Source organism: Pinus tabuliformis, chromosome 2_2, assembly GCF_031772625.1.
Source record: "Pinus tabuliformis cultivar Carrire ecotype Pingquan chromosome 2_2, CPIR1, whole genome shotgun sequence".
NCBI lineage: Eukaryota > Viridiplantae > Streptophyta > Pinopsida > Pinales > Pinaceae > Pinus > Pinus tabuliformis.
The window spans coordinates 738,154,011-738,226,099 of record NC_142300.1 but is presented as its reverse complement, the minus strand read 5'-3'; positions in this window follow the sequence as shown (position 1 = coordinate 738,226,099).

Sequence of the window (72,089 nt, the reverse complement as noted above, 5' to 3'; positions counted from 1 at the left end):
AATTACGGGAAGCATTCCAATGATCCATGGAAGCAATCATTCGCTTCAAAATATTGGAGTAGGTCTCCTAAAAGACCCTGCCTTAATGGGTACTTTTGCCCTACCGCCTGCAAGTAATCTGGCGGAAGTGGCCACAGTGGAAACCTACAATATGAAATCTTCTATATCTAATGGATTCGGAAGATTCCTAAACATTTTGTCAGCGTGGATCATCGCCTTGATAGAAATACTGTAAATACAGTGGGCTCTGAGGATGGTTCTTATCTCGTGTCAACCTCGTTAAAAAATGAAACAAGGAGTCATGAGGATAGTTCTTTTATTGTGTCAACCTCATTAAAAAATGAAAACAATCCCCTTTCCAAATCTCAAAGGTAAACCTTCATTCCAACCACCAAGTTGAATGCAATGAAGCTTGGGGGGCATGCACCTCGATTTGCGTTATTATGCTGGGGGCATGCAAACTTATATCGAGCAGTTTTAGCACATAGTTCATGCTCGTTAAAAAATAAACATAAGTTCGAGCAGTTTTAGCACACAGTTCATGCTCGTTAAAAAATAAATGCAAGATCCGAGCAGTTTTATCGTATAGTTCATGCTCGTTAAAAAATAAACATAAAATCGAGCAAATGTTTCCACCCGCATTTAAGCTCGTTAAAAAATGAACTATCCTGGTAAATAACCACAGCGAATGTAATATCATCAGCCATTAAAGCCTTGGTCGTGTTTGCACCGTCACCTCCACTTTTCCATTGGCCGATCGTTCACCTCCATATGTTTGTTTACCCATTTTGAGGAACAGCTGCGAAGAGTGATTTCACTAGCCATCCTTGTGACACTGCCGTGATTGGAAAATTCCAACCTGTACCTGGAATCAGCTGCTAACCCTGTTTATCACTCGTTCCTCAAAAGACGAGTCTTCTTTAAGCTCTTTTCAACTGACTCGTAAAATATGAAAAGATTGCCGAGTCCTTGGCCTTCCAGCTCGTTAAAGGGACAGGAAGTGCTATCCCTCCTCTAAATTTTAATCTTTTTGGACCTGAGGGATTATTGCACAAAAAGATCGAGCGCTTGTTTTATTCGGCTCGTTAAAACTATCGAAAACTCATCCCTTCTGTATTGTTTTATACTTTTTCGGACTAAAGGGATTAGATGACGAAAAAGGAATTTTGGAGTTAACTTTATGTACCTTTTCAGACTCTCTAAAAATGAAAAGGACCGAGTTATCTTTGTCGTTAGACTCGTTAAAATCATTAAATAGCGACAAACTTGTCTTTAGACGAGAACGAGTTTCACTATCGCTAGGCTTGTTAAAACATAGCGATGGGCTTGCCCGAAGGGTAGGTTATAGAACAAGCATATGTTATCCTCCTCAAGCTTGACAAAAATAAAGAGGTACTGGTCAGCAATGACTGGGGAAAATTGGGAGAAACTAAAGAAAACTTTGATGGTAGCAGGTCGCTCTTGAACATGACACTTTTCCTCCGTACCACAAATCGGGTTGGGTTGTTTCATTCACCGGTCACATCCATGGTCTCGCCATACCATCCATATTTGGGGTAATGCTACCGATCCATCGCATCAGTGTCGCCATATGTTCAAGAAAAGTCGTTCAGAAAAGTCAACCGTGTCCCATCCACTGCCGTACATTATCCTTCATCCTTTCATGACCGCCACCCTGAATCATATGTCACAGATCGTTTTCACCTCCATAAAAATCATTAGCTTCGTTCCGTGTCATTGATGTGGGATTCATTAAGGCCCTCCTTTGACGGATCGCTTCTTGTCGACATCAGCTCATTATCCAAGAAGTTGATCTAGGAACAACCCCTTCAGTACTTTGAAGCTTGCATGCCTCAATGGCAAGTTTCTCACTTCTGGCAACAGGTATACATCAATGACCTTCGACCGAAAGATTTTGCGTGGTGTTCGACGCCAAGTCCTTTATTCACACCACGTGAATTGTACTGCAGTACCTTGAGGGTCATTATCGTTATTGGTGATTCCTCTCGCGCTTGTTAACGGTTTACCTCATTGACCGGTAATCAAGCGATGTCTTTCCATGTTCGACTTCAGAACATTTCTCACATGGATCGACTTGTACTTAGAGTGAAGATCGAACGAGTTTGAAGACCCCGAATCTAGTTTCATCCATCCGGGCTGCGATATATATTCAGGAAAGATAAAGACATTGACATGTACATCATTGCAGCAGATAATCATCCTACTCAAAGGATGATAATTTCATCAAAATTATCAGTCTACCATCAGACGATTGTCTGTTCTATGTACAGAAAAATGAATTTATAAAGCTGAGCATGGGAATGCCCGCCTCAGCTAGATCATGAAAGCAGTATGAAAAATAATGTATTGTATTGTATCTTATTACAGGTCTCCTCCCAGCATTGGATGAACTTCGGATCCCCCTGATAAAGCATTTCACCCGATAAACGGCCTCATACTTTAGGGGGCAACTGTTATAGACATTTTTGTGCCTTACATCATTGAGCATGAAATGTCCATAATCTAAGGGATCCAAAGTCCCTAAACATGTTGTTCCTACCCTTAGAGGAACAAGGCTAACAAACCACAGCAATTCACAGAAGTTCTCCACCAGAAACTGCTCAAAAACAAGTCAATTTAGGATCATGTCAGTGGCTCCACTGGCTGTCTGCGCTGAATGTCAAAGCCAACAATGGCTGCTTGTGCTGAATGTCAAAGCCAACACTGGCTACCTGCGCTGAGCGAGAGTGGACATGTGGCAAGTTCATTCCACAAGGTGTCAAAACCCAGGAAGCTTCCAAAATGACACTTACCTCAGGGAATTCGACTATGATGAGTAAGAGGTTCCAAATCTCCAAGTGGAAGCAAGAACCTCCAAGTGGAATCAAGAACTGACAGAGGGAGAGGACACTAGTTAGATCTCAAGCTGACTCATCCTCTCTCCAAAACATCTATATATGGATCTCTCCTCCATGAGATCTAGAGGCTAGAATTTTGTTATTGCAAAGAATTGCTGTTGGTTTGAGATTGGAACCATTGGGTGCTTAATGCTTTGAAGGGGGTGAAGATAGGAATTCCATTTGCTGGGAAGGAGATGCTGGATTGGAGCCCTCTGGGTTGTATCTCTTCCTGAACCTTGTTATTCATCAATAAAGCTATCTTGGTTTCTCCTATATACTGATGTATCTTTGATGTATGATTGCATTAGTATGTTTAGTTTATTTCTAATCCTTAACTAGTTATGAATATGAATCCATGTCTTGTGTAGTGTTCTCTTCTTGTGATCTTGCAAAAACCTCATGAAGCTGGGCGAGCGAGAAGGCAAGTAGCTGGGAACTCTCCGAGAGAAGAGAAGCCGGATCGAGGGACAAACGGAAGACACCGGTTAGTCCATCCATCTCTCTCTTCATTCTTAATTCATAAAGGAAGAATACTAGAATAGTTGTCTCTGTTTGTTGCTAAGGCACTGTCACACCTTAGGTGGATAGGATCGTCCTGCATAGGCATTTTTCCCCACAACAGCGGAGAATGTTCCATGTGAGCAACGTTGTTACCGCATCGTTAAGGGTAGCCACCAGGTATTTGAAAATGGTTAGACCCTAACTGTTCACATGCTAACAGTTAACTACTTTACACTTTATCCTGACTGCCAGCAGTTCGGTGTTAATCCAAAGCCCGATTTTGGTTTTTAGTTACAGTTTGTTCTAAAAATTAATTGAAGGACCATGTATGTTATCCCTAGGTGTCAAACAATGACAAGACCGAGGACATGGGAACATAATTGCAGTTCCTACTTTCAATATTCATGCCAATATTGGCTAGGAAGACCTCAAATGTATTTGCAACCCTTTAAAAGCACCTTTTTTGTTCATGAAGGGGGGGGGAGTGATTTTTGAGTTTTATATGCAGATTCTAGAGGATATAGGCTGTTTTGTTTTCAGTGTAACAAGAGCATCGGGAGTTAGAATTGGGAACCGTGATAGGCATTGGAAAGATGGTTTAGAGAGATTTCTTATGATAGTGACCAAAAGTGCCTGTATGCACATTCAGTTTGGTCAATTTGATGTGTAATCAACCTCTTTGGAATCAATCCTAATAAAGTGGTCACCCATCTTGAAAGCAGACCCGGAGACGTAGTCCATCAGGGACGAACTCCATAATCAATCTTGCTGTATGGTATCACTGTGTATTTTCTGTTTTCACTTTTGTTTTGCATCTTACTTATGTTTTATCAACTGTCGAAAAATATTTCTTCTCAAGCAGTTCTCACAGTTTCAACACTTTAAGTTAACATTCATTTCACTGTTGGCATAATCAATTCTACTTTAGTTTTAACATATGATCATTTTAGATCATATAATTTGGTATCAGAGTAGGTTGCATTTGTATAATTTTTCAGTGAATGTTAAACAAGTCAAATTCGCAACGTGGAGAAGGAATCCTCGAGGAGATTAATCCAAAGATTGGAAAGTGAAGAGTTGTTCATAAGTTGGCCATGATAGGATCTGATGTAGGTGAAAATCTAGAAACCAAGATGAGTGATGAATAATTTCAACAAGCATTCTTGAATATGCAGCAGACATTGGGAGAACTCTATGAAGACAAGAAGGTGAGAGATGCAACTTCTTCTTCAAAGAGATCGAAGAAGGACAAAGGTAAAGGAAAGGCTGATAAACCTCCTTCACCTCCATCATATCCATCATCATCATCATCATCATCATCTTCTTCTTCTAGTGAATCTGAAACAGAAAAGAAACCTAAGAAAACATCTCTTTTGAACTTGATGTAAAATTTGAATTACCTATTTATGATGGCGAAATGAATCCTAAAAAGTTAGATAATTGGATTAAGCAGTTATAAGTGTATTTTCATATTCAAAATATCTCTGACGATAAAATGAAAATGTATTTAGCTACACTTAGAATGGGGGGAGCAACTTTAATCTAGTGGGAAAGTAAAACTAAAATAGATGTAAAGAAAAAAGGAAAATTCATCTCTTCATGTTCTAAGTTTTTAAAAGCTCTTAGGAAACAATTCTATCCTTGGGATACATGCAGCAAGCTGTTATTGATTGGCAACATTTGAGGCAAGGTAAAGGGCAAAGTGTTCAGGAGTTTATTGAGGAATTCAGAAATAAAGAATTGGCACTTGGTATTTCATTGGATACATGTGAAACTTTATTAAAATACATCGACAGTTTACATTCATATTTACAGCGTAAATTATTGATTTTTAATCCTGATGATTTTGATGAAGTGTGTGTTCAAGCCATACATGTTGAATCAAGTGGCAGACCATTCAAGTTTTCACAGAAACCATCTAGGCAATTGGAAATCAAGGATTCCAAAGACAGTAAGAAGAAGGCAAATAGGAAGGGAAACAGATCAGCGACAACTGAGAAGGAAGGTGAAAGACCTACTTGTACTCATTGCCAGAGGATCGGACATGATGAGTCCAAATGTTGGAAACTTCACCCAGAACTTAAACCAAAGAAGTTCCAGAAGAATAAAGGTGAAAATAAGGCAAATACAACAATCCAACAAGATTTGGGCTCCGACTCAGGTGATAAAGGTAAAATAACCGCAATTGTTTCAACACATAAAACTTCTGATACTGGTTCAAGTTCTAACACTTCTATACCTTCTTCAAACCGAAATCATCTAAATGATGATAAAAGGGTTGAACTATTTCACATAAGGATAACTTCTAAGCACACAAAGATAGATACATTATTTGACAATGGATCGCAGGAAAATTTAATATCCAAAGATTTAGTTAAGAAATTAGGTTTGGAGACACATAATCATCCAAGACCATACCCTCTAGGTTGGTTGAATAAAGAGACTCAAATTAATGTCACAAAGCAGTGTCGATTAAAATTTTCCATAACAAATAACTACATTGATGAAGTGGATTTAGATGTGATTCCAGCAGATATGTGTGGAGTAGTGCTAGGAAGTCCTTATCTCTATGATCATGATGTAGTGTTTTATAGGAAAGAGCATAAATATCATCTTAAGAAAGATGGGATTGAATTTATTGTAAGGGCACATAAACTTAAAACACACTTGGATTTAGTTTCAGTTAATCAGATGAAGAGATTAATAAGTTCAAGTAAGAAATATGTACTTATGGTTGTGAAAGAACAACATAAGGATCGACAGGATGTTTTTTCAGGTTGTGAATCTCAGTTCAAAGATAGATTGGTTAAAGTGGTAGATTCTTTTCAAAATCTATTCAAGGAACCCAAAAATCTTCCTCCTAAAAGAGAAATACACCATGAAATACAATTAATGTCAGATTCCCCTCTTCCTAATATCGGAAAGTATCACCTATCAGATATAGAGAACAAAGAAATAAAGAAACAAATACAAGAATTGGTTGAAAAAGGTTTTATTTGACCTAGTTCATATCCATGTGGCTCACCCATAATTTTGGTTCCTAAGAAAGACGGGACATGGAGAATGTTTGTCGACTTCAGGGCCTTAAACAAGAGAACAATAAAAAACAGGTATCCTCTTCCTAGGATAGATGATTTACTTGATCAACTGAAAAATGTTGTCTATTTCACTAAGTTAGATTCAAGAAGTGGGTATAATCAAATCCGCATAGCAGAAAATGACATCTAGAAGACTGCATTCAAAAACTAGATAGGGACTATTTGAATGGTTGGTAATACCTTTTGGTTTGTGTAATGCACCAACAACTTTCATGCGCGTTACGAATGATGTTTTCCACCCATACATTGATAAATTTGTCATAATCTACTTAGATGACATTCTGATTTTTAGTTCCAGTATAGAAGAGCATGTTAAGCATGTTAAGCAGGTTTTTGAAGTATTGCACTGATCCAGGTTCAGGTGTGACAAAGGACCCTTCCAAGACCTTTTGCTTTTGTGATGTGTTAAATTGCATTTTTAAAAGAACATAAATGAATACATCTGCATGTTGTAAAGAAGAGGAACATGACAATCATCAACACATGAAAACATAAGCCGTTGATGACAGAGTTCGTCTAGGAGGGACTATGTCTCCAGGTACCAATGTCAAGATGGTGTAGGCCACTGCATTAAGCACTGTCAATAGTGATGATGTACATAAGAGGTGATGTCGTTATCATACAAGGAAAATTCCCTCACGCAGGAGTGGCTCCAAGAGCTATTCCACTACAAGAACTCTCAGTAAAAAAGGACTCCTATTAGTATGACACAAACTCATGCATGATGATCATCCCGCCAACATGGCATACAAGGGATCTCAATGCAAACATACATGGTGACAACATGAGTATCCCATCAACATGACGACAAAGGGATCTCAAATAAAACATGATGAATCATGACAACAAGTACATCCCACAAATGATTCCACATCCCATCAAGCAGGAACCATGAAAACAAGTAATAAACAAGATCCCACATCAAACATCAAACAAAGATCTGTGCAGCACAATGCATGGCAAAATAAGTACATGAAAATACTGCATATACCTCACATCCAGGGCCATCTGAAGAAGAGGATATCAAACTGCTGAAGTTGTTCGTGCCATCAATCTCACACCATCGAATCTCATGGAAATGGCTACTCGCACACGAATGCTGACGCCTCCACTCCAATTAGAAAAGTGGTTGAAAAATAGAATCAGAAAATGGAAAATATGAATGCACCATCAGATTTGTGGCATCGAATAGTGCAAAATCGATTATCAAATTTTTGAATTCTGAGAAAGTGGAAATCTGGGGTTTAAGGAATCTTTTAGATTCCCCCTAGATTCTACAAAGATTCCCTCCTCTGGGTCCTCTACAAATCCGTTGCTCAGATCAGGAAACTGACTGCGCCATCAAGTTCGTGTCGCCGAGAGGTGTAGGCTCGACATAAAATTTGTCCAATTTGGACATTGCAAAAATTTCACCCTCCTAGAAATTTTGCTCAGTCATGGTTCCACCTGCATAAAAATTAATTAAAAATTAACTATGCCTCGTTTACTATGCCCACTCCTAGTTCCTGCATTTGCCTGGGCGCACTGTGTAAATGAGGTTTATATTAATTCTCCGGAGAATTAACCAAGAAGTTGGTTTGGCACATTGGTTAGATTAGTAGTTTGTTGAGGAGGGGTCGAGTGGTCAAACCCCACCCCTCCCATTTTAATATATTATGGTTTTTAAAAAACTGTAAACATAATTTTTTGGGGGTCAGATCCGCATTGGGTGACCCGCCCCCATAACCTCTATAATGTTGCGTATTAATGTTTCATTTGATGCATTGTTTTGGCGCATTAAATAGTTGGTTTGGTTTGTTTGTGGGTTGGTACATGTATATGGGTTGTTTGTTGTACATGGGGCCGCCACACGGTGGCGGGCCAACCCACGTGGCTGGCGCGGGCTTGATACCCACCAACCTCCTTATTTAACATGGCTAATGTACTCCATATTATTATGGAGAGGCATGTGATGGTGGGGGTGGTGGCCCACCACCCCCTTTTTATATATATTTTTAATTTTTTAATAATAATAGTGCATTTTCGAAAATTTCAAAATTTGGCAAAAGGAGTCAAATTAAAAAGGCAACAATTTCACCCTACAATCTGGCCATATTTGGTCGGTCAGAAAAATTCCAAATTGTGCCTTCATTAACCTGCCCAGTTAGCAAAAGTCAACCAAAACTTTGACTACCTCTATCTTCCTCATCCGGACTTGGATTGATGAACCATTCACACCACCACGATCACAACAACGAGAAATTTAATATGAACCTGGTTCGAGCATAATCCAACCACTTTGATTTTTGACCCTTCTTGAGTCCTCTGGGACTTCTGATTGTGTCTGGAGCCACCTGGATCAATCCTCCCCACTGAGGAGCTTTTGGTCCTCTAAAAGCATGAAAAATAATTTGCAACTTCTTTGTACATTGTCTGCATCACAAGCATCCTAAAAGGTCTCGCTTCCATCTCCTTCACCTTTGTTCTTCGGAGCCTTAAGTGATGAGCCGACACCTGCAACCTCTGCAACCTGTAGTACTTTGTTTTGAAAATTACATGCTTGAATTTCATGACCAACTAATGACCCAAGCATCCCACACTTGCCACGAGTTTATAACACATACTCGATGGTCAAGTTTACATAAAAATGGAAACAATCCCCCAACTATGAAAACAAGGCCAACATATCATTGTTGCTCCAACAAGTGATGGAAAACACATCATCACTGCAACACATGATTTACAAAGATAAGGAAAAACACTATTTTTTCTTTGACAAGTGATGGAAACACGACATCACTTTCATAGTTTATCATGCAACACAGAACAAGACTAGACATCATTGTTGCTTAACAAGTGATGGAAAACACATCATCACTTTTACATTTTAAAATGCAACAAATGATTTACAAAAGCATGACCATGATAAGCTAACATCTCTAGAAACCATTTTTCGCTTATCGGTGTGAATGGGTCACCTCCTTGTGGTGCATTCAATGGTTGAACAACTGTTGCACCTGGTTCATGCACTGACACTTTGCCTTTAAGGTGCTGCTCTGGATGGAGCCTCCAACATGTGGCTCTTTGATGGCCACTTCTGTCAAAATGACTGCAATACATCTTCTTCCTCTATATCTTCTTAACATGTTTCTTTACATGCTGTTGAGAGGGTCTTTCACACCTCATCCTTTTGTGTGTTGCCATTCTTTTCCAACACTTAGAAAATGTATGGTTATGTAATCCACAAAAGGTACATGTTTTTCAATGCCATGTTTTATGTTCATCATTAACAACATGATCATAATCGAAATGAACATTTGAATTTCGAGAGTGGTTATACCTTTCCTTGCTGTCTCTGGTGTAAGTATGGCGATGAGAGCTTGCCTTAGCTCTTTCCTTGCAATGGAAACTACCATGGGATGATGGGGATGTTTTCCCATCATTCGCTTTCCTCGATGATTTCGACGATGTCTCGGAAGAATCTGACACCTTCAAGCATTCTCCCTTGGTGTATCTCAAGCCTACAAATTGAGGTCTCTGCACAACCTCCAATGGTTGAGTTATGCCTTGGTTATTAACACCAATTTCTTCTTCCTTCGCGTGCTTCGTCTTGGTAAGGAGCCTCATGTTTGTTCTTGTAATTGGGATCTCCAAATCTCCAACGAAAAGCATACTATGTGAAGAAAAAACCAAAAGTAAATCAACATCTTTTACCTCCTCTGTTAATTTGGAAAGAACTGATGAGGGCCTCTCATCATCTATTGTTGGTGGTTCATTAGCTGTCTTGATGCATTCCCCAACTTCCTTTCTAACATACCCAAGTCTTTCTTGATGGGGTAATTCTTCTACCTTGATGGGGTTGACAATGCCTTGGCCATTAAGGCCCAAGACTTTTCCTTAATACCCCATTTTATTCAACAATTTGGAGCCAATTCCTGTGGTATGATTTTCAAAAACAACAAAATCATCACTAGGAAACATACATGAAGATGGAGAACTACTTTTTACCTCACATGGGTCACGTTGTAGCTTTTCCAGCGCCTCTTCCTTTGCTTGCAGCTATCGTAGCAAACTATGTTTCTCCTCTTTTTCTGCATGTAGACGCATCTTCAATTTAGCGTTATCTATTTGAAGACTTTGGCTGTTGTGCTTTAGTTCTTTTAGGGCCTCTTCCATGGCTCGCCACTGAAGCTGTAATCGCTCCTTATCCTCTGTCTCTTTTTGTAGAGTTTCATACATTATTTCCACCCTTTTGGAAATTTTGAGCATGGTCTCGTACATCGATTTTTCATCCTCTATCGCTGCATGTTCCATTGTTCACACTTGCAATTCACATCCATGCAAAGAATGCTCTAATACCACTTGATCCAGGTCTGGGTGTGATTAAGGACCCTTCGAAGACCTTTTACTTTCGTGATGTGTTAAATTGCATTTTTAAAATAACATGAATGAATACATCTGCATGCTGTAAAGAAGAGGAACATGACAATAATGAACACATGAAAACATAAGTCATTGATAATGGAGTTCATCCAGGAGGGACTACGTCTTTGGGCCCCGATGTCAAGATGGTGTAGGTCACTGCATTAAGTGTTGTCAATAGTGATGATGTACATAAGAGGTGATGTCGCTATCATACAAGGAAAATTCCCTCATGCAGGAGTGGCTCCAAGAGTGTTCCGCTACAGGAACTCTCAGTCAAAAATGACTCTTATCAGTATGACACAAGCTCATGCATGATGATCATCTCGCCAACATGGCATACAAGGGATCTCAATGAAAACATACATGGCAACAACATGAGTATCCCATCAACATGACGACAAAGGATCTCAAATAAAACATGACGAATCATGACAACAAGTACATCCCACAAATGATTCCACATCCCATCAAGCAGGAATCATGAAAATAAGTAATAAACAAGATCCCACATCAAACATCAAACAGGGATCTGTGCAACACAATGCATGACAAAATAAGTACATGAACATATTGCATATACCTCACATCCAGGGCCATCTAAAGAAGAAGATTTCAAACTGCTGAAGCTATTCGTGCCATCAATCTCATGTCATCGAATCTGATGGAAATCGCTGCTCACACATGAATGCTGACACCTGCACTCCACTTAGAAAAATGGCTGAAAAATAGAATGAGAAAATGGAAAATCTGAATGCACCATCAGATTTGTGGTGTCGAATAGTGTAAAATCATCTGTCAAATTTCTGAATTCTGAGAAAGTGGAAATCTAGGGTTTAAGGAATCTTTTAGATTCCCCTTAGATTCCTCAAAGATTTCCTCCTTTGGGTCCTCTGCAAATTTGCTGCTCAGATCAGGAAACTAACTACGCCATCAGGTTTGTGTCGCCGAGAGGTGTAGGATTGACATAAAATTTGTCCAATTTGGACATTGCAACAATTTCACCCTCCTGGAAATTTTGCTTAGTCATGGTTCCACCTGCATAAAAATTAGTTAAAAATTAACTTTGCCTCATTTTTTGTGCCCACTTCTGGTTCCTCCATCTGCCTGGGTGCACTGTGCAAATGAGGTTTATATTAATTCTTGAGTGGATTAACCAAGAAGTTGGTTTGGCACATTGGTTAGATTAGTAGTTTGTTGAGGAGAGGTTGGGTGGTCAAAGCCCGCCCCTCCCATTTTAATATATTATGGTTTTTAAACAACTGCAAACATAATTGTTAGGGGTTCGAGTTCGCATTGGGCGGACCACCCCCATAACCTCCGTAATGTTGTGTATTGATGTTTCTTTTGGCGCTTTTTTTTGGCGCATTAAATAGTTGGTTGGGTTTGTTTGTGGGTTGGTACATGTATATGGGTTGTTTGTTGTACATGGGGCCGCTGCACAGTGGCAGGCCAGCCCACGTGGCTGGCACGGGCTCGATACCCGCCGACCTCCTTATTTAACATGGCTAATGTACTCCATATTATTATGGAGAGGCGTCGGGTGGTAGGGGTGGTGGCCCACCACCTCCCTTTTATATTTTTTTTAATTTTTTAATAATAATCATGCATTTTCGAAAATTTCAAAATTTGGGCAAAGGAGTCAAATTAAACAAGTGACAATTTCACCTAGAATCTGGCCAGAGTTGGCCGGATTTCGTCCACCAAAAAAAGTCCAAATTGTGTCTCCATTAACCTGTCGAGTCAACAAAAGTCAACCAAAAATTTGACTACCTCTATCTTCCTCATCTGGACTCGGATTGACAAATCGTTCACACCACCGTGACCACGGCGACGAGATATTTAATATGAACCTGGTTCGAGCATAATCCAACAACTTTTATTTTTGACCCTTCCTGAGTCCTCTGGGACTTCTGCCTGTGTCTAGAGCCACCTGGATCATGCACAGAGAAAAGTTGTACCTTAAACTTTCCAAATGTGAGTTTGGGAAAATTTCACTAAATTATCTTGGTTACATAGTTGGAGGTGGAAGTTTAAAAATAGATCTAGCTAAAATCGATGATTGTTAAGTGGCCAAGACCACAAAATGTGACTAAAGTTAGAAGTTTTTTAGGTGCAATTCAGTATTGGAGAAAATTTATTGCTCAGTTTTCTTTGATTGCTTCACCGTTACATGATTTAACAAGATGTAAAGTTCCCTTTCAGTGGGGAGGTAAACAACAAAAAGATTTTGATACACCTAAGCATAAAATAGTCATAGCACCAATCTTAGCTTTACCAGATATTCAACAATCATTTGAAATTGAAACAGATGCTAGTGGTTATGCAATGGGTACAATCTTACTTCAAAAAGGGAAACCAATTTGTTTTCATTCAGAAACTTTTTCTAAGGCAGTAATGAATTATCTGACATATGATAAAGAACTATTTGCTTTGGTTGAAAGTGTTAAGAAGTGGAAACATTATTTAATGGGTAAGGAAACAGTGATTCACACAGATCGTTAGCCAATTCAGTACCTTCAGTCTCAAACTAAGTTGCAACAATCCCGTCATTACAGATGGATGGTATTTCTTCAGCAATTTCACTTAGTAATTAAGTACAATAAAGGTGTCACAAACAAAGAAGTTGATATGTTATCTAGCCCATCTTTGAATGCTTCAGTAGTACTGCATAGTAGTTTTATAAAGCATGAAATTTATATAGAACAATATAGTACGGATGATGCTTTCAAAGATATTTACGAATCACTAACTCATGGTGCTCAGGTGGAAGAAATCAATTATCATGTTCATGGCAGGTTGTTATATCATCTGGGTAAGTTATGCATACCACAACCAAAAAGAGCACATGTTGTCCGGGAAGCACATTATTCTCGCATTTCAGGACATTTTGGAGTAAGCAAAACAATGGCACAAGTTCAAAGGTATTGTTATTGGCCTTGTATGTATGAAACTATTGCTAAATACATTAAAGGATGTGTGATGTGTTCGACCAGAAAACCAGGCAATCAAAGATTGGTTTATACATGCCACTTCCAGTTCCTTTGTGACTATGGGACAATATTTCCATGGATTTTGTTGGAGGACTTCCTATGTCTAGGAGAGGGCTTACCTATATGTTGTGGTTGACAGATTCAGCAAGATGTGTATCCTTGTTCCATGCAAAAAGAAAGTGACAACCGGAAAAATTGCAAAGATGTTGTTAGATTAGGTATGGGTTCATTTTGGGTTACCTACTTCCATTATTTCTGATCGAGACACTCGTTTTGTAGGAGAATTTTGGTCCACTTTATGGGAACTCATGGACACAAAGCTAAAGAAGAGCACAACTTTTCATCCACAAACTGACGGAAAAATTGAAGTGGTGAACAGGACAGTCATACATATTCTCTGAGGTTATTGTAGTAAACATCCTAAGTTGTGGGATGAATCTTTATCTTATGTGCAACATGCTTACAACCAAGCCTTACATTCATCAACTAATCTATCACCATTTGAAACATGTTTTGGGTATCTACCGAAGTCACCAATGGATTTCATGTTTAGTGAAGAGGATAAAGTGGGTGAACATGATGATGCAAACAAAGAAGTTATGTTCATTCAAAAGATACAACAGATACATGCAACAATGCAGGATCAATTAGAGAAGAGTGAGGCCAAGTATAAAATGTGCCATGAAAAGCATCGAATCGATCATCATCTTCAAGTCGGTGATTAGGTATGGATGTATATCAGTAAAGACAGCTTGAAAGGAGAAGGTAAGAAACCAAAACCTATTAGGTATGGACCTTTCAAGATTATGGAAAAGATTGGAAATAATGCATTTTGATTAAATTTACCTCCTTACATGTGAATTTACTCTGTTGTAAATGTGGAAAATCTGAAATTGTATGAACCTCTGATGATCATGGATCCCGAGGAAGATACACAGATTCCGACTATTGATGATTTGGCACCTGAGTATATGAATGAGTTGCAAGAAGATATCATCTTGGACAGGAAGATTCGATCTTCAAGGTGTGGATATGTTTAATATCTTCAAATAGGACTCAAGGGCATGAATCCGAGCAAGGCAAGGTGGATGGAAATTGGAAAAGTGAGGGAACTGTACCCTCACCTGATATCTGCTTAAAATCAAACTTTTGTGGTCCAAAAGCTTTCAAGTGGAGAGGATTGATCCAGGAGGATCTCGTCAGATCAGTTTCATAGGTTTAGTTCATTGTCAACATCGTTCTATCATCATCAGTGATGTGGTCATTGGGTTTGATGTCACATAGTGACAATTTGTGTAAAAAGGGTTTTGGTAACTTGATGTCCCATGTCATGGAAAACTTGTATTTGAAACATTGTGTTTAAAGACCTATTGACAGCTAAAACTACAAACCTAAACCCATTATTCAAAATGTATTAAAATACATAAACTATATGTTACACCCCCTTGGCCTATATAATACATTGCAAAAAAAACAATGTAATTACAACCCACAGTCCTAACCGCAGCGAAACCATGCAGGAGAAGACTGGAGGGACTGTAATCATGTGAGTAGGAAAAATGTTATGGTTAACTAGGCAGAGTTCAGACCACAATAGCTACCGTGTTAGGTTGTGACATATGAACAGGAGGGCAGTAACCACAGAGTTTAATGTAACCGCAGCAACTAAACCGTGCATTAATGAAACTATCAGGTGGAGAATGTGCCATGTGAGCAGTGTTGTTGCCGCGACATTAGGGGTAGCCAACAGGTGTCTGAAAATGGTTAGAACCTAACTGTTCACATGCTAACAGTTAACTACTCCATGCTTTATCCTGACCACCAGCAATTCGGTGTTAATCCAAAGTCCGATTTTGGTTTTTAGTTACAGTTTGTTATAAAAATTAATTGTAGGACCATGTATGTTATCCCTAGGTGCAAAACAATGACAAGACCGAGGACATGAGAACATAATTGCAGCACCTACTTTCAGTATTCATGCCAATCTTGGCTGGGAAGACCTTGGATATATCTGCAACCCTTTAAAAGCACTTTTGTTGTTCATGAAGAGGGGAGGAGTGATTTTTGAGTTTTGTATGCAGATTCTGGAGGATATAGGCTGTTTTGTTTTCAGTGTAACAGGAGCATCGGGAGTCGGGATTGGGAACCGTGACATGCATTGGAAAGCTGGTTCAGAGAGATTTCTTATGACAGTGACCAGAAGTGTTTGTGTGCAAATTCATTTTGGTCAATTTTCTGTGTAATCAACCTCTTTGGAACAAATCCTAATAAAGCGGTCACCCATCTTGAAAGCGGACCCAGAGACGTAGTCCATCAGGGACAAACTCCATAATCAATCTTGTTGTCTGGTTTCACTATGTATTCATTGTTTGCACTTCTATTTTGCATCTTAATTATGTTCTATCAATTGTCGAAAAGTCTTTCTTCTCAAGCAGTTCTCACGGTTTCAACACTTTAAGTTAACATTCATTTCACTGTTGGCATAATCAAGTCTACTTCAGTTTTAACATATGATCATTTCAGATCAGAAGGGGAGTTTCTCTAGGATGGGAGGGATCAAGGCTGAATAGGAACTCATTCGAAGCTTGTTTGTTGGGATAGATGCTACCAAAAATGCTTCTAGACTTTTTACTTCTACAGGTATTATGTCATGTTCACAGGTCACAGTGTAAGACAATGCGTACATATGCACATCGTTTAATGGTCTTCTCTTCGTATGCACATAAATAAACTAGAGAACAATGCTGGTATCCAAAAATAGTGTTTTGTACCATGGGATCTAGGAATTCCATTTTCTTTGAGATGATTTAGATTATAACTTTGCAGGGGAATGTTTTTGGGACACATTTGTGGATCTTTCAATATGCCACTAAGGCATATTGAACTCAAGGTAGTGAAAGTTTCTAGATCAACTTCCTAGATAATGAGATGAAGTCGATAGGAAGCAATTTTTCGTGAGATGGCCTATGACATGAAACTCATGTCAAATTTTGAAGAACAATAATTTAGAGTAATCCAGGACTGAATCAGGGATGGTTGATGCAACTGAAGGCTATGACTAAAAAAATAATTTGACTGAGGTTGAAATTTTCTTGAACATATCAGAGACATGACATGATGACTTGGTAACATTTGACTAAAAAAAACCAAAACCAACTAAAGAATTTCAATGAGGTATGGTCAACTGAGAGGCAAATGGATTTCCCAACCTAGACACAAAAGTGCCAGAGTGTCATGCTCAAGAGTGACATACTATCTTTTATAAATACAAAAAAAAGATTCTTTCTCACTTTTCCCCCACCATTACTAGCAAGTACCTCTTTATTTTTTACAAGCTTGAGGAGGATAACATATGCTTTTCTTGTAAGATCATCCTTCGGATGAGTCCTCCAATGTATTTTTAACAAACCCTAAGAAGGAGTGGTTCAGTCTTGTCATGCTTAACGAGTCTTGTACTGTTTAGATTTTATGAGTCCAGAAAAGGGATAAATCGATGTCATTTTCATGTTTAAAGAGTTTAAAAGAAACGAAAGGAAAACCCATTCAGTTATTTCCATGTAAATTTTAACGAGCCCAGAGAAAGTAAAGCTCGACGTTTTTCAATTTTAGGGAGTCAGGAGAAAAACATAAGTAAATTCCACATTGTTCTTTTCTATAAATTTAGTCCCTCAAGCCTGAAAAAGGATAAAATAATGCAGGAGAGAACTCTATTGAACTTTATTAGTCAATGTATACCTCTTTCGTAAATAACCTAGTTCATTTTGTAAAAGGGGTAAACTTCTATTGAATAGACGATTTTTCATTTACTTTACGAGTTCGAAAGATCAAGTACTTGGTGATCTTTTCTTTTTTAAGGAGTCTAAAAAGGGCATAAAGAGAACTCCAGGGTTTCTCTTTTTTGTAAGTTTTAACTAGTTCAAAAAAGTGATAAAAATATACTCATTACCAAAATTATCTGTTTCCATAAATAACCTGTAACTTGCACACTTAAACTCGAAATAATTATCTCTGCTAAAAAATAAAGTGAAAAACATTATAAAATTGGATTTTAAAAAGTCAATTGGAAAAAAATTACATTTAAATAGGCCTAAAAAACTTATAAAAAGCCCAAAAAGTAAAACTCTTTACCATTTGTGTTTTTAACCTTTTGAGAGTGATAAAGGTCATTTTTACTAGAAACTTCAGAAATTGATTCTGAACAAGCCATTGGGTGAAATCATGAGTTGTCTTCTCCAGGTAGATTATCTCCAAGCTCTTCATTTTTCAGGTCTTTGATTTAGCATTTCACCATAGATTTTGGTTTTTTGGGGAGGGTTTTCAAAATAAAGTTTGCATGCGATGTTGTAGGTCTCCCTTATCAAGCCTGCACACATTGACTAGTTTTTTTATTTCTATGTGCATAGTTTCTAAGGAAATAACCATGCACATGCACACTTTTCATAAAAGTCAGTTGCGCATAGTGCAGAGGGCATAAAAAATAAAATGGAAAAATCCCAAATTCTTTTCTAATTTTCTCCATGATTACTTCTAATGATATTTTATTGTAGGCTTTTGAACTGCAAATATGGAATGAAGAGAATGTGAGCATGAAGAGGAAGACATAGTTTCTCTAAACCATCCAACAACCATACATGCCTTGAAAAATTGTGGCTTGTACAAGTTTTTCACCATTCTAGGCATGCAGACCCAATTAGACTTGCTAGAATGGATGGTGGGCAACATTCAATAAGAATGTTTCATAGATAGATACCATAGAATTGTTGTTGATGTTGCTGACATTTACTCCTTGAGTGGACTTCCATACTGCGGGGTGGAAATATATCTATATGGGCATAGGCGAGGTGGTGAAACAAATGCCACCTATTTGATGTAACATTGTACTCGAGGGGCTGCTCTCAAATATGGAAAAATTAACATCAATACCATAGCACAAATTCCTTTGAAAGCTATTGGGTTCAATGTTTCACGGATATGTGGTAGTGAAACTTTACATTTGCTCATGAAGGCTCAGATGAAAACCACTGTAGAGTGTTTCAACCTACCATATTAACTGAAGCGAGGTTGTAGTTACCAATCTAAAGCGACAACTAACCAAGGTCATAATGAGAAAAATCAAAAACTTTGGTTATGGTTCCCTCGTTATTTCATTTTCTTTGGAGTAGATTCCTCTTTTGGCTCCACATGTAGCTGTAGAGAGAGGAGGATCTCATGACCCTCACATTCTGACATGGGTTACACTTATGTCATGCCATGGAGGTGGAGAAGGACCAATGATCAGATATACCCCTGACTTCTTGGAGTGGTTGGAAAATCAAGTCATTATGATTGAATATTTTTCGTATGCAGGTATGGACTACATGGGAGATCTAGACATGCCACTACCTCTTGGGATGTAATGGGGTGATATAGGTAAAACTTCACATTTTGGTTGATGTTTGAAAATTTTAATTTTTATTATTTTTGGAATCCAAAACTAATTATTTGAAATGATCATGTAGATTGGGCTCCAGTGAGACCAACTCGATTACGTAGATATGATAGGCATGGTGAGTAGCCAGTAGCTCCCATAGTACCGAACCCGGATGCGACAAAGACATTGACAAAGATAGAGAACAACCTTGATAGGTTGACCTTGGACATCCCAGATGTCACGATAGATGATTTTATTCTCTACTACCAGAGGAATATTGCAGTGGTTCCTGGACCTATTAGACGTTTTCTACGATGAGTAGCACGTGCTATTATATGCTACCATGATCATCATCATGTGTAGTCGCTAGTCTAAGGGCTAGATTTTTGATTTTTTGATGATGTATCAACATGTTTAGAAAGTAAAGGCCACAGGGCCTCATGTCTTTGGATGCGATTTTTTTGTAAAAGCCACACTTTTTACATACATTTATCTAATGAAAGATACTACTTCTATTTCAGTCTATCTTTTACAATATATGGATGAATATTGCATCAATTTATTTACAAATGTTTTACAAGTGCCAATTTAACACATAATTAGCTAATGCATCTTTTAATGTGTTTAAATTTATCAGAATATGTTTACACTCAATATAATAAAATTCTCTTTCCAAGAGACGAACTCACAAAAACATCCTTTACACCAAAGCACTTCTAATTGAATAAACACCATTCAAATGTATTACCATGAGTTGTGAATCTAACCTAATGATCAAGCAATGAATGCCAAATGAAATGGCATCAGGTAATAACTCAATCACTGTGCTATATTTTGCAATATTGTTCATTTTTCGACCAAGGAATATGCCATGAATAGAAACTAACTCATTTGTGGGTGAATAAATGACCCAGGTTGTGGAAGATAAATTTCGAGTACTATGACTAGTGCCATCAGTGAAGATAATGTAAACTTGAGGGAGCATCGACATCTGCAAATCAAGTGTAACAAAAGATAAGCATGAGAAGTAGTGGAAAATCATAAAAAGCTGCTAAAAAATGGCACACGTAAACTATGGTACAGTAATATATAAAATTTTCACTGAACAATCTAAGCATAATATCCCTTTACGTAACGACAATTTCTGGGATTTCCCAAAGGAATTCCATCATAATCAACTAGTTCATAGGCCCCTTTTGCCAATGCAAATTTATCAACACCTAACTTATCGTGCTCTTGATCATAGACCAAGACTAAATCACCTTTTGCATATGAACTAGGTTTGAAATTTTGATCATACTGTGATGTATCTTGTTTCTTTTGGTCCTCACTAGCTAATGCAACATCATGACGAGTCTCATCGAGACGTGCTAAGTAAAATAAATGCTCCTCTTCAACAAAAGTGGCTGGTAATAATTCAATTGCCATTTTCAAAGATGGTATCTTGTGTTCAATCAGTACAACTGCTTCCATGCTGTAAACAAGCTTGAAAGGAGTAAAAAATATTCAAAGTTTTTGCTATGGTACGGTATGCCCATAAGGTTGGATAAAGCATTAGATGCTAATCTTGTTTATGAGTACCGATAATCGATTTAATTAAGGTGGTTAAAATCTTTTAACAACCCCCACTTGGCCATTTTCCTATGTGTAATATGGAGTAGAAATGTCATGACGTAGGCTAGCTTCGTGGTAAGATCGGTCATCATATAGTTTCAAAAATGGCTACCATGGTGTGTGATGATGACTTTTGGAACTCTGAACTGATAAATTACATGATTGAACATGAAAATGGACACTATTTCACCGTCATCCTTATATGTAGGCATCGCCTTGACCCATTTCGTAAAAATAATTTACCACAAGGATTATGTACCCATGCCCCCCGACTGAGTGACGATTACATATAAGAAAATCGATACCCCATTAGTGAAAGGACCGATAACAATGATTGGGTGAAGAGGAGTTGGATGTGAATGCATTTTTTGATCATAGATTTGACAATTATGGCATTTCTAGACCGCAATTATATAGTCTTTGAACATATAAGGCCAGAAATACCCTGCACATAGGATCTTTTGAGCAGTGGCAAACCTTGACATATGACCGCCACAAGCTCTAGAATGGTAGCCATTTAATGCCTTTTCAGCTTCCTCGTGAGTTAAAAATCGTTTGAAGATAGAATCAGAACCATGAAGATAAAGTGTATCACCAACGATATTTTATTGCTGGGATTGATACCAGATACGATGATGATCAGTTCAACTCAGTTCTAGCTGAAATATCTCAGCCTGAAGATAAATGATGATATCTCCATACTAGGGATGTAAAGTATTGATTAGAAAGAGAGATTCAACTAGAAGAGAATCCTCTGCCACGTTTTCTATTTCAGCATAGGGAAAGTCACACAATAATTCATCAAATACCAATGATTTCTTAGATTTTGATTTACTCAATTCCAAATTGAATTCCTGTAGGATGACTATCCATTTGGAATACTTGCCCCCCAGAAATTGTTTGGTAAGAATGTAAATCATGGGGTTGAAATCGGAAATCACAATAATTTTACGTAATAAAATGTAGTGATGGAAACATTAGACAACCCGAACAACTACCAAGGCCAATTTCTCCACATGTGCATATTTTTCTTTAGTTTTTTCCAAATTATGAATTAAGTAATATGTTACATGATCTTAATTTGATTCATATTCTTAAACTAAAACCATGCCAATGGTGGAATTATAAACAACTAAGTATAAAAGGTAGTCTCAATGATAATTGGGAGGATGCAACAATGGTGTATGGGTCAACACATATTTAAGTGCATCAAAGGAATTTTGAGCCACTTCATCCCAAATAAATAAGATTATTTTTTTCAAAAGTTGAGTAAAACCTTTAATCAACTCAACATAGTTCTGGATAAATCAACCTAGAAATTTTTCCTTCCCTTGCAAAATTTGGAGTTGGCGAAGATTGGAAGGAGGAAGATTCAAAATAACCTCAACCTTCAACGGATTGACATGAATGCCTTCCTTTCAAATGAAAAATCCTAGCAATCAGCCAGATTGCACACATCTGATAAATATTTCTCTCAAATGCATTGGATTGTCTTTATATCTCAGTCAATGAGTTGTAAAGTCATCCAAATAAGGTTGCACAATATGCTTGATATCATGAAATGCATAAGACATAACCCATTTAAAATTTTCACCATCATTCTTCAAATTGAATGGGAGTTTTCGATAGGAGAAATTCCCCTATGGGAAAATGAATGCGATTTTGTGTTGATTAATTGGGAGTATGTTGATTTGATTGTAGCTAGAAAATTCGTCCATAAATGAAAACATTTCATTTCTGGCACATTCATCAATGATTTGATCAATATAGGGAGTAGGATAATTTTCTTTTGACAGACCTTATTGATATCTATGTAATCTATGCATACTCTAATGGTTCCCTATTTCTTGTTAACATGTATGATATTGGACACCGAATTAGTTAAGGGAACCAGGTAAATGAAGCCTACTTTGAGCAGTTTCTCGAACTAAGCTTTAATCGCAACAAATTTTCATGGATGCACCAGACGTAATTGTTGTTTGATAGGTTTTGCATCCGAATAAGTCTTAATCTCGTGTACTACAATTCCTGGGTCAATTCCTGGCATTTTCTCATAGGACAAGGCAAAAATGTTGTAGCATTCTTGAAATAGGGCCTTATATGTTCGAATTTCTTTGATTGATCATGCGACGCCTATGTGAATATTTTTAACAATTCTAGTTTTAACTGAGATGTCGATGGTAATCATTATAGATATATTTCCCAAATTCCTTTTGGACTGAACTTGAAAAAATGAAATGGGCGATTCTAGACTATCTGCTATCTCAAGTGAAAACATAGTTGAAAAATCACTCTCGATTTATCAGGGTTAGGAAGAAAATATGAATGATAATGGTAATTGTTCCATGGAATTTCCTCTAAACTCATGACCTCCATGATACTTTGTCAGTTGGAAACGTATAATTGAAGGGATCAAGGAATGAAACCGGTTCTAACCAAGGTAAAGGAGAATAATCATCATTGATAATATCAACTCAATTAATATCAAAAGATGAAGGGTCAGAAAATGATTGAATTTTGTGATAAGACAATTCAAACAGTCTCAAATGCATCGCATTGACATAGGAGGCTAATTCAGACTCTGAAGGCACTATCTGCAAATCAAAAGATTCCATAGTGCTTGATGTAATCATGTTAACCTCAATAAGATTGGAAGGAAAATTTTGTGGAGGGAGCACAAAGTTTCCCATCAGTGATGAGTCTTTGAGTAAAATAACACCAATATCCTCATAAAGAGTATTTTTTTTTCCGGAAAAAGGTATGCTACCCATGGAGTTAGGGTTTGAAGTGTAGTAATACAATTGGTCTACTTTGAAAATTTTCCCTTTGTGAGGAAATTATATCGTTCAAAAAAGTGATGAGACCATTGCTGATATAGCATAAGTCCAACTTCGACCAAGAAAAATTTTGTAATCAAGCAGAGCATCAACAACTTCAACTTCGATGGCAACCATTTTACCCTCTAGCTCTATTGGAAAATCATTTAGGATTCCATAAGGACGAAAAATTCTTCCATCAAAGGCTTTTAGAGTGGTAGGTGGTTGATTGATGGTTGGAGAACCTAAATCGTTCCAACAAGAAATCGACATAATGCAGGTAGAAGTTCCTTCATCAACAACTATGAGAAATACTCGTCTAGCTTTAACAAAACCTAGTATTTGGAATGCCAATTGATGAGGGATTCTCGGGATATGACTTTCAAGATCAAAGATAAATAGGTTAGAATCCTACAAATCAATAGCTCCTATGGATGACAATAAAAGATTTCATTTTTTTCGTCATGTTTGCAGCACCTCCAGAGCTGACATTATAGAAGGAGACATAGCTAGGTCTTCAACAACGTTATAATTTTGTTCAGCTCTAGCATGCAGTTTGAAAGCTGATTTCCGAAGCACACCTTTGGGAGGTGGTCAGATCATCATGTAAAGATTCAGTTTCTCTATCTATAATGATGAAAAGGGAGGGGGAGGAATTGAATTGGAAGGTTGACCATATGAACTAGCCTCATTTCCATTACCAACAAGACCTTTGGACCTGTAATATTTCAATCTTGTAGCTACCATAACTTGCTGTGAAGACATCATCATGATATATTGCGACATGGAAGAGGAATATGTGTTATGAGAAACCATTTTTCTATCTTGAGAAGGAAATGGATCCTTCAAAACAATGGGATTTGGAGAACCTTTAATGAATTTGGAAACCTTTTCCCGATGTGGACATTCCTTCGTATAATGATCCTCATTGCAAATAAGGAAATGATAGCGAGGTTTTCGTTTCTCATCAGTAGGCTTAGTTTTAGTAGGTTTCTATTTCGAAGAATAATCTTGTTTCAATTTACCTTTCCCCTTATTTTTACCTCTGGCTGATTTGGAATTGTAGGTATATGGTTTTATGGCATTAATCTTGAAAATAGATTCCTGAGAAAGGCTTTCAGATGGTGTATCTTGTATGGCCAAAGGCTGAGTACTTTTAGAATTTTTATTTTTCCCCTTAGACTATTGGCTAAAAAAACCTATTATACCATCAGCGACGTTATATCCTATAGGATATGTAATGATTGGTTCACCTATAGGGCATGGTAAATTTAGGATTTTATCATACAAGGTGCCAGATTGGGTGTAGACTAAGTCTAAACATTGGGCACAAGCAATTACCAACTCTGTGGTGACGACACCTCCCTTAGAAACATCCTTGATAATAATAGGAAGAAGTGACTTCATAAACCACTAAGCTAAAATCTATTCTGGAATAAAAACCTTGACTAATATGATCAGAAATGTGAGTCAATTTTGATTGTTTTAAAGAAGTTAATAGTTCGGTACTAGTATCATAACAGGTTGGTAATTGAAAGTGGGTTTAAACACTATTTCTAGGAAGTTAAAGGTATGGAAAGAAGTGTGAGTTAGCTCAATGTACGATTTGGATGTTGAACCAGTTAAAGTTCATTGGAAAAGGCGAAGACAGGTGGAATCATCAATCAAATAATTTGATGCACACCAAAGATGATATGTCATCATATGATTGGATGGGTCTTCTCCCGATTTGCCTTCAAATTTGGGTATGTCAATTGGTAACTTGGTAGGAATTGCCATCCAATAAGGATAATGATAAATGGGATAATTTGTTAACCGGGATAGATTAGGTAAATCTAGGGTTGATATAAATGATAATTACAAGTTAGGGTATTGTGGTAAAGTTTCATAACCTTGAGGGTTAATACCAACCCCTGGAGGAGGATACCCAGGATATCCTAGAATAGCCTATTCAGTTGGAAATGGAATTCCACCAGGGTGAACCATACCGGGTTGAGGTTGAATAGGGACTTGATAAGTATGACTAGGGTATGGTTGACTCTTAAAAGGTTCAACTTGACCCATTTGACCTAAGTAATATTTCCCCTGTACATGTTGAACTTGCAAAGGTTGACCTTGAACAAATTGACATCGAACATGCTAAATTTCAATAAATTCACCTTGAAGAGGTGGGTTTTGGAAAGTTTGACCTTGGAAGGGTGGAATTTGAAAAACTTGTCCTTGAAAAGGTGGAACCTGGTAAGCTTGACCTTGAAAATGTGAGCTTTGGAAAGCTTGATCTTGTAAATGTGTTTGCACTATTCCAACAATGGATTTCCTGATAGGAATTTTTGGTATAGATTGGACCATAGGAACACTTTGATAAGAAAAAACCTGCGGGATTTCCTGAGTAGTCTGAGGAATAGATATTTGAGGGGTAACTAGAATGGTCGTTTGTGATACTCCTAGAATAGGTGTATGATGGGAACTTAGAACCGACTACAAAATAGGTGTTTGAATAGGTGTCTGTAGTGAACTCTGAATAGGTTGTTGAATCGGTTGTTGAACATGTGTTTGAGGAATTCCTTGGACATGTTGCTAAACAACTGTTTTTGGAATCCCCCGAAAAGGATGCTAGATAGGTACGCAAATACTTGGAATAGGTATTTGAGGAATATTTTTTCTAGTAGGCTAAACAGGTTGATAAAGTGGCACTTATGGAGAAACTAGACCATAGTATTGAGTAAAACCATGATTCAAAATAGTGTTTGCTCCAGGATAAGGAGTTCCAAGTAAAGATTGATTTACAGTAGGTTGACCTAAACCAGGCTGAGGTATCTGACAATAAGTTCCGGTTAAGGGTTGAACCTCAATAATAGGTTGTCCTCCAGGTGGAGGATAAGTTGGTTTCCCCCCAGGTGGGTAATAAACACCAGTCAGGGTTACTTGAGGGTTACTTGAATTGCTAGAAACCATGCGAATTTGTTTGTCTAATGCTGTAAGCGCTTCAGGCATGGAAGTCATGCTCTAAACAATAGATGTAGATAAACCATATGACCAAGTAGAAGGTTTGGGAGAAGAAGAAGATCCTAAAAATTTCCTAGTAGGTGACTGGTATCTAGGAGGAATTTATGGACCACCATATAATAGTGATTCTGGGGAGCTGGTAAACATAGATGAATCAAAGGGTTGGCTCCCAATAGGAATTTCTAACATAGTTCTTTCTAGTGAATAAAAAGGAATGCGTGGCAGTGACAAGTTCTGACCAAAAATACTCAAAGTGGCAGCATACCAAGGGTTAGGTTGGAAAGGAGAGAAAGGAACTCTTGGGTCAAAAGTTTCACTACTGATAAATGGAGAATGAGGTGTTTCTATCTCTTCATTTCCAGTAATATATTCAATGCTAATTAACCCAGGGGGTAAATTAGTCGTAATTACCAGCTTCCTTTGAGGTGAAGGTGGCTCAGGAGTAGGATTTATAAAAACTGAAGGCGATTCAGGTTGAGAAACTTCAGACTTAGGTTCTTCTATGTCCGGTTTAGTTAGTTCAGTATCCAAAACTTCACCAATATCAGATTCAGTTTTAACTACTTCAGTAATCTCTTGGCCAAAGTGAACTAAGCCTGATTCTATTTCTTGCATTGGATTCACTTCAGTTTATACTGTCTCATATCGTAAAATTGTTGAAGTTTCATGTTCTTCTGAGGCTTTTGATCTTGTTGACTTTGACCTTTCAGTTTTTATCTTTGCCAATTGACTTGTTCTGTATTCAGGAGGTTTACCTTGCATTCTACATGGTTGCCTTGGTGATTCAGTGAGGATGAAATTTTATAACAAAATCAAACAATATTCACAAGCCAATCCTAAGGTCCCTTAAAAAGTAAAAACAAATAATTTAACACACACTAAAAAATATAAGGATTCAAACCATGCAAACAAGATTTTCACAATGAAATCACTAGTTGGTGATGAAATCCAATGTCACATAAATCAAAGTGAGAACTGGCTATAGATAGAGCGAGTGGAACTAGTTACACTGACAACCTACTTAGTGAAATAATCTAGTGCAAGTAACTTCACTTATGCCATATCGAGTGAAGATTACATTCTAAAAAGTCCAAGTGATTATAGTCAATGTCTGTTCCAAGTACAACATGATGTTCCCTCTGTCGTCACCTCGGGTAATAGTCCTAATATTATGGTCTCTAAGGTTACCAACTACAACAACTCAACCTGGGGGGATAGTCACAGATTGGACGTACATGCAAGGGTAGAGTAACAAATCTCAATCCCCTTGAAAGTTCCTCAAAATGGTTAATGGAGGTTTGCTTTTAAGTGACCCCAAGTACCTTTCGACACCACTTATAATACGTGTAAATCACTATACCATAGTCAATGAAGTGGGTACGGTCACTTCACCAAGTCTGATATGATTTCATGCTTGACTCCTTTGTAAGGGGAGCTTCCCAGATGTTGTGGCCAGCAACAAACCCCCTTCTTATTTAGTGTTATTCCTAATACTAAATAAGTTGGGACCCTTAGTTACAAATCTAAGAAATCAAAGTAGTGGTTAAATTTCCTTTTCAAATAAAATTACCATCATAAGCTTAGGAAACCTCCCTTGGAAAATCTAAAAAGCTAAGTTTTATGATAAGGTAAAATGCAAATCTTTCCTTAGGAAATAATGCATCACATAAGATAGCAGTATGCCACCTTACAAGCACAATTACAACATTTGAGAAATCACGATATGCTATAATAAACAAAATTCGCATTGCATTCAGCACAACTCACATTGAAACACTTCAATTTGCCGATATGCGATGACGCCGATTGCTAGATCACATTTCACAGAAAATAAGTTAACAAATATTGTCATGCATAACATTCCTGCGATTTGAGATATTGCGATTTCACGATATAGCGATGCAGCGATAATACGATAATGCGATGTCATAAGTCACTAACTTTGCGACTTTGTGATTCTGTGATTTTGCGATGTTGTGATGTTGCGAAGCAAATCAAAAAATCGCTCAATCGCAGATGTTTTGGGCACGCTATTCAAGAAAAGTATTTTCCATAAGCTGACACCTGGTTATGCACTTTAATGCTAATAAACGAGGTAGTTGCCAGTTATTAATGGAATATGATCGTGCTTTTCAAAGAATCATTTCACGTAAGGTGGTATACTTGGTATGTCTACGGCATTTAAAACTTTCCCATCACCCTTCCTTGTCATTCATGTTCGCTTCATTTGTGAATTGCAGGAATAGAGAACAGAGGCCAATACAAAGCAATACGCAGGATAAAATGGGAAAGAAAAGCAAAGCCCCGAGCTCAGAAGAAAAGGAAATGGTGCCCCTATATACAGATACGGCCTGTAATAGAGACGCAGGAATTGATATGTGGGAAGACATGTATAATTTGCTCGAAGAGGAGAATCCCAGAATAATGGAAGTAGTAGCTACTGCGGGCTCAAATGGTTCTTCTGAAGCATCCCTCACAGAGTTAGCTTGCTCATTCTCGCACCGTATAGTAGCAAGGACTAAAATTCTCCCATATACAGACATGGTGAAGCGGATACTGGACAACACAGATATCAGAAATAGATAGTTTAAAACTCAGGGTCAAGAGCTTATGGAACTGTTATGTTTACAAATTTTGAACTTTATATTTGTTGGAAGGAAAAAGCGCAAAAGGTGTAAAATGCATCAAGGAAACTCGGATCAAGAAACAGAGGCAGTTTCCGAGGCGCCGCATTGCTGAGAAAAATTTCAAGAAAAGGAAAGCTGCTAGTTGCCCAGTCACCTGCAAGTCCCAAAAATCGCAAGAAAGTAACGCTACAGGCAGATTGGAAGCAGAGAGCTCAAGAAAAGGCAAAATAAATTCAAGGGTTAACCAGGTTGAAATGGGATTATTACTGGGCATACTTGGTAAAGACACATAGCCAGTGGATGACTATTAAGTGTATCATTAATTCGTCTGAATAAATGGTGCCAACTCTTGTCGATTCTGTTTTCTCAGCTCAGCTAAAAGCGGAAGTCAACCAGTCGACTCTTCTCAAACAGATGCTGCATGCATGCGATTTCAAGGACCAAATACAAAAGTAGTTTAGTGTTAGATTTAATATTAGCTTTAATTTTGTTTTGTTTTCCTGAAAAGAGGATGGTCATTTAAACTGCAGCCTATATTTTTGTAATAATTTACTTTTAGAATTAGTTAGTAGTATTTAAATCCTTCTCATGCATTTAGAGAAGGGTCATGAAATTTATCAAAAACTTATCCCCAGAACATGCACTTCTGTACCCTCTAAGGAGGTTTTGATGAATGAATGGAACAAGATTTATTGATGTTTGCATTTGATATCTGCTACTGATGTTGCACTTTTGTACTCTTAGTGGATATTTGATCAAGAGGAAATAAATCGTTATCGCTTGAAGCTCATGAGTAGGACTAGTTGTAAATGGTATTTCTATCTCTTAACTATTTCTGCCTTGTGTTAGAGTGATTTCCAGTTCAGTTATTTATATATTAATGTATGAATGCTTGAGTTATCATTTGGCACTTTTGTATGGTGATAGCTATTTATTTATGCTTAGTGTATGAATAGCTCATTATGTGATATGTTTTTCACAACTGTTTCGTCTAACTTTTTATACGAAGTGGTTCATCTTTATTGAATTCTTTTCTCATGGCAGCTGAATGATCTTTATTACTAGTTGTTGTTTGAAATCATTTTAGATCGCATAGAAGAAAGATCACACCCCGGGTTAGCGTAGATTTACATATTTCTGTTTATTATAATATATTTTCCTTATTATTAGATTAGAATTAGAGTAGAAGTATTCCATTTAGAAACTGTTAGAAACAGAAATATTCATCTTTCTCACACACACACAGAAATTGGGAAACTGGTCCCATATCCCCAGTCGGACCCGCTATACCAAACGGAAAAGGAGCTTCCAACCAAGGTCCGGACCGGGTGGATATCCCCCTTGTTGTAGACCCGATTTTCGGGGTTTCAACATATTTGGCGCTAGAAGGAGGGCCCCAAACTGTGAATGACAAGTAAATCTAAATCTAAATACCATTCTGAGAGTAAATCGCCCTCACCATCTCCTTTGACTTCTCCATTTCATTCAGGAACCTTAAATCCAGAGTCAGAAGTCGCTGGATCAACAGCCGCTGCTACAAACCCTGACATTTCAGAACAATCTACTATTGAACCTCCTGAAGTTGAATCTTTGATTCACAAACTTCAGTGATTTTCTATATCTCCTCAGAAATTTGATAAATCTCAAGGCAGTGTGACTTCGCAATATAACCCTGCTCATCCTCTTACCAGGTTAAAGAGCGAAAAGTTTGGTGTTCAACCAACTGAATTACCTCTACCTTCTAGCAAAAGAGCAAGGAAGTCTCCTAAAGGATCCGATAGCGAGACTCTTTCATCATCATCATCCATCTCAACCTCTTCACTTTGAAGTCAACCATCCACTCCTCCACTTCAGATCATCGTCCATCAGCCTATTGCAACTTCCTCAACTCCTTCTCAAACATCTGGAGTCTCATCTTATCAACCACAGGGATCATCTTCTGCACTTTCTTCTATTAGTAGTTCAGCAATGGCCCAATCTCCATGGAATAACCCAGGGGCAGTCTTAATGCCTGCACCCTTGAGTCAGATACCGGCCCATCCTGAAAAATGGCTGCCTAAGTTTAACCCTGAGGCAGGCGTGTTAGCAGAAGAACATATAAATAACTTTATGTTGTCCATAAATCTAAATGGAGTTGTTAATGAAGATGTTGTTGTTCGAATTTTCCCTTATACTCTACAAGGAATAGCTGGATCATGGTACTTCTCATTACCTTCTGGATCTATTACTAGTTGGGACATCTTCCATGAACAATTTCTGACCAAGTTTGGTGATGACCGGTCTACAGCGACACTGATCAATGACTTGTCCAACCTTAGGGCTGAGTCAAGAGAACCTATCAAATATTTCAATTTACATTTCAATAAAATCTTAAACAAAATTCCTACTGCTTCTCAGCCTAGTGAAGAAGTGCGAAGTGAATGGTACATTATTGCTTTACCATCAAACTTAGCAATCTTTGTTGATAGGGCTAACAAACCAACCTTAGTTGAAAACATGAAGGAAGCAATAGCAGTAGAGAAATGTATTACGGCCTTAGAAAAGAAAAACACGATGGAAGAACGGAAATCTAAGAAGGTCTCTTTCAAAGAAGATCCCAAGAAAAAACAACCCAAAGATCCATTCGATTTAGAAGGATTACAAAAAGTTTTGAAGATCATGTCTAACGAAATGGTCGATATAAAAAAACAAGTAGCAGAAACGTCTTCTAAAAATCCATACAGGCCTTTTAAAAGAAATCCTTCAACCGATTCCAAACCCCCTAATGCTATTTCAAATGCTGAATCAGAAGAAGAAGAAGAGGAAAACGTTACTGAAGAACATACCGATGAAGAAGAAGTTGTAGAATTACAAGGTATGTGGGATTTCATCCTCCCAAATGAAGAGGATCAGGAGGCATTCCTGGTTAGTACTTGTAGCAGAAATCAACTTGATCCTCCTCAACCTACACCTAAGCCAAAGAGTGCAAGGTCAATGACTAAGGATAAAGTCGCATCCAAGAAAACATCACCTAAAGCGACTCAAACCATCCCGTCCAAATAGACACATCTACTCCATCTAAAACGCTAATCATTTCAGATGAAATGGAGTATAATATCATAGAAGATGTGAAAAAGACTAGGGCCAATATTACTCTTTTTGAATTGAGCAAGTTAAAGCACCAGCAGAAAGTACTTTTGAAAGAATTGCATGTTGTACTAGTTGCACCTTTACCAGTTGTTGTAATCTCTCAAGCTTCTCATGATATGGGAAGACCTCCAACTAGTACGATGAATAAAGTTGATCCAAATGATATCGCATTAATTGGAGGTAGATCAAGATCGCATACTCCCCCATTTCTCCTTACCTATGAAATTTTCAATAAAAATGTGCATAATTGTTTAGTGGATTCTGGAGCTTTATCGAATATTTTACCAAGATCAATTTGTGCAAAATTGAATGTTCAACCATAGAAATCCACTGTGCTCATAGTTTAGCTAGATCGATCGCAAGTCGAAGTGATTGACGAGTTAAATCAGGTTACCATAAGGCTGTCATCCAACCCAAAGGTATGTCAAGTTATCGACATTTTAGTTGCTGATATTCCTGAATTTTATGGCTTAATTCTTAACACAGATTGGTCAGAAAAACTTCATGGATACTTTTCAACTGACTGGTCACATATGTGGCTGCCTTATAATGGTAAACCAAACCAAATAAAAGTTGAACGTGAACGACATCAGAAATACATAGTAACAGAACTCGAAGGAGAAAATGAACCAATAGCATATAATTCTAACATCATTGGCAACTATTCAGTAGATTCTTTCTTAGGAAATTTTAATGCTCATTCTTCACCTTATTTAGAACATTCTGTTTTATCTCAAGTAGAAAATTTCTCTCAAACAGATAGTTCTAAATGCATTAATTTTATAGATATTCCTGTAAATAAATCTTTGTTTTGGAAATTATTTTTTGATGGTTCTAAGTCTAACGAAGGAGCAAGAGTAGGATGTGCGTTAGTAAGCCCAGAGGGAGATAAAACCATGTTAAATTTCAGAATTGAATTCGAGTGCACCAACAATACCATAGAATACGAAGCTCTAGTCCAAGGCTTGTACAAGGCAATCAGATTAGGTGTCAAATACCTGCAAGTTTTCGGAGATTCTGAAATAATAATTAGACAGGTACACAATACTATACACTGTTTATTAGGTCATTTAAAGCATTACCAATCTTTAGTTCAAGATCTGACTGAACATTTTATAGAATTCAATATTTCATCAATTCCCAAACTCGAGAATGCTAGCGTAGACCTCTTAGCCAACGTAGCTTCCAAGCTCATTCCTTCAGAAGATTTTAGCCCTGACCGATTTTCAATTGAGTTAATTTTTAGACCATCTATCCCTGATAACATCACCAATTGGAGGATTTTCAATGACGATCCTGATATCGTGAGTTTTCTCACATCTGAAGGATCCTACACCAATCAAATAATTGACAAAGACCAACATGACCAACAATTGCAACAGGATAGTACTAACAATGCTATACCTAAATCAGTAGTCAAATTAGAAGACCTTTATGATTTGAAAGATCGATTCAAAAGATCTACCAATTCAAAAATCCAAAGTTCAACTTTGAATTATGAATTAGTAAATCTAGGAACTGATGCTAAACCACAGAACATCAACCTAGACCTCGGCCTAGCCCCTGAAGAGAAATTAGCATATATTCGTCTCTTGAAACGATACAAAGGTGTTTTTGCCTAGAATTATGATGAACTCAAAACATACGACACCTCCATTATCCAGCATACTATCCCAATGATCGATAATGAAAAACCTGTCCAACAGAAGTTGAGAAAGATCCATCCAAATTTAGAAAATCAGATCAAAACTGAACTCAACAAGTTATTGAAAGCCAAAATAATCTTTCCCGTTAGACATTCTAAATGGGTCTCCAATATGGTACCTGTTAGAAAGAAAAACCGAGATATCAGAATCTGCAGTGACTTTCGAAACCTTAATAAGGCCTGCCAAAAGGATAATTTTCCTTTACCTCCCATGGAACAAATACTGTAGGTAGTTGTGGGCTCAGAACTAATATCATTCTTGGATGGATTCTCAGGATACAACCAAGTGCTGGTACATCCCGATGACCAATTAAAAATGACATTTAGAACTAAATGGGGCACATACACATATCAACAGATGCCATTTGGTTTGATTAATGTGGGTGCCACATTTCAGAGAGCCATGGGCATTGCATTCAAAGGGTTAGTTAACAAATCAGTGGTAATCTATTTGGATGATATAACTGTGTATTCCAAGAAACGAAATAACCATCTCAGGGATTTAAAACAAATCTTCCAACGTTGTTTAAGTTATAGGATTTTGCTTAACCCGAAAAAATCCTTTTTCGCATTGAGTGAAGGAAATCTTCTAGGATTCGTAGTGTCAAAATCCGGAATTCACATAGACCCTGACAGAATCAAGGAAAATTCCGCAGTCCCCCTACCTCACATTAAGAAAGCCATGTAATCTTTCCTTGGCCAGATCAACTTTGTAAAGAGATTCGTTGTAGAATTTTCAAGAATTGTGTCTCCTTTACAAGCCATGATTAAAAAGCATGCAAATTTTAAATGGGCCAAGATGAACATGAGGCTTTCAATCTAATCAAACAAGCCATTACCAATGCTCCATCATTAGAAACTCCAAATTTTTCCTATCCTTTTATTTTGTATACCTTTGACTCAGATAGATCATATGCTGCGATACTAACTCAAGCAAATCAAGAAAAGGCGGAAGCCCCAATTGCTTTTTTCAGTTCCAATTTACAAGGTGCTGAATTGAATTATTCAGATGTGGAAAAACAAGCTTATGCTGTTTTTAAAGCAATTAAATATTTCATACCTTTTTTACTCAAAACGCATACCAAGATCATAGTACCATTTCCAGCGGTAAGAAATCTTCTAGTATAGAAGGATGTGGGTGAGAAAAGGGCCAATTGGATTACTACCTTACAAGAATACGACGTAGAAATCAAACCAACAAGTATTGTAAAAGGCCAAGGCTTTTGCAAAATGCTGGCAGGAGCATCGCTAATGCCCGAAAATCCATCTGAAGAGGTACAAGTGTATGAGGTAAGCCTAAACGATGCTGAGTCATTATATGCTAATATGATTTATTATTTAAAAAATGAATATGCTCCTCCAAATCTTGATCACACCAAGAAAAGAGCCCTGAGGTTAAAAGCCAAACAATATCAACTTGTAAATGACGTTCTTTTCAGAATAAATTATGATTTTGTTCTACTTAGATGTCTTGAGAAAACTGAAGCTGAAAAAGTCTTGCAGGAACTCCATGATGGGCCAGCAGGCAGACACTACGCCGGAGATGCAACTGCTCATAAGATCTTACGCGCAGGCTGTTACTGGCCCACATTATTCAAGGATGCACATAACTACGTAAGGAAATGTCAAGTCTGCCAAACTACTGATGGAAGACAAAAGAAACCATCCTTGCCAATGCAACCAGTTACCATTGAACAACGTTTTGATCAGTGGGGATTGGACATAATAAGTGAGATCGTTCCTCACTCTTCTAAATAGCATAGATACATCCTTACAGCAACATATTACTTTACTAAATGGGTAGAAGTAGTTCCACTCAAGACGGCTAACGCTGAAAATATCATTGAATTCATAGATCAGTTCATAATCACCAGGTTTGGATTACCTTCCACTTTAATGTTTGATAATGCATCATACTTTTCTGGTAATACAATGACTGAATTCGCACTCAAAAGAGGTTTCAAACTTAAATATTCTGCCAATTACTATCCGCATGGCAATGGTTTAGCTGAGTCCACGAATAAGAACTTAATCAGAATCATCAAAAGAACCATTGACCAAAATCATAAAAATTGGCATAAGTCTTTAATATATGCTTTATGGGCAAATCGAATAACGCAGAAAGCCTCTATCAACACTTCTCCCTTTAATTTAGTTTATGGGAAAGAAGTAGTTCTTCCAACACATCTGGCAATTCCCTCTTTAGCCTTGGTTCAATATATTGATGAAGTACCAATTTCTTCTTTACAACTTAGGTAGCTGGAATTAATTAAATTAGAAGAACAACGAGAACGGGCTAAGGTAAATCACGCTCATCATCAAGCATTGCTAAAATCCTCTTTTGATTCCAATATGGTATCCAGAAAATATTTTCAAATCGGAGATCTAGTTTTAAAATGGGAAAAGACTCATGACGAAAAGGGAAAACATACAAAATTTCAAAAAATGTGGCTTGGTCCTTTTCAAATTGTAGAAATCATAGGTCCATCGACCTTCATGTTACAAGATTTAGCAGGGAAAAGAGATTCTCTACCTATTAATGGTCAAATTCTCAAGAAATATTTTCCATAGAAGAATATTCTTCTATTTTTTTAGGGTAGTTGTTTTTTATTTTCATAATAAAACCAGTTGTGAATGGTTACTTTTGAGATTCACGAGAAAGACACAAATTCTCTTCTATATTTTGATCTTTTGCTTGTATAAATAGCAAATCTTTTGGAAAATTGATCTTTATTATTGAAAGATACAGTTAAAAACTCTAGCCTAGATATGATACTAATTTCAACTTCATAAAATTTGATGAACACAACCTTTAGTGAGAAATTGTTTTATACCAATGCAACGAAAGGTATCAATAACAAAATAAAGATTCTCTTTAGAACAACTATTTCCAAAAACTCTACTATTGTTGTCCAGAGCTATCTTAAGGAAATAATGACTTCCTCCCTACTAAGGAAATCACAAATTTCAGAGGAACAATCCAAGGATACACTTTATCTTAAAGAGTGAGAGGTCTCATCACGAGCCAGCTTATCATAATCACAGATATTATAACTTGCTGACTTTGCCAATACTGCATACCACAACAGGGAAAATACTCAAGATTGTTGCAATCAAAAGACAAGGGGTCTCATCACGAGCCAGCTTGTTTAGCAAAGTTATAAATCAGTGAATGACGGTGTCATAAATTGGCCACCAAACCAAGACATTGCTCTTTAAGAATAAAAAAGAAAAATAAGGCAATAAATGTGGATGTGGATTATTCTTTGGGAATTGTAGGTTTCTTTAAGTAGGATAAAGGATCATTACTGGGTAACATGCAACCCTGTCGAGGCTATAAACGCCTGCTGGAAGCAGAGGCTCTACCTACGACAAATGAGCATATTTAAAACTGGTTTACAGAGATGACTTTGTTTTATCTTTACAAACCAAGTAATGACTGATGTAAATACAAGGACTAGCTTGAGGCAGCAAATAATCAAAGTTGAAAATAGTTGAAACAAAATGTCATTGACAGGTTAAAGTATAATGTACTCTATCTTTCTATAATAAAGTTTAACTTTCTGGAAAATTTTCTGTTTTGGAAGTCTTGAAAATTCAAAAAATAGTAGAGATAACTGGTTCTTCCAAGTGAATCGCCAATTGTTGTGGCAAACAATAACCCCCCTTCTTATTTAGTGTTATTCCTAATACTAAATAAGTGGGGACCCTTAGTTACAAATCTAAGAAATCAAAGTAGTGGTTAAATTTCCTTTTCAAATAAAATTACCATCATAAGCTTAGGAAACCTCCCTTGGAAAATCTAAAAAGCTAAGTTTTATGATAAGATAAAATGTAAATCTTTCCTTAGGAAATATCGCATCGCATAAGATAGCAGTATGCCACCTTACAAGCACAATTCCAACATTTGCGAAATCGCAATATGTGATAATAAACAAAAATCTCATCGCATTCAGAACAACTCACGTTGAAACACTTCAATTTGCCAATATGCGATGACGCCGATCGCCAGATCGCATTTCGTAGAAAATAGGTTAACAAGATTGTCATGCATAACATTCCTGTGATTTACGATATTGTGATATTGCAATTTCACGATATAATGATGCAACCATAATATGATAATGCGATGTCATAAGTCACTAACTTTGCGATTTTGCGATTCTGCGATTTTTGCGATGTTGCGATCTGCAATGTTGCGAAGAAAATCGCAAAATCACTCCATTACAGATCTTTCGGGCACGCTATTCAAGAAAAGTATTTTCCATAAGCTGACACCTGGTTATGTGCTTTAATGCTAATAAATGAGGTAGTTGCCAGTCATTAATGGAATATGATCATGCTTTTCAAAGAATCATTTCACGTAAGGTGGTATACTTGGTATGTCTGCGGCATTTAAAACTTTCCCATCACCCTTCCTTGTCATTCATGTTCGCTTAATTTGTGAATTGTAGGAATGGATAACAGAGGCCAATACAAAGCAATATGCAGGATAAAATGGGAAAGAAAAGAAAATCCGTGAGCTTAGAAGAAAAGGAAATGGCACCCCTATATACAGTTACGGCCTGTAATAGAGACGCGAGAATTGCTACATGGGAAGGCATGTATAATCTGCTCGAAGAGGAGAATCCCAGAGTAATGGAAGTAGTAGCTACCGCGGGCTCAAATGGTTCTTCTGAAGCATCCCTCACAGAGCTAGCTTGCTCATTCTCGCACCAGATAGCAACAAGGCCTAAAATTCTCCCATATACAAACATGGTGAAGTGGATACTGGACAACACAGATATCAGAAATAGACAGTTTAAAACTCAGGGTCAAGAGCTTACGGAACTGTTATGTTTACAAATTTTGAACTTTATATCTGTTGGAAGGAAAAAGTGCAAAAGGTGTAAAATGCATCAAGGAAACCCGGATCAAGAAACAGAGGTAGTTCCGATGCGCGATTAGCGCCTAGCGCTAATCGCGTGTCGCTGAGAAAAATTTCTAGAAAAGGAAAGCTGCTGGTTACCCAATCACCTGCAAGTCCCGAAAATCACAAGAAAGTAACGCTATAGGAAAATTGGAAGTAGAGAGCTCAAGAAAAGGCAAAAGCAATTCAAGGGTTAACCAGGTTGAACTGGGATTATTACTGGGCATACTTGGTAAAGCCACATAGCTAGTGGATGACTGTTAAGTGTATCATTAATTCAGCCGAATAAATGGCGCCAACTCTTGTCGATTCTGTTTTCTCAGCTCAGCTAAAAGCGGAAGTCAGCTAGCCGACTCTTCTCGAATAGATGCTGCATGCGTGCGATTTCAAGGACCAAATACAGAAGTAGTTTAGTGTTATATTTAATTTTAGCTTTAATTTTGTTTTGTTTTCCTGAAAAGAGGATGGTCATTTAAACTGCATCCTATATTTTTGTAATAATTTATTTTTAGAATTAGTTAGTAGTATTTAAACCCTTCTCATGCATTTAGAGAAGGGTCCTAAAATTTATCAAAAAATTATCCCCAAAACATGCACTTCTGTACCCTCTGAGGAGGTTTTGATGAATGAATGGAACATGATTTATTGATGTTTGCATTTGATATCTGATATTGATGTTGCACTTTTGTACTCTTAGTGGATATTTGATCAAGAGGAAATAAATCGTTATCACTTGAATCTCATGAGTAGGGCTAGTTATAAATGGTATTTCTATCTCTTAACTATTTTTGCCTTGTGTTAGTGATTTCCAGTTTAGTTATTTATATATTAATGTATGAATGCTTGAGTTATCATTTGGCACTTTTGTATGGTGATAGCTATTTATTTATGCTTAATGTATGAATATCTCATTATGTGATATGTTTTTCACAACTGTTTCGTCTAACTTTTTATACAAAGTGGTTCATCTTTATTGAATTCTTTTCTCATGGCAGCTGAATGATCTTTATTACCATTTGTTGTTTGAAATCATTTTAGATCGCATAGAAGAAAGATCACACCTCGGGTTAGCGTAGATTTACATATTTCTGTTTATTAGAATATATTTTCCTTATTATTAGATTAGAATTAGAGTAGAAGTATTCCATTTAGAAACTGTTAGAAACAGAAATATTCATCTTTCTCACACACACGGAAATTGGGAAACTGGTCCCATATCCCCAGTCCGACCTGCTATACCAAACAGAAAAGGAGCTGCCAACCAAGGTCCGGACCGGGCGGGTATCCCCCTTGTTGTAGACCCGATTTTCGGGGCTTCAACACTAGAGAAAAATTGTAATAACTGGATTTATCTCCCTGTTAGTGCCTAAATATACCTCAGGCTGAGAAAGGTAGGATCTAGGGTAACATCAAACCATGCTTAACCTGGTAGCTAGTCCTACCAGGTCGGGAGAGGGTTCTCTCCTCGTCAATCTCAATGAAAATTTATCAAGGAAGGCTTGAGATGACTGATGTAAAGACTAATTTTAGGCTAGGTATATGTTCAAAAGGGTTTTGATTGAATTTGATGATGTTTTGTTGGATCAAATGTGAAAGGCAGATTTAGGTATGGGGAATGAGGCTCAGTTTTGTAGAGATCTCTATGGGGCAAGGTAGGCAAATGGTTTGGTACTTTAAATTGAGTGAGACGGAGAGATTTTAGACTGGTGAGGAGTTGAAGAGGGCATGAAAATCTCAGGGATCCTCTTCAAACAGCTGAAGACATAAATAACTAAATAAACCCTAGGTAGAGCACTACAAATCAATAAATTCTACCTTTATCGTTGTTTGATTTAGTTAAGATGAAGAAAAGAGAGATGATGGCATACATAAAACACATGTAAACTTACAATTACAGAAGAAGACATTATACCAAAGCAAGATGCCACAATAATCCCATAAAGTGCTGCAAACCTTGGTGTATTCCTTTGCCAAACTGCTGAAATGAGTATACAATGAAGCTCCGAGCTTTCCCAAAAGTCCAACCCTTGCCAATGACTAAAAAATTACAAGATATAGGCAACCAACAACTCATCCTAGCCTCTAGGGGTCGAGCTCATAATTTTAGGAGCTGTTCCAACAAAATCTAAACTGAGAACTAAAAAGTAGGCAGTGGAACAACTTGCCTCTAAAAACTAGGGAACTGATTCATTCAATTGCAAACTACCTTTTGATGGATGAATCTACCTCTATGAGTGAAAATTTAGCATAATTACATCAAAATCCATCATTTCACATTAAATTACATCTTGATTTTGACTATTATAAAGAGAAAATTCAAACTATGAAGAAACTAGGCGAAAAACAGAGTTTTTTAAGCCAAAATGAACAAATTTCCTCCTATGCACCGCGCTGATTTCCCTATGCATAGCTCGTTTTTGTAGCTGATTTTGGAGGCCTTCCCGATGTCCAAATTTTCTCCAAGAGGGTTTTTTGGAAAGGTCTACCTGTCTACTTTCTAGAACAAGTGGAATTTCTAAATTTGGCCTCGATTTTCCCCTCCAAAACTGAGTTCTCCCAACACTTCTTCCTGTGTGTCCAAAAAGAGGCAGAAAGGTCATTTTTGAGGTGTTCTTGACCTTTTTGGAAGCTCAAAACTTGTCAAAATTTCTTGGCCATTTGTGGGCATTCATATCTTTCCATGAAAAATCTAGAAATGCTAAGTTTTCCTCAAAAGGAGGTCCCTAGAAAAAGCGCACGCTAGGTGGCGCGACGCATCAGGCAGAAAAACCTGTTTTTTAGGCCAAAATTTTCAAAATTGCAAAAAGTGTCCCAAATTTCTTGAAATTTGGGCTGAGTGTCCTTCATCAAGTGCTGTGTTGGGCCAATGAAGCTTCAGCCAAGATCTGAAGTCTATCTTGCTCTTTTCGCTTCCTCATGGCTTTCCTCAACTTGGCCTTCAAAATCCTAATTCTTGCTTTGCACACCTTGTTTCTCGTCAGGTAATGATGGGCCATGTGCCTCAACATAGTTTTCTCTGTTGTCCTTCTCTAGCATCTTTTACAAGTGGATATTTTCCCTCTCAAGCCAAGATTCATGATCAACATTGATTTCTTGTTCAAGTGGTGTGAGCTTGACTTTCCTCCTCTTGGCAGCGTGCTGATTTTCTCGTATGTTTTGTAGCTCCATAATGGTTTGCTGATCCTCTAGCTACTTGTTTCTTTGCTCTAGATATTTGATTATCCACTTGGCTCTTTCTAGGTTGAGAGAAAAATCATGAATGTCTACTTATTGCTCCTGAATGATCTCTTTGATCTTTGAGCTTTATGAGCTAAAATCTATGTCATCATCCTGAATAAGAATGAAATTTGTCTCCTGCCCTCATGAAGGCCCCTCATCATGTAATGGCTGCTTGCCCTTGTCTTGTACCTTCTCTTCTGATGGAGGAAATGAGACCCATTCCACCCTGGGTGGAGATAATACTCATTTTTCCATTGCAAACAACCTTCAAGTGCCCTTTTGATAGGTGACAAACACTGGCACACTAGTGGTTTGTGTCTCATGAATCTCCTGCTGATGTGAAGTTCCTCTTGTCTCATGAAAAACTGCTGGGGGTATTTGAGGACCTGTAAAGACCTCATGTGAAATGAAATCCTACCATGAGATGTTCTGTAAACCAAGCTGATGCAAGAACACAATTTTGATTAGTGAAAAATGATATATACTATTATACTGCTACTGAGGAGGCTTCCTATGCACTAAGGTGTTCATCTTCTCAATGTTTTGGCAAATAAAATAGGGTAGATTCATCATTATCACCCTGGTGAAGTGCATCAACATTCTGATGTGATAGGCATATAGGCGAGGAAACTGGCACTCACAGCTGAAATATTTAATTATGAGTTTCATCAAGGGAGCATATGTGTCCTTCAAATATCTGAAGGGAAAAACTCTACTGAGATGCCTCTAATAACCAGCCTTGATGTAAGGCTCATAATTCTCTCTATCAATATACTACCTTTTATTCCACTGCTCACCAACATTTGGAATGCCAGTTCCTTGAGAAATAGTCTTGGGCGTCAAGGTGAATGTCACACCTGCCAAAGTGACTTCACCATTATGAAGATGGAGCACAAACAATCTGGCCAACTTTGGTACTAGACTCTCTCTACCATCTCACATAATTGATAACAAGATTGGTGTTGAAAGCATGTGACAGCAAGAGGAAAGGCTAGCAGCTCGGCAAGTGATGTAGGCTCTTCTCGTATATGTTTACCAACCTTGTGAGGTCTCCTTGGTGCATGCATTTCTCTAGAAGAATCACTGAGTGTCTCCTCATTTTGATCATAGGAAGGATCTGACTCCATGTTTGCCAATGTTTGAGTTTTCTTTGATGAGTATGAAGAGATTTATGGTGTCTTTAGGTTTTTGCTATCAAGGATGAGAATGTATGAGGGACTGTGGAGGGAAAGTGTATGAGGGGTTTTGGGAATGTTGTTGACAAGATTTTGGGGAATAGAAGGGTTTAGGGAACAGTATTTAAGCTTTGGGGCAGTAGTTAGGGTTTGGGAATTTTTAACTAGGGTTTCGGATAGTGGGATTAGGGATTTAGAATTGGTAAACTTAGGGATATGGGGATTGGGGGAATGGGTTGATAAAATGTAAGGAGAGGGAGAAAATTAATGAGGGAATGAAAGAGTGAGGGAGTGAGAAATTTTGTGGAGTTAGCAGCAAAAAACACAAGTTGTAAACCCTATGCAATTGTTTTTGACAAAAAATGCGAGGAAGAATTTCAAGTTTTTCTCATTAAATCACCATAAACACTAAGAGAAACTCATTCACTGATCATGGAGGAATGTTTAACTTACTTGAACAACTGAAGATTAAGCAAATTTGGCAGTTTGGGAGGTGGTTATGGATGAAATCGGCTTCCAAACCCTGTGCGCTGTGCCACAAACCTAGTGCACCGCATAACTTCAATGTGCCACACCCATGTAATTTTTACACTGAAGAGTGCGGCCCAATGCGCTACACCAGATGGATGTGCCGCACCTACGACCCAATGCGCCATGCCCTTGAAATTTGCCAAAGTTGCTGCGATTTTGCTCTTTGGATTCAACACGACTTTTATCTTGTTCACTATTTCTCCTTTAGATGCAAATGAACTCTTTAAACATAACAAATGCTTTATATACAAATGATTTCACTTTTTCACTTATAAAAACCCACTTTGTAATGTTTGCCTTTGACTTGCTTTTAAAACTCTGTCTTTGGGCAGTTTGCTTTATTTTTTCCTTTGATGAACTGAATGCTTTGACTTTTTATTTGCCTTGCAAGTGATGGAGTTGCAGAGGCTTTGCAAGGTAACCAGGGTTGCCACTAATGTTATTACATATGAAAAAAAATGAAATTACATCAAATTTATACATGAAAACATAAAAAACTCTGTTTTTCCTCAAAACAGGGTTTTGATGAAAAGTTAATCACTAAGCATGTGATTATGGAAATTATTGTTGCTGAAACTTTATTTGACCTCCTCATGTTCCTGTTGACCGTTATTGAGCATTTTGAAGACCTTATTGATGAAACCATAGACTTAATGAGACCTAAAACCCTAAAAATGACTTTGCAGATTTAAAGACAAAAATTGACTGCAGATGATCTAGATGAATGAAAATGGGCCAGCACATGAGGGAAAATGTATAATAAGCCACTACCGTCAGATGATCCATGACCCTAATGGAATGCAGCTGATTAGGTGAGACACCTAACATGCAATTCAACAAGAGAATTTGATCACTGACAGAGGGATGAAGATACTGACACTAACACTCCCTATTGAAAGATTCTAATGTTTGTCTGCAACTTTGGAAAGTTTAATCAATTTCCTATTCCAAAGCCCTACAACCTAATCTACTATAGGTGGAAAAGAGCCCTAAGAATAAAAACTTTCTAGATCGATTTTAATTAGCGTTGATTTTAATAGTTGTTATTTACTCAAAGGTAATGGATGTGGAACTTGATGAAATTATGACTTGATGCAATCCTAATGTAGTTGAAAATGATGATATAATCTTTTGTTTCAATGAAAATCTATTTAAAGTAAGGAAATAGATCTTTCACTTTTTCAACTGAAATGTAAACAAAGACTCTAAATCCCATTATAACCCTTTTCCTAAAATGTAGATATCCAATTTCAAATCACCAAAATATTGAAAATAAGTTCAAAATTTCACTTTCCCTAATAACATAAGAAAATAAGGAATCTCTCTTTTCATACAATCACTCGGAAATTGAAAAAATGCAACAAGAAATAAATAATGACTAAAAATTAATTTTCTTTACTTGAATGCTATGAATTCACTTGCAGCAAAAGTATGGTTCATGAACACTTCAACAACAGAAAGAAAAATGATTTTCTATTTCAAAGCTAGTACAAGAAGTGTTTTTCATAAACAATACCCAATTTTTCAAATCATGATGTTGACACAGAAATTAAACTTTCACAAAAGAGAAAATTGGACTCAAAACTTGATGCAATCGACAAAAGAAAGATAGTCAGTCAACAAGACAAGACTAAAAAATCTCTCTTTTGATAGATTGACCATTCATTGGAAAAGACCCTACCCTAATTTTCAAAAACAAGACAATCACAAACAAATATGTTGGCTTGTTGGGGCTTGACCCAGGTTCGTATTTAATTAGCCAAAAAAATCCCTGTACTATTGGCCCTTTTGGCAACAGTCTGTGGAGCGCGGACTGAGGTCTCACTTGAAGTAGCATGGGAGGGTGTTAGATCTAGGTTTCTGCACCCTTGAGATGTCTGAGAGGTTCGACTGGTCCACTGTTTGTTCCTACACGTTGGTGGATTTTTGCACTCTCCCGTTCCTCGCGGCTTGATACACTGCCTTCACGAAGCCCTAACCAGGGGTTGTGGAGCTTCCGCACTGCGCTCTGCACTATTACCCAAGATCTTACTTATCTTCCAGTACTAGTTAATTACCTTCACCTACTTGAATGTCCTAAGTTGTAATTAGTTATACAAAAGATTCATACAGGTCTGCGCAGTAAATAAACAATATACTTGCAAATTATATCCAATCATGCATTAAACTAGGAAAATATACAAAAAAATATAGTAAAACTTCTCTTTTTTGATTCTCCCAATGGTTACAGACTCAACCTGCCCTCCGCACTCAGCTGCGGACTACTAGGTCTTTGCGCACTCAGCTGTAGAGCCTTCCCCTACTTTATGACCCACATACACACTTTTAACTTCGACTTAATCACTTAGACTTCTCATCTTCATATATTTTCTCTATTAGTTATCTTATACACTTAGAGCCTTGCTCCATTTATACAATCCCATGGTCTGTGGACCATGGGTAGATCTATCCAGTTGACATTACATTACAAAAACTAGGGTGGAAAACCCTATGACTGTATTATAATTTCATGCCATGCACCCATAATTTGCGAAGCTTTTACAAGAAGATTCGGTTAAAACTTGGGCTTTAAGCCCCATAAAATGCCTTGGGGGGATTCCATGCCCAACAGGCCCCTAACACAAATATCATGACTCGCCCTCGAGTCACTATGTCAGTGCAGAGATCTTTACACGGAGTCCATCCAACTATGTTTGGACTGTTGCAAGGTCGGCAGCGCACTGAGTTGCTGCCTGCTGGATCTACTGCATGCATTGTTCCGGGACTGCTGTGTCGAAAGTGATTCTCTGCATTAGTGTGTGTATCCCCTGCATGTGCGCGAGCTTGCCTTCAATTTCTGCTATGATGGTGAAGGCCTTATCGATCCAAGGATGAATGCACGCCTTCAGGACTGCTTCCTTATGTCGTGCCGCATCCACCTATTCTTTCAGCACTTTGGCATTCTACATTAGTGCGAGCCTCTGAGTGATGGCCACTGTCTACGTAGTTCCTTTGACGTTGTCATACTATTGTTGGAGTTCTCGCGCCTCTGTCTCTAAGCACTGGATGTTGGGGTCCTCCTGCAGATTTGTGAGGACCTCAAATGATTCTTCCAACATGCTAGTGTAGTCTCGCACTACACTGTCAATCTCATCTAGTCCCGCTGTAATAGCACTAGCACACTGTTCTCTAACTTTTGGAGGGGTGGACGGCTGTGCCTTTAACTGCATCTCGGAGATCTGAATGTTCAGCTCCAGCTGAACCTTTGTCATTTCCTCCCATGCCTCATGCACCCCTTCTGCTAACCTATGGATGCGCACCTCTGCTGCAGGGGTTCGCGCACTTAACTGCAGACTACTAGGCCTCTGCGCACTCAGCTGCAAAGCCTTCCCCTACTCTATGACCCACAGACACACTTTTTACTTCGACTTAATCACTTAGACTTCTCATCTTCATCTATTTTCTCTATTAGTTATCTTATTCACTTAGAGCCTCGCTCTATTTATACAATCCCATGGTCCGTGGACCATGGGTAGATCTATCCAGCCGACATTACATTACATAAACTAGGATGGACAACCCTATGACTCTATTATAATTTCATGCCCCACAACCACAATTCATAGAACTTTTACAAGAAGATTCAGTCAAAACTTGGGCTTTAAGCCCCAAAACATGCCTTGAGGGGATTCCATGCCTATAAAAATCTCTTCATAACACTTAGTTAGACTGACAATCATTCATAGGAGGTTCAAAAAAGTGTAAAACAATAGGAAAAAACAAAAAGTTTGGATTAAGATAGGATATAGCTAAGTTTTTCAAAACTTCTAGGTATGTGTGCAAGCTCTAGAGTAAACTAGTGCAAATATGCTCTATTGTTGAAAGGGAAATGCACAGAAGTGCGCACTATGCCTAAAGTCTAAGTGTGGATAGTGGGGAAATTTAGAAAAAATAAAAATAAATCAAATCTAGCTCAAAATCCAAATTTTAAAATTTCTACACACTCAAGGAAGGCTTGTGCAACAGGTAGAAAAGGTCAAACAAGGAAAACTAATGGAGATTGAAATGATTACCCAATGGAGTCACCAATTTTTTATGTGGATTTATCCCTCTTGCAGAGAAGAGTGATATCCATAGACTTCAAAGAACCTTAGTAACAAACAAACATGAACTGCTACCTTTATCTAGACTCTGATTGATTGAAAGAAAATACAATGATAGAGGCTTCTTACCAATTAAATGAAATGATTAATGAAGTCCCCTTCAAAGCTTTCGACAATTCACTCCTCGATGCTTTAGAGATCGTCTCATCACTCCCACAACTTCTCCATAATGTTATGAAAGAGATTTGCATAGACATAGACAAACAAGGGATCAAAGCAACCAACATATAACCAAAGAGATAAATGGATTGATTAACCAATTATATATACATAAATTGATCAATATGCAATCACAATCTATGTAGGTGATGTTGATTGATAAAAGGTGTCTTTTTAACTCATAATTATCTTCGCATTATTTATCAATCCAAGTAAGACTTTCTATTTGAAGAGTGTACATAGTGTGTGGCGTCTGTTTACTCAAGAGTAATGCTTCTAAATTGCAGTACAGTTCTTTCAAACACAAGAGTAAATGGATGTATCTAGAGAACTCTAATTACAATTAAAAGAAAGATCAATTTGCTAATGAAACCAAATCATGCATTCAATCAAGTATCAGTCAAGAATACAGTAACAATACTCATTTCTCTTTGAACTGATTGATTTTCCAAACGCAATTTCTAATCTGAACAATGGGGATCTTGGTCTGAGAGCATAGACATCAATACTTAATATTCTTTACAGTAGAGAATCTGAAGATAGCATGTTGAACTAAATAACTGGATTGGAAACAATAATAATAGAATGTTGAACTAAATGACTAAATCTAAAACAACAATAATAGAATACTGAAGCAGATAATTAGATCATAGATAATAACAACTAGAATCAATGTTTCTGCAACATGTAAAACAGAGTAATTTCTTTAAGTTTTGAAATACAAAACAACAAAGCAATGCGATTGGAAATCAAACCAAACCATCACACGATAGAAGTCATAAAAGAATGGTATAGGAACAACAAGTGAATCCACCAGGGCCAGGCCCTTAGCCACTAGTGAACACCGCCGGATTACTTCAGTAGATGAGAAGGAACAACAACCCCTTTATATATTAATCATTGCAAATAGTTACATCTAGTTCGCACTCTGCTTTAATTGCAAGAGTCGATGATCAAAGTTACAAATACAATTGTAATTCTCGAATGAATGTCTCCTCTGCTTACAATCGCTGCCTTTTATAATGGCAAAGAGGTAAGAAGGATAAATAGTAACAATGATCCCTCAGGATCAAGAGATCCTGAGGGATTCATGCAATCTTTTAACTTTAGTCATATTTCCTCCTTTGCGCTGGTCCTGTGATTCGCCTTTCTTTTGTCCATAACTGCGCACTCCATCCTTGGCTTTCTATCTATATGGTGTTTCCTGGTTAGGGAACAATAGTTGTTCCATTTCGTCTTTTTCCTTTTCTTGGTTAGGGAATGGCAGTTGTGCCATTTCATCTTTTTCCTGCATGAAGAAGGACAACAATCAGCTAAATTGTAATAATAGATAATTTCCTTGTTTTTACTATAATCCTTTCATATATTATTATCTTAGGATATAAAGGGAATATAACTAAAGAAAAGGATGATGAAATAAGTAAGATATGCATACCTTTTCCATAACTCAACATACTCCCCTGCTTACCCTTTTTCATGTCCTCATGAAAACCATGTAGTTTGTGTGCAAAGCAGTCAAGGAATAGGCTGGAGAAGGAATGTCATGAAGTGGTCTGAAACCATGATTTTTAGCCAAAATTTCAAAGATGTGCCCTGTCTGCCCTTCAGGTAATTCATATATAGCTTTATACCCTTCGGCAGGATACCAGACAATAGGGCTTCAGAACTGATAGCCTAGCCAATATGGGCCTTCCCTCAAGATGAGGTTGCTATAAGTAACAAAGCGATCTGCAACCAATTTAAAGTTTTTATAGTTAAATGGTTCTCTGTCCTGTACATTACGATTGGAAACTGTCCATCTAAATTTAGCTGCTGCCAAGGAGTTGTCTTTAATAGAGAGAAAATACTCTACCCCTTGTTGGAAAATTTCTTTGTGAATGGACCCCAAGATCTGGATTACTCCTTTCTTTTTCATCAAACTTTTATGTTTGGCCAGCATTTGTAGTGGGTTCTTCGGTTCACCTCTGACCCAAAGGTCCAATCCATTTTCCTGCCTCTGGAATGTATTATGGGCTTTAAACCATTTTAATTGGTTAACAAAAAATGAAATGAAGGCTTGAAATTTTACATCCCCCACAAAAGGGCTGGGATTCTTCTCTACTTCTTCTTCCAATACAAAATTATGCAAGTAAAACTCACAAAGTAATAATTGAACTTTCACTCCATGTTGTTTACAGCAGTTTATGAAATCTTCAACAGTTTTCAATTCTATGGGTTTCCCTGCCCTGACAGCCTTGATTATTAGCTGTAAATACCTTTCTAACAAAAATAAAGCATAGTTATTGGCAGGGGACCTGCATGCCAAAACATCCGTGTATAGTGAACAAAGAGTATCCATTTCATGCATGACTGTCTTTAGCCTAATCTTTATTTTCTCAGTTCTTTCTTTTGCCCTTCGATATTTATCGAAGGCCTCACTTTCTGACGCATTGATATCCCACAATTTCCTTTGTAATTCCTGGTACTTCTGTTGGGGAACAATTTCTTCCTCAAGCCTTTCTATGGTCAGCTGAGCCTGTGCCAGATTTTCTTGAAGATTTGTTATACAAGGATCACTACAAATCAAAACATCTTTGGCTTGGATATCTATCTGGGTGTTTTTATTATGAGACTGAGTACCTATAGTCTGCATACTCTTATTATGGGATGAAATTCTTAAAGTCTGTGTTCTTTTATTATTGACAGTCGGTCTTTCTATCTGGGTGGCCATGGTGTTGTGTAGAATTTTTCTACACATCAGCTAGCTCTGATACCATGTAGAAATTTCACCTGTAGAACAAACCGATATATTCAATGTCCTAAAGCATAATACTTTTTCTACTTCTAAAAAACATTAAGCAGAAGCATAATCGAATTCATGAGCAACATCAAGTAGAAACATGCATAACTGATCAAGAGAAATAATCACACATAACACAAGATATATCCAGAGGAAAGCACAAGCATAAAACCCCAACCATGTATTATCAATCAAGTGGAAATCCTTAATAACATACAAAAAGAATCAGCTCAATAGCTCTCCTGCTCTCTCTAATCAGAAGATCCTGATGATCTTCAATCAGAAGATGAAAATCATGGATTACCTAGGCCTCAATATATAGGCCACAAGTCCTCTAATCTCCTATAATAGATCCTTCTCCATGCAAGGAATACTTACTAGAAATATCCAAGCATCTAATAGTACATTGTCCCACATCTAATCTCAACTGGGTCTCTGACAGAATTGACATGCAACAATTATCCATGAGTGAATCCTCACTTATCTAAAATAATAGTTGTCACATGCATGCAAGCATTAACAAACTATATTTTATTATTTTAACAACTTGTTAAAATAATCTAACTGGACTTGACTAGTTAGAACTAAGTCAACTGATTCTCTCATTATAGAACTGAACCTTATCTCCTTTAATCAAGGGATAAATTCTTAAATCAAGGGAGAAAATAATTGCATGATCTCACAAAGACTTCAAGTTTAATTTTTCATAATTAATTAACTCATGGAGATTAATTAATTAATATTCTAAACTGTTGTTAAGACCAAAATTAATTTTACTTCCTATAGATAGACTAGGGACTATTATAAATAGGAAGGGACCTAGAAATGCTATTTTTAGAACATTCTATTTTTAGCAGTTCCATCTCTTACCCAATGTGGCCAATGACCTCACTGACCAAACTGCTATTTTTAGACATGCTATTTTTAGCAGGTCTATTTTTAGCACATTCTAAATTTTGCATTTCTTGTTGCACACTTTTCAACACTCCCTCTCAACAAGAAAGGCTTCTGCTTGAATCTGATCCTATAACTTTGAAACGTTCTGCATGCAACACATCTACTTGGTCCACTTGCTCCAACAACACTTGGAACAAAAACACTCCCAACTAACCACTTTGTTGGGCTAGGAACATACTTTGATGCTGAAGCTCTACCTACTGCTGACAAGTGCTCCCTCTCTGACATCTACGCTACTGCAACATCTCCATGCATCTCGCACCATTGCACACCTCTCTGTGCCACCTAGCACTGTGAAAAACACTTGTGCCTCTCGCATTTCTGCAGCTTGCTAGCTATGCATTGTCCTGGGATTCCCTGCACTGTCGCTCTTTCTGCTACTCCATCTGCATCTGTCTCTACCCAATCAGTTAGTTCCTGCTACTCCATATCGGGCTTCTATAGCAAGGTCTCATCCAAGAGGTTGGGTACCTCAAGGATCCTGCCCCTCCTCCTTGGGACGATCACTCTATATCGCCCCACCTCCTACCTGGAGGTATGGCTGCATGTGATCCCTCAGCCCACCTAGCTCGAAGTTTCCCCCTACTGGAGGTCTCTGCATGAGTAGATGTCTCTACTCGATTTCCACTCAGCTTCTCCTGTTGTGGCTGCACCACAACCTCCTGAAGCTGCTACACCAATCGTGGCTCCTCCACAATCATCTGAGACTTCTTCTGGCTCTGCATGTTGAGAGGTAATATACCCTCCCTCTCAACCACCAAGTCTCTAACCTTTGTCTTGCTCCTCAAGGCTTTGCATGCATCTTGTACCTCAAGTGCATACAGGTTCTTGGCTAGCACACCAATCTATTTCCACTTTCCCACTGTCACGAAATTTTCTAGAAAAGGAGCTGATTTTAAATCAGAGATAGCTCCCTCATCTGAACTTTGATTCAGCCGATTGTATTTTTTATTTTGGGTATTTTTCCGCAAGGAATTAAAATCTACTATTTGTTTCTAAAAATTTTGTATAGAAATTTTCAGATCTACTCTGCAAACTCTCAGCCCAAAACTCAAAACTTTGAAATCTCCTCTTCTTGTATATTGTTCTTCCTTGATCACCTCTGCTCTGATACCATGTAGAATTTTGTAGAATTTTTCTACTCATCGGCTAGCTTTGTTACCATGTAGAAATTTCACCTGTAGAAAAAACTGATATATGCAATGTCATAAAGCATAATACTTGTTCTACTTCTACAAAACATTAAGCAGAAGCACAATCGAATTCATGAGCAACATCAAGTAGGAACATGCATAACTGATCAAGAGAAATAATCACACATAACACAAGATAAATCAAGGAGAAAGCACTAGCATAAAACCCCAACCATGTATTATTAATCAAGTGGAAATCCTCAACAACAGACAAAAAGAATCAGCTCAATAGCTATCCTGCTCTCTCTATAATCAGAAGATCCTGATGATCTTCAATCAAAAGATGAAAATCATGGATTACCTAGGCCTCAATATATAGGCCACAAGTCCTCCAATCTCCTATAATAGATCCTTCTCCATGCAAGGAATACTTACTAGAAATACCCAAGCATCTGATAATACACTGTCCCACATCTGATCTCAACTGGGTCTCTGATAGAACTGACATGCAACAGTTATCCATGAGTGAATCCTCACTTATCTAAAATAATAGTTGTCACATGCATGAAAGCATTAACAAACTATATTTTATTATTTTAACAACTTGTTAAAATAATCTAACTGGACTTGACTAGTTAGAACTAAGTCAACTGATTCTCTCATTATAGAACTGAACCTTATCTCCTTTAATCAAGGGATAAATTCCTAAATCAAGGGAGAAAATAATTGCATGATCTCACAAAGACTTCAAGTTTAATTTTTCATAATTAATTAACTCATGGAGATTAATTAATTAATATTTTAAACTGCTGTTAAGACCAAAATTAATTTTACTTCCTATAGATAGACTAGGGACTGTTATAAATAGGAAGGGACCCAGAAATGCTATTTTTAGAACATTCTATTTTTAGCAGTTTCATCTCTCACCCAATGTGGCCAATGACCTCACTGGCCAAACTGCTATTTTTAGACATGCTATTTTTAGCAGGTCTATTTTTAGCACATTCTAAATTTTGCATTTCTTGTTGCACACTTTTCAACATTTTGGAGGGTATTGCCTTTGTTTGAATAGCTACATCACAAAAATGCACATTCTCTGTTTGGGCAGCCACTTCTGTAACAGTTGCATGCTGTTCCTTATCAATTTGAATGAATATGGGATTAGTTTGAGTCCCAATAATCCTTATGTCATGAAATTCGGTTTGAATGGTTGCGTTCATCATTTCCGGGGCTCTGCTTGAAATTTTTCCCTTTTTAATGTCCTTATTTTTTGCTGAATTCTTTTAATTAATTTTTGTAGCCTCTGTTGTTCCTTACTAAACATTTCAATTTTGATTTTCTTTTTTTTGGGAGGAACAACTGTTTCACTAACCATTTCCGTTCATAACAAGCTCGATTGCTCACCTGGGCTTTTCTCTCCAAGGGCCGTGTCTTTGCCCTGACTGGTTTCTATTCTCCTATTTGGCCCACATCTTCTATGTTGAAATTGACCTGACTAGGTTCTTCTGGATATGTATTCCTAGTTTGGTCTGCCTCTTCCTGAGTAACTTCCGCCCCTATTTCTTCCTCACCAGTTACATTTTCTGCCATGCTCCTACTGTGGACAAAGTTTTCTTCTAATTGCTCTATTTCAACATTAAGGTTGAGTGAGATTTTGGGTTGTATGACTTCACTCATATTGGCCAAAATCTGGGCCACTTCAACATCATGCAATGAGTCTTGTGGTGGACTTGTGCTGGGAGTTAAGGGAAGTTCTGTTTCATCCCTCTCTTCTTCTCTAGTATGCTCTGTTTCCTCCTCAAGTTCTGACTCTTGGTTATCTCTTCCTTCCAGCTGTAAGGGTTGCTCATTTTCAGGGCTAGATAATTCTAAGGGTTGGTTGCTGCTACCCTGGAGGTTTTCAGTTGTTCCCAAGCTTGTCTCGGCCTAGAGTCTGTGTTTTTGTGGTATGTTTGCTATGCTGGTAATCCTTTTCCTTTTTGGGGCAGGTAAGGATACCCCCCATAGTAAACAATAATTCTTCCCAACTAGTTTACTGCTGGGCAAGGTTGTAGCTTACTATCAGCCTAATTAAAAAATGATGACTTACAACAGTCTCTATATGCTAGGAATTCTTTATGCTTTGAGCAGCGTCATGCAACAAGAAATTCAAATATGCAGGCAAGTTTACAGAACATTTCTGTTTTATAACTGCTAATAATTTAAGGTGGCGTGGCCTTACCACATCTTTTCTTTCATCGCATGTGATATAGCTCTGAACAACTCTAGCTAGCTCTGTCCATGGTTCTCCCAAAGAAGAAGGTTGAACTCCTTTGCCTTTGACAATTAGGTTTTGTCCCTCATCCTGAAAGGTGGCAATGGCGCCTTGTAGCCTCAATTTTTTATGCGTCCATATGGGTCCGACTGCTGGTAATCCGAACACCTCAGCTATTACTGCATCCGTTACTGTCATTTGCCTTCCTCTTATTATATAATGATCATCCTGTAAATTCTGTAAAAATTCAATAGCCATGGTTTCATTGGGTTGCTGCAGTCACGTAAAATATGCGACCAATCTGGCCCATACTAGAATTTCTCAGGCGGCATCGGAAACAACTAGTATCTATGGCTCCCTGCGCATTGATCGTCCTCCCATTTTGTCTGAATTCTGCACACTGTTAGCTTAACACATATAACACAACAATACACAGATCTAGCAATGGAACAACAAGTTGTTAATATCGGATAATACATTTTTAACATGGATACCGTTAAAAACTTACTATTATGGGATATCATGTAGCTTGGTACAACCAAATAAAGGACTGACATGCATGCAAAAATGTTTTGGAAGTCACCCATGCCCCTTTTAAAAATGATAGGTCACTTTCGACCGGTTAAATGAAGAAATGACGTACTGGCAACAATCGTACAGTAGTAAAAATGACAAGGTATACATATTTATGATAAGATCACAAAAATATCGGGTTGCTGAAATCGATGTATAAAATGAAAATTATGAATAAATGTGGAGATGCCATGGAGTGATTTGAAAAGGGAGAAAGGAAAACTGATGTGGGTGAGATGCTATGCGGTCATTATTCCACTTAAACCATTATGATTGACTTTTTAAACAATATCTCATGCATAAAGGTTGAACAAAAAAAAAGAATTAGGAACATAATCTCCTATGAAATAAAGATAAAGAAATAAGAAAAGGGAGTTATAATCACTATTGATATTGAAAATATGACACCAATACCATCAACAGAGCTTTTGTTGCCCACATGTGTTTATAACCTTGATAGAGTTGTTTTTTCACCCTTTGGAACCATGATCCTCTATGTATAATTAGGAAAGTGTCGTGTGATGTCAGAATGGAGGCCATTGTGCTAGCTTGGTAACTAGATGGATCACAATGCCATTCACTAGGAAGGAGTGAAAGGTGGGCAGGTCGGCTCGTGATGAGACCTCCTGTTCCAAGGAATTTTGTTTTTCTGATGTGTCCATTAGATCATATCCCTGGTGTGGTGGCCATAGTGGGAATGCTACTTCACTGCTTCCTTATGATCATGGTAGGCTGGCTCATGATGAGACCCCCTATCCTCTATCCGACAAATCATAGAATTGTTAGTAGTATATATATATATATATATATATATATATATATATATATATATATATATATATATATTATTTTTTCCTTCTTTTTTCTTTTCTTTTATATAGCACTTCCTATTTATATATAAAGGGTGGTTCAACAATCCTTAAGAGTAGGGATGGTGGAAGAAGTCTGAACATATCAATAGATGAAATATGCCCTTACTCTTATTCAATGATAATAAGCATAGATAATTATGGGGATTAGGGAAAAACCAACATGGTACAAGTAATCAATCAATTTGAGTTATAATGAAGATAAAGACAACAAAGTGATATAGATAGTTGTGTCCTCCCCTTTTCTAATCAATACAAAGCAATCTCATTAAAGATGATAATTTTTTTTTTATTTTCTTGTTCCAGTAACCTTTAAATTTTGTATCTTTATTTATGTTTGTATTCTTGCCCTATAGAGGATGATAGAGAATAAAATAATTTTGCCAAGGTGCTTATTTTATAAAGAAAAACCTCTCAAAAAGAGTGATGTTCTTTAGGAGGAACAACAAAAAAATACACACAAAAAAGGGTGTTGTTCCTTAAAAGGAACCACCGCTGTTCCTTAGGAGGAACAACAAAAAAACAAAAACTGCACATGAAACTGTTGTTCCTTAGGAGGAACAGCAAAAAGACAAAAAAATTGCACATGAAACTGCTATTCCTTAGGAGGAACAACAACTGTTTCTTAAGAGGAATAGTGGAAAAACATACATAAGCGAAAGTGATGATACTTAGGGGGGACAACACAAACCCAAGTGAAACTGCTGTTCCTTAGAAGGAACAACAAAAAGCAAATAATGACGGAATTGCTGTTCCTTAGAAGGAACAACAACTATTCCTTAAATGGAACAACATAAAGCACTCACATACGAAACTATTGTTCCTTAGATGGAACAACTACCGTTCCTTTAAAGGGAACAACAATTGTTCCTTAAACGGAACAATGAAAACAAATATAAACGGAACTGTTGTTCCTTAGACGGAACAACAAAAAGAAACCCACGAAACTATTGTTCCTTAAATGGAATGACTGTTGTTCCTGAGATGGAACAACAGTTGGTGCTTAAATGGAACAACACAAAAAAACATGCAAAATTGTTGTTCCTTAGGAGGAACAACAGCTGTTCCTTAAATGGAACAGCAAAAAGACAAACACGTGAAACTGTTGTTCCTTAAATGGAATGATTGCTATTCCTTAAGAGGAACAACAACTGTTCCTTAAATAGAACAAAAACAAACACAAACACGTGAAATTGTTGTTCCTTAAATGGAACGACTGTTGTTCCTTAATAGGAACAACAAATGTTCCTTAAATGGAACAACAAAAACACAAACAAGCGAAACTGTTGTTCCTTAAATGGAACGGCTACTGTTCCTTAAGAGGAACAACTGCCGTTCCTTAAATGGAACGGCTATTGTTCCTTAAGAGGAACAACTACTGTTTCTTAAATGGAACAACAAAAACACAACACATGAAACTGTTGTTCCTTAAATGGAACGCCTGCTGTTCCTTAAGAGGAATAACAACTGTTCCTTAAATGGAACAACAAAAACACAACACGCGAAACTGTTGTTCCTTAAATAGAACAACAAAAACACAACCACGTGAAACTGTTGTTCCTTAAATGGAACGACTGTTATTCCTTAAGAGGAACAACAACTATTCCTTAAATGGAACATCAAAAAGAAGACACATACCAAACTGCTGTTTCTTAAAGGGAACGACTGTTGTTCCTTAGAGGGAACAACAAATGTTCCTTAGAGGGAACAACAAATGTTCCTTAAATGGAACAACGAAAAGATTGTATATACAAAGGACTGTTGTTCCATAAATGGAACAACAGTTGTTCCTTAGAGGGAACAATAGTTGTTCCTTAAATGGAACAGCACGAAAAACAAATAAACAGAAAACTGTTGTTCCTTAAATGGAACGGTTGCTGTTCCTTGACGGGAATGGTAGTTGTTCCTTAAATGGAACAACACAAAAATCTGTACACAAAATTGCTGTTCCTTTAGAGGAATGACAACTGTTCTTTAGGAGGGAACAACAACTGTTCTTTAAATGGAACAACCAAAGAAAAAAAGAGTTTATTTACAGTTTATACAAGAAAATTCAAATAGAAAGAAAAGTTTATATACAAAATTGAAAAACAAATGAATTATTCACTGGATTGATGCTAAGGATGGGTTACCCTCCTCAGCAAGAATTTGCATGGTGGAATCTTCCTGTAACTGTTGGCAGAGGAACTCCATGGTAAGCGATTTGCGATAAAGTTGCACTCGATGACCATTTTCTTTAAAAGAATAGCCAGATCCATCAATGGTTACTAATGTAATTGTGCCATTATCATGCACCTTTTGTATCTCATAAGGTCCCAACTGTTTGGTCTAGAGTTTTTTGGGGGAATCCTTGAAACCTAGAATCATATAAGAGTGCCCAATCTCCCTCGTGGAAGATCTTCTTCTTAATTAGGGCATCATGCCATTTCGCTCTTTGCTGTTGGATCAATGTAGTGTGCTGAAGAGCTAATAACCTGATTTCATCTAATTGATTTATTTGTTGTAATCTATTGATCTGAGATTCATTTAAATTCAAACCCACCTCCTGAGATGTTCTTAATGTTTGAATTTCGAATTTGATTGGGAAGATGGGTTCTTTACCAAATACTAATTAATATGGTGAATATCCCATGGTATTTCTCCATGTTGTGCAGTATGTGTTGGGTCTTGAAATTGTCATTCATTTCCATTACACTTTCACTATCATGTCCTTTATATCACCTCTGTTTCACCTTCATTTCACTACCATGTCACTACATTCATCTCACTTTCATTATCATTGGGTCACATTTATGTTTTTCCAAACTTTATTAATTCTTAGCCTTTTTAAGTGAATTGTGGTTAAAAATTAGAAAATAATGTGCATATGCTTATACCTAACAAGTGGGTTGAGATTGTTGACATGTGTAGGTCAAAAGGAGGCTTCTAGAATACCTTTATGTGGCACCCTAAGGCCAAATTCGAATTTGAGTGGAGAGGATCATGGGATCATGAGGATATGTGTCACATTTCCTGTTTGTATTGAAACTCTAAGAAAATATGTGTCTTATCATTTCCTATTTTGATTAGGACTCTAGAGGTATAGGGCGAGATTCATGGACTCTCATTAATGAGATGACTTCTTATTTTTTTGTATAAATAGGAGATCTCTCTCCTTCATTTGGTAGCTTTTTAGTTTTGGAATTTTTTTAGCTTTGGAAAGCTTTGGAGAGCTTTGTAAACTTTGTTAGCTCAACTTGTTGTACTTTGTAATTTTGAAGAATTTAAATAAAGCTTTGATGTTCCCAACATGGAAGGAGATGTGAAGTCAATGTCATGGAGCATATTAGAATGTAAGGTAGAATAGATTTTATTTTGTAGTTTTGCTTTGATTTCATTCAAGTATGTCATTTTATTGTTTTCAAGTTTAATAGCTTAGATTTTCCATTCATGCAAGTTTAATTCATGCAAGTGTGTTCAACTGGTTGATTGTAGATTTATCTAATTGTGTAATCTATGCTTAGAAAAATAGTCCAAGAAAGTATTTTCCAATTGGTGCTTGGAGCATTAGAGCACACAGTAGATTAGTTTTCCTTTACATATTTTTTGTTTAATTTGGTTGCAATTTCATTTTTAGTTTTAGAACAATGAAGTATTGAATCTCTCAAAAAATGCTATCACAAGGAGGTAGTTCTTCCAAAATTGTATAGCAAAGTGATAAAACACTTCATTCAGCTGTTATAGTAGATTAGTTGCAATTTCACTTTCAGTCCTAGCTTTTTATTTAAATTTCATTTCAGTTTTAGAACAATGAAGTGTGGAGTCTCTCAAAAAATGCTATCACAAGGATGTAGTTCTCCCAAAATTGTATAGCAGAGTGATAAAACACTTCATTTAGATGTATAGTAGATTAGTTGCAATTTCACTTTCAGTCTTAGCCTTTCATTTAAATTTCATTTTCAGTTGTAGAAAAATGAAGTATGGAGTCTCTAAAAAAATGGTATCACAAGGAGGTAATTCTCCCAAAGTTGTATAGTAGAGTGATAAAACACTTCATTTAGCTGTTATCATTTTTGCTTTCATTTCATAGACATTTTGCTGACTTAGATTAATCTAACTATTCAAAGTTTTTATTTGTTTTTATCTAATGTTCATTTCCTTTTCTCCTTTCTTTAGAAATTAGGTTTTAACATTGAAAGTCATTAGATTTGGTTGACCATTAACATTTAGAGACTTTCACCTAGAAGCATAACTTTTCTTTCGTAGATTAATTTCCTTAAGCATAAGAAACAAAACCCCAAAAAACAACATAAACTATAAAACAACGAAGTAAGAGAAAGGTTAACTAAGCACATATAGTGCACCACACTTCATCAGTTTACGATACCCAGATTGATAATTTATGTAGAGCAATTTAGGACACTAATTTGACTAGACAATATGCCCACAAGGCTTCTGGAAATCTGGAAGCCTTGTCACGTCTGTATGATGCAACTGTCTTTGTAAGTATTGCTTCAATTACCTTATTAGTACCTTCTACTTGGCCATTTGCCTGTGGGTGGTATGGAGTTGTAATTTTGAGGAGGATATGATAATTTCTCAATGTTGCAGCAATCTTGTTGCCTACGACTTGCGATCCTCCATTTGTAATTATATATCTCGGTAGGCCATATCGCACAAATAGTTGGAAAAAAAAATGTATCACTGAATCCTCAGTTTCTCTTGGTAACGCTTCTGCCTCGACCCATTTAGTAACATATTCTGTTGCAACCAATATGTATGTTTTTTGATTAGATGATGGGTTAATAGGACCAATAAAGTCTAGCTCCCACCTCTCAAAAGGTTTGATTACTAATTGCGGGTTCAGAGGCATCTCATCAGATTGTCCAGGGCATCCCTCCCTCTGGCAGCTATCACATGCTTGAACAAACTTTTTAGTGTCTTTAAAGATAGTGGGCTAGTAATAACCTATTTGTAAGACTTTGTGACCGGTTTTCCAGTCTGCAAAATGTCTGCCGCACGACCCATCGTGGCATGATTTTAGAATGTCAAACACTTCATCTTCCCAGATGCATCTTCTAATGTGCATATTTGCTCCCGTATGGAATAAATAGCCCTCGATCGAAGAGAATCAGGTACTGCGCTACACTGTTTGTTTTCTTTCATTAGGCGTCGGGTGCTTGGGTAATTTATTTACTACCAAATAATTTGCAACTTCCGCATACCATGGCATTCTGACAGTAACATCAAATAAATGTTCATCAAGAAATTGATCCTCAACTACTGCTGCATCAACTGGCTTTGGCATTCGTGAGAGAAAATCAACTACAGGGTTTTCTTTTCTAGGTCGATCCTTAATTGTGATATCAAATTCCTGCAAGAGAATCAACCATCTTGTCACTTTTCCATTTGTAACAGGTTTATTCGATGGATATTTAATAGCAAAGTGATCTATATATAAAATTACAGGATATCCAGTTATATAATGTCGGAATTTACTAACAGCATATATTACAGCTAAAAACTATTTTTCAGTCATAGTATAATTTAATTGAACAAGAGATAGATTTTTGCTAATATAATATATTGCATATGGTTTTTTATCTTCTTCCTGGCCGAGAACTGCTCCGATTGCTATGTCTGAAGCATAAGATGAAATCTGGAATGGCAAATCCCAGTTTGGGCCCCTTAGCATTGGGGCTGTTGATACAAGCCTTTTTAAATCCTCAAAAGTGTTGCCACATTTATCTGTCCAAATGAAATCAATATTTCCTATTAGTGCATATAATGGTGCAACAATTTGAGAAAAATTCTTTATAAATCTTCTATAGTAACCAGAAAATCCCAAAAAATTGCGTACCTCTGTTTGTGTGGAAGGGGTAAGTATTAAAAGAATTATCTGAATTTTAGCTAGATCTACCTGTATTCTAGCTGCTGAGATATAATATCCCAAGATGGGTCCCTCTGTCATCATCATATGACATTTTTCATGGCTTAAACAGAGCCTGGTGGCAATGCATCTTTGCAGCAATTTTTCTAATGTTTGTAATGATGGCACGAAGTCATCTCCATAAGGTGTGAAGTCATCCATATACACTTCGAGCCCTTCATTTATTAAATTTGAAAAATTTTTGAGTGTAGCCCTTTGAAATTTGGTAGGTGCATTTCACAGCCCGAAGGGTAAGACCCTATAAGAAAATGTTCCCCAAGGGTAGATAAAGGTAGTCTTATCCTGATCTTCAGGGGCAATCTGAATTTGATTGCATCTGCTGAATCCATCAAGGAAAGAAAATAATTTCTTTTCTGCCAGTGTGTCCAAGACTTGGTCAATGAATGGAAGGGGGAAATGGTCTTTCTGGGTTGCTTTATTGAGTTTTCTGTAATCAACACATATCCGCCACTTTCCATTCTTTTTCGGCACCACTACTAATGGAGAGACCCATTTGCTGTCAGATATTGGGTAGATAAAATTGACATCTAGCAATTTTTGCAGTTCAGTTTTAACAATATCTTTAAGATGAGGATTTAACCTTCGTTGAGGTTGTTTAATGGGCCTGGCATCCTTCTCTGTATAAATGCGGTGTGTGCATAATTGGGGATCAATGCCTTTCATGTCCGGGTAATCCCATGCAAAGGCATCTTTATATTTTCTCAGGAGTTGGACAAGTTTCTATTCTTGGTCAGCAGTCAAGTTTTTGTTAATATTCAAAGTTTTTCCCTGTTTGATTTCTATGGTTTTGCTATTATAAATAGAGGTGGTTGGTACTGATTGATCGTTAATATCTTTTAGGGGATCTTCTTCTATTTCACTATCGAATGTTGCTTCGATCATGTGACATTTTAGATGGGATCCGACATTTGGTTGATTAATGTAGGTGTTAATGATGTCATCTTCTGTTTGATTTTTAAATTCGAGAGCATCTTTTATGTTTAGTGGTGATCTAATGTTTTTAGTTAGGTATGATACAGGTTTTTTTTTGGTTTTGACTATTGTTAAACTTAGCTGAGCTGGAGGACATAATGTTAAATTCTTTACATTGATTCCTATTGCTATAGTCATGCTATCTATTCGATAGCTAATGTAAGCATCCGCAGTTGCTAGCCAAAGTCTACCTAGAATTAAGGAGTGTCCATCGAGTCGATTTCTAGGATTGATGATCAGAAAGTCTGCAAGGTATTCCCAGGAGTCTACAGACACCATTACATCATGTAATGTGTCTTCTGGTTTGATTACCGATTGGTCAGCCAATTCCAACAAGGTTGTGGTTGGGTCCAATGATGTAATGCCAAGCTTTTTACAAGTTGTGGTTGTAAGAATATTGATTGTTGCTCCTAAATTAACTAAGGCGTTGGGGAAGGAGCATCTATTGATTTGCACCGTGACTATAGGATTTCCCGAGTCCTCATATTTTACAGGTGTTTCTCTTCCTGATAGTAAATCAGATAAGGTACCGACTACATGGATAGTTGGATTTGTTGTTATTTTCCTTGTTGGATTTTTCATACATAATTCCTTGATGGTTTTTTCATAAATTGGGATCTCTTGAATAGCCTGGAGGAGTGGTATTTTTATACACAATTTTTTCAATTCTCCCAAAAGATCAAAATCAGGGTGTTCAATTGGGCGAGGTATGATTAGTTGTTCAAGAATGGTGGAGAAAAGGTGGTTTCTTGTTCATGAGTTTTCTGTCTAACCATGTTCTCTCCTTGTGGTGCTTGTTCTACAGGTAACGGATTTTCAATTTGAACATTTTTATTCCCCTCTGATTATATTATATGCCCAGATCTTAATTGAAGGTCATTGCACTCCCTTAACTCGGTTTCTGGTTATGGACCTGTTGATGCCTTGAAAATCATTACAACAAAAATGGCAGATAACCACCTGGTTTGGACCTTAAAGTAGCGCATTTTCCGTTTGGATTAGTGGCTCCAACTATTTTAACTAGGTCCAGTTACCTTCTCCCTATCGCTATTGGTTTATGATGTATCTTTAACTACCAATAGACAGGGACATCAGATCACTTATTCTTGCTGATCAGGCAAGAGAATGACCCTTAAGCTAATTTGGGTTTAGCCAAGCCATAATTAAAATTGTCTCTTTGAGAAGAGGACTTAAAAGAATGTAGAAATTACTCTAAATGCAAACTTATTCTAAAATGCAAGCGAAAAGAAACCAATTTTAATCCTATCTTAATTAGGCAGATATAGATCTAACCCAACCAAAAGCAAGATATTTAAAGTATTGGGATTTAAATATGGCTTGTTTATAATGAATATCAAGTTAATGAAGTAGTTCAATTAACTGACATTATGGACACCAAAACGCATCCTGTTGAGATCTCTTAACTGAAATAATCAATCAATAACACTCAGGAAGAAATTCACAAAAATGATATTGATCGTCAAATCAATAAATCCAATAATTAAACAATAATGTGTAGAAATAGTTCATAGCACATCACTACTTAATAAATCAGTTTTATAAAATAGATTTCTAAGTAAATAGTTACTTAGAAATCAAAACTTAATCCATAAGAACAGAGATACATAATAACAACATTGAGACAAATTACCTATATTGACAGAAGTGCACAAACATGAATAAAATGACACATTCCTGTTACTATAAAAATAAAACTGATATTTGAAACAGTAGTATTAGAAATACAAATTTATTGCATCCATTTCTTTGACATTGGTCTCCAACAGTCCTTTACATTGCCTGAACTTTTGCTTTCAAAGCTAAATCCACAATAGTGCAAACTCTGCCCCTCACACATAATTCAAGATACAATTGAAAAATCCTTAATAATCCCTAGATTTGAGATTTTCTCTCCTCCCTCCTACAACTCTAAATTCCTATTACAGAAGTGCTTTTAAAAGTATAAAATTGCAGAAAAGAGCATCCCTTTATTATATTATGCAATCTATTATTTATAATATTTCCAAAAGTATTTTGAGAGGAGGGTTTGTTGAAGAGAAATCTACCTAATCCAATTTTATTTGCTCAAAATTCCAACCTTTAATTGCTGGAGCATTTTCATTGATTGAGATATTTTTCTCCATATTTCTTCTACTATTTTCCTGCAAGAAGAAATCAAAATAAATTAAAATGCAACAATAAAATCAAAATGTCATTTCTGACATTTAAAACAAATCCAATCAAATACAATTAAATAAATAATTGAAAATAAAATATAAGTTCTCTATTGATGCATGGGATGTTTTGATTGGCCAAGGATATCATTGACGAATGGATTTGCAATTAGAAAAGGTTTGGACAAATGAAAATGCAGAAAATAAAACTCAGAAAATTGATTTTGTTTTAAAATTCGTAGCTCGATCTTCTACCTGATTTTTAATCCAATAAATGACCAAATCTGTTAGTGAAACCTCCTCAGAAATGTTTTCCTTGATTTTATCTTTCTAATGAGCCGTCCTGGGCCTTATTTGGCCAAGTAAAACTCAATCTATGAGCTTCCAAATTTGATGAGTCATATCTGGCATAATTTTGGAATTTTCTGTTGCTGGGCTAAAAAATCAGAATTTTAATTAAAATTTTAATCCTAAATTAGAATTCTAATTATCTAATAATTAATTCTAATTTATTATTAACTAAACTAATAATTTAATAAAATATTATTAATTAATCTTAATCTACTTGATTAATATAATTAACTATTTATAAACTAGTTAATACTAAATAATAATTAAATTGTCATTTAATTTAATTTAATTAATTATATGTTACATATTAATTAATTTAATTAATATTTAAATATTAATACAATTAATATTTATTTATTTAAATATTAATACAATTAATATTTAATTATTTAAATATTAATATTTTTTTTAATAATAAAAAAAACTAACCTACACTACCTATTTCATAACTACCCTACCCCTCATTCACTCATGGATGAGTGTTGAGTTGAAAAATAAAACAGAGCTTATATGAGACTTAAGCTAAATAACATATGTCCGCTTTTTGCTTAATCAGGATTGGCGATCGGGAGAATGGAGGTGTCGGGTTTGAAAATGATATGCACTGATTAAAACCTTCGATCCGATCCAAAGCCCTCGTGCGATCGATTTATTTATATTATTTTTTATATATTAAATTTTATTTTATTTTAATTTTAATTAAATTAATTATATTTTATATAATAATTAATTTAATTAATTTAAGATTTAATATTAAGTATCAATTTTTTTATTTTGGTTTTAGTTTAATGAATTTTAGTTAAATTATGAAATTATCTAAACTAAAGCCACTAAAAAAATAAATAAACTACAACCACTTTGTCATTTTGATTTTTCGAGATTAGTAATTTATCTGAAATATTGGAGTGAATTACTAAAATCCGATTGCTTCATGATTTGGTTGCATAAGTAAAAAAACGAAAAATGTTAGTAAGCACTAACTAGGGGTTAATATTTAAAATAAATGCATTATTGAACTAATTTATTTACAAAAATGGAATATTGATGTTTTATGCATTTTTAACCCAGACGACATAAATGTTTAGATTTCAAAGGAGCGTCGTTTACGAACCAGTTGACTAAATGAGGTGAAATAAGCGTTAATGGGAAGCTTATAAAAAATTGATTTTAACAAAACAATTAAAACAAGAATCCAAAGAAAATGAAAAATTAACAAACACGTAGGATAATCAACTAAATAAAAATCCTAAAAGGTGTTTAGCCAAATTTTTTATAGAAAGGGTCCCCATTATTTGAAGTGAACAAGTCAAAAATGGAGGGGTTGTGTTTTACCTCAACAATGGCGACACATAAGAGAAGAACCAGTTATCTCTATTTGATATGGATGAGATTTTCCTAAAATTAAAGTAAAAATAATTAAATAAGAGAAAATTATTTTTTGGAATGCTTGACTAAGTTCATTAATCTGCATAAAAACAAGAACCATCTAACTGTTATTTTTCTCAAAATTCCTCATAAATTAAAATATTTCAAAACTCTATATCAGTCCTTAATTAGTTGTAGAGGTAAAGCAGGGGTGACTTTACAGCTTAGCTTTTAAAATATACTAATTTGTCACAGGTAGAGCCACTGCTGCCAGCAAACATCTATAGTCTTAACAGGTTTACCTTTTAATCATCAATGATTCAGAATCCCATCTCTTTAAGAATTATTGACCTAAAGATAAATCCATTTATATATGTATTATTTTTTTTTATTTTTTATTTTTTTGTTCCTAAAAGCCATTGTCCTAGTTTAGTAGCCAGATAATTGACAATGCCATTCACTGGTTATAATTGGACTGAACAAGTTGGCTCGTGATGAGACCCATTGTCTTATAATTGTTTGCAATCATAAGCCATTACCCTGGTTTGTTTAGCAGTGTTGGTAATGTCAACTTATTTTTCCCTTATGATCATGGTAAGCAGGCTCATGATGAGACCTCTTATCTTTTAAGTTTAAATATATTTTTGGATTACATTCTATAAAAATAAGACTTTTTGGGGCAAGGAGAATCATTGACTCCTTAAGAGTTAAGAATGAAAATTTCAGAGTTAAAGGTGCTTTGCTGTAAAACGTCTTTACTTGGTTATAACTAACTTTTCTTGACTGATAATAGAACTTTGAAAAATCTTAATAAAGTATTGAAATCTCAAAATGATTACAATTTTGATGAAAATAGTTTTCTCCAATTTTTATGATACTTTGCCAACTTCTCTTGTTTTATAATCTCTTCCTTAAGTATGTCTACCTTTATAGTAAGAAAAACAAATTTTATTAAGAGATTTAAGAAAAAGATAATAGGTGACTATTAACAATTTTTCCCTATGTATGCTGACCATTGTTAGGTAACAAGAAAGCCTTCCATATAAATTATGGCAAAGTCATCAAAATTAAAACTGGAAACCAAAGAAAAAGAATTCTTATGCTAAAATAAGAAAGAAATCAACAAACAAAAATAAAAATGAAGAAATTTTAAAAGCGGAAAAGAAAATCCAAGTTTCAAAAGATAAACTCAAACATGAATGTTTATACCAATGTCTCAACAATATGAAAAAAAAGAAAATAATCGTGTACTCATTCCTTCTTATGTCGAGATTAGAAAAATATACCTTGCAGGGTTGTAAGTGTTTTAGGAATTTTGGATAGTAGTGATGATAGAATTTAGCCACAATGAAAACTTTTTGTTGGATATCAATCTTCTTGTTTCAAAGCATCATCTTAATCATTTTCTAGTAAAATGAATTCTTAAAGAAACAAACTAAAGGTTTAGAAACTTCCTGGTGTAGCTGTTTCGATGAAGATTATTGCTAGTTATTGAAATAAAGCCAGGAGAAGAGTATAGGACTTCAAAAATATGATCCAACAGAGGATTGAAAGATTCAAATGGAGAACTACAAAACATATTTTTTATATCAGCATACTTTAAGAACAAAACTAAAGTAATGAAATGAAAATTAATGAAAGTGGGTACATGTATCTTATTATTGGATTATTGCATTTGATCTTACCTGAAAGGTATCAGTTTTTCCAATACTAACCAATTTCTTCTTTTAGTTAACATTAAAACATGAAGAAGGCAAACTAATCAAAATCCTATAACCCAAAATCATTATTTATTTTATTTAAACTAAAGCAAGCAGTAAAATGTAAAAATGGAAGGCTTAGTGTTCAAGGGAAAACAAATGCATCAGAAATGAGAATGAGAATTTGCAGTAATGACTGTTTCTCAAAATATTATAAGTTTCATATAAACTCCATGATTTTATAAATTGTCCAGAATCAAGACCAAATCCAAGATAATAAAATTTAAATATGGAGATAGAGAGGTCTTGAATTCCATATTTAATTATGAAATTATATATTTAAAACTGAAATATATGAGAAATCGAAATGATTTAAATATGCCACAAATTGGTCATTAACTGCTTTCTTACCATAGTGGTTACCTAAGCTCACTTTTAAAATAACACATTGCCATATCAGATGATTCACATCACATGTTTTTTCACCATGTTTCAAGTTTAATCTGCAAGACTTCACCTTCATTGCTATGCCATATATCGATTAAATGTTAATGGCTTAGAAGTATGCATTGGAAGCTATCGCATCAGAGGTTGCAATGGCAAATCGCTGATATGAAAACATGCGATGAGAAGATGTACGATGAGATGGAGTGATCGCATCATTGAAGAAATATTATATCGGGGATCGGGGAATATTTACATTGTGCTTCCCACATCGCACAATGCACATTGCAGATTCGGAATTGTGATGTGAGCATAAATAAAAATGTGATGAAGTGATTACGATATCGGCAATGCGATGGATGACGTGGCTAATCAGCGATTGGCGATCTTAAACACATGAGGTAATAATTCTTGATACGTCGATATGCGACGAAGAGTGGACCCGATAACTTTATTATTCTTGCAACGCCGATATGCGATGAATGATGTAGCTAATCGACAATCGACAAACTTTAGATACCTGATGTAACACAATATGATTCTTGTGATTCCGATATGCGATGAAGAGTGGACTTGATAACTTTATGATGAAAATTTAAAAACATATCGGATTCGAGACATCAACCCTTTTAAAGTTATGCTCCTACCATTATTGCGATTGAGCGGACGCGATATTTTTTATGAATTTGATTTGAATTTCATATCGGGTCCGGAATTATGTGGTTATCGCAATATTGGTAAAGTCGATTATCGAAGATCAGCGATTCACGATAATGGAAGTATACTTCAACTGCAAACCTCCGATATGCGAAATGTGATATGGCATATGAGTGAGGTAATACATTGGAGATCTTTTATGAACAATTTGTTATCATAAATGCTAAGAGCTACTTTCGATGAAATATTATGATACAAATGGTTGTGATATGGATGATGTGATATCAGAATGAAATTATTGACGAAGATGAGTGGGATGGTAGTATTGCGAATATGTATTCACCGTAGTATCAGCAATATGAAATAAAATTGAAATGATGAATGAAAGTAAAATTAAAAAAATGCTCAAATTCTAATGAATCACAAATAAAATTTCCTTGAACCTGTTGCAAATTTGAAATGAGTTTGTTGCTTACTTCAAGTTTTGAAAACAATTGAAAACCTGCAAAATAAAACAAAACAAAAATAAAAAATAAACTAAGGAAAATAGAAACTAATAATAGATGATAATGAACTTGTGAATGCATACCTGGAAGGAAATTATTTGTAGTTTTTACTTCATGAATCTTCAAATTCTTCCTTTGATTTATCAAAATTTTGCCTTTGTTAAAAATCATCTCATTATTTATTCTAAATCAGAGTGAGCAATCAACCTAAATAAAATATGCTTATTTATGTTTACGAAATATAAAATTTACCATAAATAAATATGAAAACAATCTTCTCTTTTGAATTGAAACAACAATTTATTACCTCTTCTTATTCCGAATAACTTGAGAAGAATCTGTTTTGTTATAGTGACTGTTCAATAATGCCTTTAGTAAATGAATATAATGCATATTGCGGCATCAGATAATAAACTAAAGATGCAAATGGGATAAAGCCACTAATTGTGGAAAAATATCAACACATATTTAAATGTGTGTCAGGTGCATACTCAATTAAATTCTATCGATACATTATTCGAAATAGGCAGAGATGTATTCATGGGTAGAGGTATTGCTGCAAGAAATTTTAAAAAGGAAAACAAGAATTAAAACTTTCAAAAAGGAAGAAAATGTTTCCTGAATATGTATGAGAAGGGCTGATTGCTTTGTTTTATTTTTTTAATCTGCAAAACTGTTGAAATAAAAATAAACAAACTAAATTAATTCTACTACTATTCTAACCATATACATGAAAATGACTAGGTATAGTCATATTTCCAATGTAACCATTTTCTGATTTTAATTATTGCATGTATGTACAATTCAAATGTTAGTAATAAAAATACAAATCTAACTAAACTAAGGAAGATAAATTTGAAATCAAAATGTATAGTTATTGTTAGCATCTTAATTAAAATCTTCTTCTCTTGAAATTTCATTTCTAGTTCAATACCAATTGGATCATCGAAATCTAGATGGATTTCCATTAATGATTGGGAAATGTTTAAAAGAGGAGATGACAGGCTAGATTGTGGATATGAGCTTTTAAATTCAAAGACTTGAAAAAAAAATGATAGTGTTAGTTACAAATGTAAAATTATTAACAATGT